The sequence below is a fragment of the Notamacropus eugenii genome, chromosome 2, assembly GCF_028372415.1.
Source record: "Notamacropus eugenii isolate mMacEug1 chromosome 2, mMacEug1.pri_v2, whole genome shotgun sequence".
Taxonomy (NCBI): domain Eukaryota; kingdom Metazoa; phylum Chordata; class Mammalia; order Diprotodontia; family Macropodidae; genus Notamacropus; species Notamacropus eugenii.
In genome coordinates this window covers 376,161,720-376,233,808 of record NC_092873.1, presented here as the reverse complement: position 1 = coordinate 376,233,808, position 72,089 = coordinate 376,161,720, and the positions used below count along the sequence as shown (strand labels likewise).

At 40.8% G+C, this 72,089-nt stretch overlaps 1 protein-coding gene across 5 annotated transcripts; it reads right to left on the bottom strand.

Annotated features, from left to right (window-relative positions):
• Positions 1-17,885: 17,885 nt before the first annotated feature.
• On the bottom strand, positions 17,886-71,487 carry TADA2A (transcriptional adaptor 2A). Of its 5 annotated transcripts, none has more exons than XR_011975305.1 (17): positions 70,169-70,375; positions 67,187-67,301; positions 62,571-62,677; positions 59,515-59,574; positions 53,040-53,131; positions 50,919-51,076; positions 49,207-49,295; positions 47,504-47,576; positions 35,368-35,431; positions 31,770-31,813; positions 28,843-28,953; positions 27,476-27,547; positions 26,076-26,208; positions 25,169-25,212; positions 21,768-21,822; positions 20,608-20,681; positions 17,886-18,751 (listed from the first exon to the last, which is right to left on the bottom strand). XR_011975305.1 is itself a non-coding variant. In XM_072646960.1 (17 exons), the coding sequence occupies exons 2-17, from the start codon at positions 67,209-67,211 to the stop codon at positions 18,566-18,568; spliced, it is 1,386 nt and encodes a 461-aa protein (XP_072503061.1). In that variant the 5' UTR covers positions 67,212-67,301; positions 70,608-71,487; the 3' UTR covers positions 17,886-18,565. The 5 variants fall into 5 exon arrangements, 4 of the variants coding, with proteins under 4 accessions (XP_072503061.1, XP_072503063.1, XP_072503062.1 ...); XM_072646960.1 differs by lacking the exons at positions 21,768-21,822; positions 70,169-70,375 and adding exons at positions 24,487-24,540; positions 70,608-71,487; XM_072646962.1 differs by lacking the exon at positions 21,768-21,822 and adding an exon at positions 24,487-24,540 and having other exon boundaries at positions 70,169-70,376.
• Positions 71,488-72,089: the final 602 nt, after the last annotated feature.

Here is a 72,089-nt window from a genome sequence, read left to right as displayed (position 1 = left end):
CTGTAAAAGGAAAAGACCAAGTCTCTGAAAGCAGCCCAGTCCCTGAACTTTCCCCCATTGGAGTTTTGCCTGGGGCATCTGGCCCATCCTCCCAGCTACTCAGATCCTTTTAACTGTCCTTTCACCGTGGCTCACCCCAGGTTACTTGCCTCTCCTTAATCCCAACTAGACCCCGTCTCTGTGGTCTCCAGTTCACCTCAGGTTATTTTCTACCCCTCAATCCCATTCAGACCTTCTCAGTCTTTGCTTGTATATGAGTATCAGTCTTATCTCCACCAAACTGATAGAGCAGGAACTCCACCCACTCCTATTGGCAATACAATTGCAGATTTACTAGGAATCTGCCCCCCAGGCAGGGGTTATAATAAAACCTCACTAAATTGACTGAAAGAAGGTTTAAGTGGTCAAATTCTTTTAAGACAGACTTACCCTGTACACTTACATTTCGGGGTTTCCAGCACCTCAAACTACCACAGCTTCAGAGGTGAAAGTGAGGATAGTGACTGCACAGCCCTCCCTCACTTAAATCTAATTCACTTGCAAGTCAAGGCGTGCTCTTCCAGATGTCATGGTCCTCTTCAAGAACAAAGGACAAACAAATGCTGGCTGACCCCAGAAGGGAAAATTCCCAAGAAGTAGTTGTCTAGAGCTTAATGGAAGAAAACTGAAGCTCCAATCCCCTGATATCATTTAAGAATAAGAGAATATAGATTGGCAGAGTTCTTGTTGAAGGAGGGGAGAGGAGAGGAGAGGAGGGATGCATTAGAAGTGTCAGGAATTGGAGTTTAGCTGTCAGTTCCCTCCCTGTAGAAGGGTGTTAAGATGATAGCATTTTTAGCAACTTTGTTTGGATGAGCCACGGCTTAGGAAAAGAAGACAACTCTGACTCTTTCTCTTTTCCTTTCTCCCCAGTGGGTGCCAGGTGTGTTTCCATATCCCAAAGGCAGCCTGGAAGCTTTCCGCTTAGTAAGACTTGTAATCCCCAAGGCCAAAACTGAGTTAGAAAAATTATTGGTTGGATAAAATGGGGAGATTAATCCAGCCCAATGAACAGTTTGGGACCACAGAAATCCATCCCTTGGGCTCTGGAGTAGAAAACAGCCATCACACACAAGCAACCAACCATGAAACAAAGGCAAGGTGAGTTCTTGCTGCGCAGGGCCCTCCCTAGGGTTTTCCTGAGTGGGCAGGTGAGGCATACACACACTAGGAGCCCCATCTTTGAAGCAGCACAGATTTCTATATTTTTATAGAGCCTTCAGCCTGTGATTCTTAAACTTCTCAATTGAATCTACTTACCTGGCACTGATGAGGTTCAGACTCTGGGAGACTCCTTGAATCTTCCCACTTAATCTGGCCTTTCTTACTCAAATCTAAGCTTTTCATTATCATTTCTGGTCTCTTGCACTCCCCACCCTTGATCCCATCAAAACCCCATGCCCCAGGCTGCCAACAATCTATTTCCATACTGTCCCTACCAAAATCTCTGGATTGCCCCACCTGCTTCCCACCTAGGTGCCCCCTAGTCTGCCTCCTAGTCTGTCTCCTGATAGCCTCCAGAAGTTTCCAGCCTTTGACCCTCCTTGGTCTTCTCCTCAAGACCCTTCCTAAACCCCTCCTCCTATCACCCTGGACCACCTCCTCCCCCCAGATCCCTCCTATACTCTTTTCTGTATTTAAGTTCCACCTTGCCTCTATGAAGGCGCTCAGATTCAATCCAGCTCAGACTCTGTCTAGCTGGAATTCTATCTGGCCCGCTTGTGCATACAAGCGTCACAAATGCTTAGGCTCCTTAAGAGGCAACCCAACTAGGCGAATCCTTAATAAACTTTGTTTTCTTTGGCTTTAAGAAGGCTTGAGTCGAATTCATTTGAGCACGACCCAAACCGTCGGTATTTTGGGGTCCCCATCATCCCTCAACCTCTTCAGCACTATCTGCATTCACCTCTCCCCTTTCTTGCTAAACCAGGATTGGAGCAGGAAAGGGTCTCTAACAGTGATAGGGTCATAGACTTAGAGATGGGAGGTGTGTCAGAGGACATGTCATCTGATCCTGTGAGGTGAAAGATGAGGAAACTGAGGACTGGAGAGATGAAAGGACAAGGTCACACTGGAAGAGCTGGAATTTGTGCCCAGATCCTGATGTTGAAGTCTGAGAACCATATTGAGGATTGGGGTGCTTGGGACCCCAAAATACTGACATGCCTGGTCCTGCTTGAATGAATTCGACACAAACTTAAAGTCAAAGAAAAAGTTTATTGAAGATTTGCCATGTAAATATTGGGGGTTGACTCTTCAGGAGCCTAAGCATTGGTAACACTTGTATTAACAAGCAGGCTTTACATATATTATCTCATTTGATCCTCACCACAACCCTGTGAGGTAGATTCTATTATTATCTCCATTTTATAGATACTAAGCAAGATAGATTGTGACTTGCCCAGGATCCAGGATCACAAATTTGAACTCAAGACTCTAATTGCTTGTTCAGACTTCTAGTCTTTATCCATGATGGTAATCGGCAAAGTAAACCAAGAACCCATCTCCCCACAAAAAGCACTGAGGATACAAAAAGAGGCAAAAGAAGTTTCTTGTCCTCCGGGAATTCATGGTCTAATAGGTGATAATGTTTAATATAAAATTTTGGAATAATCTTTGTTCTCTCTGAAGCAAACTCAGAGAGTGCCTCTTCCTATGTCAGCAAAAGCCAGCCAAGGCAGACTCTACACTCCTTAAGGAGACGTTTAACCTAAGACACTATATCTTGAATAATAAGACTTTCCTTTGATGAATAATGAGACTTTCCTTTGATGAATCTTATTATCTATAGACACATACTATGTTATGAATAATGGGACTTTCCTTTGATCTATAGACATATACTATGTTATAGCGTATTAATGATAAAGAAAATATAGACATCTTAGATCATAATTTCTATTGAACATTGTTTACTCTTTCCTGTGTCAGTTATCTGTTTAGGGCAGGAAGCCTGCCACTTACTAGTGGTGGGATTTCCTTCTTTATCACCGAGACATATGTTTACCCAGCTGGAATCCCAAGGCCTGACCAACACTACTTTGTTAATTGTCTTGTCTTACTAAATTTATGATTTGTTCAACTAGGAGAGTTCCTTTCTCATGGCAAAATGTATATAAGCCAGAAGATTTCTGCACTGGGTAGCCAGAACATTTCTGGCTACATAATGCATTATGTAGCCAGAACATTTCTGGCTACATAATGCATTATGTAACTGTTTTCTTAATAGGGAATTGATTAATTAATTAAATCATAAAATGTATGCATAAGCCTGTTGCCTTTTCTTGGTAAGTTTTCAGGTCAACATGGGGGAGGTTAAGTAATCTTTGCCTTCTTTCTCTCTCCAGTCCCTTGGTCTTTGCTCTCTTTGTAAAAGCTGAAAGTCATAGTTAAACACTCTGGCACAGTGCAGTCTAAGAGCTCAGGGGTCAGATAAACATGGATTTAAGTCCAAACTGTTGAGGTTTGAGGGGTGCTTGGGGACTCCAAAATACCAAAACCCAGTCCTGCTCAAATGAATTCAACTCAAGTCTTCTTAAAGTCAAAGAAAAACAAAGTTTATTAAAGATTCACTATATTGGGTTGACTCTTAAGGAGCCTAAGCATTTGTAATGCTTGTATTTACAAGCGGGACAGGTAGAATCTCAGAGTTTAAGCTGGATTGAATCTGAGCACCTTCACAGAGGCAAGGTGGAACAGAAAAGACTGTAGGAGGGATCTGGGGGTGGTCTGGTAGTCTAGGATGATGGGAGGTGGGGTTTAAGGAGGATCTTCACAAGTGTGTTCGTCCTTTGTTGCTGAAGAAGACCATGCCATCAGAGAAATGATGACATGACTTGCACTTGACTTTGTTTTGAATGAGGGAGGGTTGTGCAGGTCACCAGCCTCACTTTTCCTCCAGAGCCATCTGAATCCAGTGACCAGATATTCATCAGGATGACTGGAGAGGACCCAGGATGAGGCAATTGTGGTTAAGTGACTTGCCCAAGGTCACACAGCTAGTGTCAAGTGTCTGAAGTGAAATTTTGAACTCACATCCTCCTGACTCTTGCTTTATCCACTACACTACCTAGCTGCCCACTAAGGAGGATCTTGAAGAGAAGTCCAAGAAGGGGATGACTGGTCAAGGGTTGGAAACAGCTGGAGGCAATCAGGAAATACCAGACAATGGAGGGTTTGGGTGGGAAGCAGGTGGGGCAATCAAGAGGTAACAGATAATGGCCACAAATTTGAGTATGAAAGGCCAGGTTAAGTGGGGAGATTCAAGGAGAATTCAAGGAGGTTTCGAGAGTCTGAACTCCATCACAGACTCTGAAACATCCTGCCAGGTGGACCCTAGGTAAATTACCCTCAACCTTTCTTTCAGTGCTCTAAGCAAGTATCTTGGGCTATAAATTGTAGAGAGAGTAGCAACCTCCAGAGTGGAATGAGTTCCTCTAAAAATCTCTCTAACAACAACAAAGATAGGATTTACGTGGTGACTTTACAATTTACAACAAAGAATTTATCATATGTTATTTCATTTGAACCTCACTACAATCTTGGGAGACAGGTACAACTATGATCCTCATTTTGATGGGGTTCAGACTCTGGGAACCTCCTTGAATTCTCCCCACTTAATCTGGCCTTTCATACTCAAATCTGTTGCCCTTGACCTAGCCTGGCCATCCATTGTCTGTTACCTCTAGTTTGCCCCACCTACATCCCACTCAAGCCCTGCATTGTCTAATACCTCCTAATTGCTTCCAGCTGTTTCCCACCCTGGATTACATCACTAGTTACCCCAATCTCATCAAGATCCTCCTTAGACCTTCCTCCTAGACCACTAGACCATCTCTAGATCTTTCCCAGGGACTTTCTGTATATAAATTCCATCTCGCCTCTATGAAGGCGCTCAGATTCAACCTAGCTCAGACTCTTTCTAGCTGAGATTTTATGTGGCCCCCTTGTAAATACAAGCATTACAAATGCTTAGGCTCCTTAAGAGCCAACCCAATATGGTGAATCTTTAATAAACTTTGTTTTTCTTTGACTTTAAGAAGACTTGACTCAAATTCACTCAAGCAGGACACGCGGCATGTCAGTATTTTGGTTTCCCCAGCACCCCTGAACCTCAACAATTTTATTGATGGGGAAACTGAAGCAGAGGTGAAGAGACATAAGAGGTATCTGAGGTCTAATTTGAACTCAGGTCTTCCTGACTCCAAGCTTAGCATCCTATCTACTTCATTACCCAGTTGCCTGTAGACATGGATGAAATTATAGGTTGGCCTAAAAAAAAATAATGCTGATCCTTAGTTATTCACCTGTTCTCTCTTCAAAGACAGCATGGTGACAAAGCAAATCCCATATTATGTAGACAGCTTCAGTCAATTGCTTAGAAATAGATGTTGGAGAACACAAGTATTTCTATTTAACTTTTGTTCCCAAAGATTATCAATTTGGAGTGATCCTGACAAAAGAGGCTCCTTTCATAAGAGAGCCTTTTGTCATGACTGCTAGAATTATGAAACTGAAGGGAATGTTCTTCCTTAGCCAGAATTACCTGGGAGACCCTTTCACAAATTTCTCAAATTTTAGGGACAGAAAGGTCATGCTTAGAGGTGGTCTTATCCAGCCTATACCCATCTTCCTCTATGTTATTGTTGTTCAGTCTTTTTTTTTTTTGGTCATGTCTGATTCTTTATGTCCTCATTTGGGATCTTCTTTGCAAAGATACTGTAGTGGTTTGCAATTTCCTTCCCTAGTTCATTTTACAGATGAGGAAACTGAGGTCAACAGGTCAACATCTTGCCCATGATCACACAGCTATTAAGTGTCTGAGGCCAGATTTGAATTTGGGAAGATGAATCTTCCATACTCCAGGCCTGGCACTCTGTCCATTGTGCCTTCTAGCTGCCCCTCTCCCTCTATACTTGCAGCAAGTGCTGCTGCCAACAAGTCAATAAGCAATTATTAAGCACCTACTAAGTGTCAAGCACCACGTTAAACAAATGGGGGTCCAAAGAAAGGTGTCAACAGTCCCTGCCTCCATTGACAATTTCATTCCAGAGGGACAGGGACAGGCAACATGGAAATAGGTACATGTAAAACAGGAGATGATTTTAGAAAGTGGCTCCTAAAGAAAGTGGTTCTTGAACTGGGTCTTGAATAGAAGTCAAGAATTCTAAGAATTGAAGATGAAGAAAGAAGACATTTCAGGCCTGAGGGGACAGCAGACACTGAAAGAGGAGATGGAGTGCCCAGTGTGAGGAAGCCCTGTGTCTACACAGTTGGATCACAGTGTATAAAGGGGAATTAAATGTATGAAGCCTGGAAAGATAGGAAGGGGTCAGGTTGTGTAGGACAATGGCATTCTCTCTCTGTCCAAATAGGGAATCATCCTTACCTTTGGGTGCTCTGTCCAAAGGAAATGTAAATTTTAATCTCTGAAACCTTTTTTGTTTTTTCTTTCTTAAAGACCTGTGTTAACCCCAAACCATTCAGGCTGTCATTGATTGGCCAGTGATAGGTCTCAGGCCAAGCCCTACTTGGTCATTTTTTGGGTCCTGATTGGCTCAGAATGAATTTAAATAACCCTCAGAAAGCCTGAGGGTCTTTCCCCCCCAGATCTTTTTTTTTCTTTTGACTAGGTAAAGAAGCTATTCTTTGCCTCATTTCTTATTAAGCCTTAATCACTGTACGTGAGTTTGTCTCAGTCAACCTGAGACCTGTTAAAGACCTTAGCTTGAAGGTCAATGTCCTCCACAGCATCCCAGGCCATGTGTAGTCATCCTGATCTATATCTGGCCAGTGGACCTAGATAGTTTGGGAGAAGAAAGTGACTACACAGCTCTCCCTCACTTAAATCCAATTCATCTGAATGTCATGGCATCACTTCATGGTCCTCTGTGAGAATGAAGGATTAACAACAATAAAGGGGATTTCTTCTAGATGACAAAAAAGAGATAGCTGCCTGGATAGGAAATGAGATAGAAGTCAGGCTTTCAGAACAAGTTCCTTATAGATGGAAACACTCAATCTCAAAGGTAACCCTTTTTACTCCTATCCTATTAGATGCTTTTTTTCTTATAACTTTACTAATTCCTCCATCAGATCCACAAAACCCAATTTGGTTTCCAACCTTCCAGATTATTCTATTGCCCTTGGGTTCAAGTTGTGGTAAAGGTGGGTTATTGCTCTTGGGTTGCTTCACAGAGCAATTCATTACTGGGAAGACTGGCTTCTTTTAAGGAAAGAACATTTTAAGGTTTTCGACTTAGTTGGGGACAGACCTAAGAGATGCCACATAAAAATATACTTGAGATCTGGAAACTCTCCAGAAGGCTGTTTGGGAACAAAAAACAAATGGTATCAAACTGCCTCAAGTCTGGTAGGAAGATATTTTCAAGGTGAATATGAAATAAGGAGTTCCAGACTAACTTGGAGTCACTTGATGTTCTCACTGACCAGTTATAATTTCCTTGCTGCATTTTTCCCCTAAAGCTAGATTAATTTAACAACTGGTATTTTGTTTTTGGGAGGCAGGCTGATACAAAGCTGGATTCAGAAGCAGGGTTCTGAGTTTGAATTCTGCCTCAGCATCTCAATATCTGAGCACAATGTCTTTACCTGACTGGGTCTACTTCTTCCTCTCTAAAACGAGGGGGGTTGTACTATATGACTTCTAAGGTCCTTCCAGCTCTATGATCTTAGGATGTCTCTGAAATTTTCTGGGTTTATATAAGTCTGTCTCCCTTCATCTATTTCTAGCTATCAATGCATGATGGTAATTTACTAAATCAACATGGAAGCTCACTGTTCTTACTAATGAGGCATTAGGATTCAGAGGGTCCAGGGAAAAGAAAAAGTAGTGAACAAAAATGTTCAGTTGTTTTATTTTTAATAGAATTTTATTTTTTTCCCAATGACATATCAAGACAATTTTTAGCAGTCATTTTTACAAGATTTTGAGTTCAAAATTTTTCTCCCTCCCTTTCTCCCTCTCATCTTCCTAAAATGATAGGCAATATGATATAGGTTACACATGTGTTATCATGTAAAACACATTTCCATATTAGTCACAGTTGTGATAGAAGAAACAGATCAAAAGAAAAAAAAAACAGGAAAAAATAAAGTGAAAAAAGTATGCTTAAATCTTCATTCAGAGACCACCAGTTGTTTATCTGCATGTGGACAGCATTTCCTTTGTGAGTCCTTTTTACTTAGATCATTATGTTGCTGAGAAGGGTTGAGTCATTCATAGTTAATCATCACACAATGTTGCTCATATTGTGTATAATGTTTTCCTGCTTCTGCTTATTCCACTTTGAATCAGTTTGTATAAGTCTTTTCAGATTTTTCTGAAATCTGCCTGTTTATCATTTCTTATTACACAATAGTATTCCATTACATTCACATACCACAGCTTGTTCAAATCTACCCCAATTTATAGGTATCCCCTCAATTTCCAATACTGAGCCACCACAGAAAGGGCTGCTATAAATACTTTTGCATATGTAGGTCCTTTTCCTTTTTATATGCTCTCTTTGAGATACAGACCTAATAGTGGTATTACTGGATTAAAGGGTATTCAGTTTGGTTGCCCTTTGGGCATAGTTCCAAACTGCTCTCCAGAATGCTTAGATCAGTTCACACCACCACCAACAGTGTATTAGTGTCCTAATTTTCCCACATGCTCTCCAACATTTATCATTTTCCTTTTTTTGTCATTTTAGTCAGTGTGATAGGTATGAAATGGTAGGTCAAAGTTGTTTTAATTTGAGTATCTCTATTCAAAAATGAGTTAGAGTACTTCTTTATATGACTATAAATAGCTTTGATTTCTTCATCTGAAAACTACCTGTTCATATCATTTGACCATTTATCAATTAGGAAATGGCTTATATTTTTATAAATTTGACTCAGCTCTCTATGTTTGAGAAATGAGGCTTTTATCAGAGACACTTGCTGTAAAGATTGTTTCCCAGCTTTCTGCTTTCCTTCTAATCTTGGTTGCATTGGTTTTGTTTGTGCAAAAGCTTTTTAATATAATCAAAATGATCTATTTTACATTTCATAACACTCTCTATCTCTTGTTTGGTCATGAACCTATAACTTATTTAACTTTTCCTTTAAGAATTTGGATGCTGTAATACCAGATCTATTGAATAATAGATTGTTGGTAGGGGAACATCTGAGGTTAAGTCTAAAATTAAGGACTTTAGACCAATAAACAATAACTTAGGGTCCTTTAATTCTTAGTAATAGTATGGAGACAATCAGGTCAAGGGCTTGCGAGGTTAGCATGCATAGTTATTATTTTGTCTCAGTTGTTTAATGTTAAACAAAAATTGGTTTGTGGTTTATATTGTAAATGCTTTAAAGGAAGCATCACATCACCAGAATTTGGAATTGTTTTATGGTGTGATATGTACTGTGTTAAAAATGATTATTTATTGTATTTATGTAAGTACTGGAGCCCAGTATTGACTCCTTAGTGAAATCTCATCTTCCTGATGGGGGAAATGAATAGTGAATTAATGTAAAATGTAAAAGCTGTGTTTTAATGTGAATTTCTTAAACATGATAATTGGCCAAAGTCTCAATTTTGATTTTGTAAGAGTGATAGGAATGGTAATCTAAAATTGTATTAAGTTCAGTTTTGTAGGAGAGTGGACATCTGGATTTCTACAAGAAGATAAAGGGAAGAAGATGCTGAGATGCTGTGCTGAAGACTGCTTGAAGGAGCATTCAGACCAGAAAACTGCATCAGATGATATTCCTCCCCAGACTGCTATATGAGAACCTCTAAATGGATAGTTCATTAATTTACCTTTTCCTTTGAATCTCTGTATCTGTACTTATAACAAGGGGACTGCCCCCTGTAATTTGTCAACTTTGCTCCCTTCCCATATTCATATAAAAGGGAGATAGATAAGAGAAGAATTCATAAAGGAAAGATTGTGAGGAGGTATTTATTGATTGAATTTAGGTATGGAAACAGAAATTTTAATATAAAAGGACAGGAGGAATATGGGTGGGATGTGCTTGAATCTTGTACTACCTACTCGCCCACCCCAATTCAGAAAATATTTAGCATGATTGGGAAACCAGTAGACAAAGTTATGGAAGGTTATTGCATTTAAAAATTTTAAAGTTATTTATTATAATTTGTAATTATTACCATTAGTTATTAAGCTCCAAGCCTCATGCTTGGAAGTCACACTTTGTCAGTATTAAATTATTTAGGTCTTTTTGCTTGGGCAAGGAAGGAGAGTGGGTGCCAGTGGAAACAGATGACAGAGATGATCCCGATGGGGACAAGGAAATCAATAAGCAATGTGAGACTACGTTACAGAAATATGAACAAAACTTTGGTTGAAAGCTGGCATCTGAGAAAACTTCAAGGGAATAAAATAAGAGAAGGGATTGAACAGATTTAGTAAAGACTTCTCAGTGGTATGGAGACTCCTTAAGGTGGTAAGGAGAGACCTTAGGCCCAGGTTTGGATTCCTCCCAAGTCAGGTGATTTCCATATAAGGCTATACAATGCATTAGGATCAATGATTGGCTATGGCTCACTAATTCCTCAATACCTAATTTGCATATGCGCATACAGTCTGTGTTCCTCACTTTGGTCCACCTGATTTGCTTAAGTTCTCAATGCCCAATTTGCATAAGCTGTCAATGCTTCATTTGCATATGTTTTCAATGCATAATTTGCATATGATGACATGTATTTTCCTGGGCTTTGTAACCTTCAGGGGAGCAGGAAATTTGAACCAGGTTCCAAAAGGGATTGTTTAGATTTTGCCTAAAATGTAAGACCATGCTTCTCAGCCAATGAGAATAATAATCAGCAGTGGGATGGGGACTTCCATGTCAGGGTCTATATAAGTTGCCATTCTGCTTCTGTAAGGCGCCTCCCAACTCCAGCTTTTACTGGTGAAGGGACCCAATAAGAACCCAATAAAGGGGATTTTCTGTTTAAAAAAAAAAAAAAGAATTTGGATGCTATACACCACATGGTGCATATATATGTTTAGTATTGGTATTACTTCATTGTCTACATCTTTTATCAAGATGCAGTTTACTTCCTTATCTCTTTTAATTCATTAATTTTTGCTTTTGCTTTGTCTGAGATCAGGATTGCTATGCCCCTGCTTTCTTCACTTCAGCTGAAGCATAATAGATTCTGCTCTGCTTACCTTTACTCTGTCTGTGTCTTTCTGCTTCAGTTGTGTTTCTTGTAAATAACATATTATAGGATTCTAGTTTTTGATCCACTCTGCTATTTGCTTCCATTTTATGGGAGAGTTCATCCCATTCATGTTCATAGTTATGATTACCAATTGTGTTCCCTTCACCCTTTCCCTCCTTTACAACATTTTACTTCTAATATCTTCCAGTCTGCCCTCTCTTCTATAAGTGCCACTCCCAACCCCCACTTATTTAATCTCTTCCCTTCCTATTTTCCTGTCAGGTGAGATAGATTTCTATATTTATCTGATTGTGTATATTATTCCCTCTTTGAGACAATACTCATGAGAGTAAGGTTTAAGCAATATCCATTGCCTACCCTCCCATCTTTCCTTCCACTGTAGTAAGCTTTTTGTGTCTCATTATGTGAAATAATTTACCCCATTCTCTCTCTCTATTTTCTGTACCCTGTGTACTCCTCTTTCTCATCTTTTTTTGTCATTCCCTCAAATTCACTTTAAGCCTGTATGCTCTATGAATATTCCTTCTAGCTGTATTATTAGTAGTACAACTTTTAAGAATTACAAGTATTATCTTTCTATGTAGGGATGTAAACAGTTTAGCTTCATTGAATTCCTTATGTTTTCTTTTCCCTTTTTGCCTTTGTAGGCTTCTCTTGGGTCTTCATATTGGAGATCAACTTTTTTTGTTAAATTCTGGTCTTCTTATGAAAGCTTGAAATCCTTCTATTTCACTGAATGACCATTTTTTCCCCTTGAAGTATTAAGTTTAATTTCATGTACTAGATTATTCTTGGTTGGATCCTACCTCCTTTGCTTTTCAGAATATTATGTTCCATGACCTCTTTGGGAGGTAAGAAAGTTTTGTTTTCCACATTCCTAGGCAATAAGGGTTGTAAGGTAGCATGGGCAGGTTAGAGAGGTCAGAAGCTAATGCGCAGACCAAAGAAGCTGTGTGAAGAAGGGCCTATCAGAGAGAACATGGAGTCACATGGCCAGGGGATGGTGTCAAGGGAGATCCAAAGTTCAGAAAAGAGTATAAGAAGCCCCATCTTTCTGCACATGTTGTATCCTGAAAACCATCCTGAAACTTTGCTGGAGGCTACCCATCCATTCAGGGGGAATGGACGTAAAGATTAATAAAAGCTTTCTTAATTTCACAACAGGTATTGTCCTTTGTTTAAAGTGAGCATGTTTCTCACAGTTGGGGGCTTGTTAGATGGGCTCACTTCTAACAACCGCCAGTACTTTAATGTTGCAGCTGCTGAGTCTTGTGTAATCCTGTTTGTGGCTTCCTGATACTGGAATTGTTTCTTTCTGACCATTTGCAGTATTTTTTCCTGACAGTTCTATAACTTGGCTATAATGTTCCTTGGAGTTTTTATTTGGGGATCTCTTTCCTGAGGTGCTCAGGTGGATTCTTTCAATGCCTATTTCTTGAAAGATACTGTCCAGTATCCTTTTCATTATGACTTTCAGGTGGTCCAATGATTCTGACATGTCTCTCCTGGATCTATTTTCCAGGTCAGTTGTTTTTCCAAAGAGGTATTTTACGTTTTCTTTTATTTTTTAATTCTTTTGAATGTTTGATTGATTCTTGATGTCTCATAGAGTTATTAGCTTCCACTTGTCCAATTCTAACTTTTAAGGAATTGTTTTCCTCAGTTAGCTTTTGTGCTTCCTTTTTTATTTGATCAATTGTACTTTTTAAGCAATTGTTTTCTTTTACCAAGCTGTTGACTTGTTTTTCATAATTCTTTTGTATCATTCTCATTTCTTTCCCCAATTTTTCTCCTCCCTCTGTGATTTTTAAGCTCCTTTTTGAGTTATTCCATGAGTTTTTTCTGGGCTTGAGACCACTTCCCATTTTTCTTTGGGGTTTTGCCCACAGGTGTTTTGACATTGTTGTCCTCTTCTGAATTTGTGGCTTGATCTTCCCTATCACCATAACTTTCTATGGTCAGATTCTTTTGTTGTTGCTGCTGTTGTTTTGCTCATCTTTTTTGGCTTTTTTCCTTTCTTTTAAATTGAACTGTGCTCCCAGGATGGAAGGGGCACTGTCTCAGGCTTCTTGTGCCAGGGGCTTAAGGCCCTAGCTGTTTACCTGGTGCTGCACTAATGTTGCCCTGAGGCTCATGGGGAACCCTTGTGTCTGGTGCTATGTGCTAAGGGGGTGGGGTGGCTGGCTCTACTGGAGGCTATAGGGGTCTGGCAGCTTACCTGGTGCTAAGCCTGACATGTGCTGAGGCTGATGGGGTGTTTCTGTGTTTCCCTTGTGGTACACTGAAGCATGTGGAGGCTGCCTATCTTTCTAGGGGTATGCTGAAGCACAAAGAGGTACTGATGTTGGTGTTTGCCTGCTCCACAGCACTGTAGCTCAGGATTTCACACTGATTTGCTGAGGTGGGGCTTACTGCTGTTTTGCCAGGATGCTTCCTGTCCTAGACTACATTCCTCTTTTACCTGAGTGGGACGGACCTTTCTTGCTGATCTTCCAAGTCTCTAGAGCTAAAAAGATGCTTTACTCTATCTTTTTACTGGTTCTGCTCTTTCAGGATTTGTTTTTAGGTGCTATCCTATGGTTGTTTGGAGGTGAATGTGGGAGAATTATGGTGATTTACTGCTTACTCCACCAGCTTGCCTCATGGAAGTCTGTTCATTTGTTTTTTGGTCATTTCTGATGTCATGACCCCACTTGGGATTTTCTTGGCAAAGATACTGAAGGGATTTGCCATTTCCTTCTCCATGTCATTTTACAGGTGGGGAAACTGAGGCAAACAGGGTTGTGACTTGTTCATCGGGAAGAAGAATCTTCCTGATTTCTGGCATGGCACTCTATCCCCTGGGCCACCTAGCCACCCAATAAACAAAAATAGGGTTGGGCAATTGAGCCTAGAAAAAGGGGCACTGGAAAAGAATTGATTCAAGAGATGAGATGGCTAAAGTTTTTAATTAGCAGGGAGGGTTATGACATGGAAGTTCTATTGCTACTCAGAGTGGGCTTAAACCCAAAGCAAGAATGATTAAGGTTAGACATACGTTAATTTCATTTCATTAAGGATCTCAAAGCAGTTGACTGAGTTATAAAGGAAAGAAAGTTAAGGAATCTCCCTCTCCAAACTCTGAGATTAAAAGGGAACTACACTGGAACAGGTTGGGTTAGGAACAGGCTTACCAGATGGTAAGGGGAGGGGGGGAGAAGGAATTTTAGATGGTTTTTTTTGTGGATCCTGCTAGCCCTAGATTTATAGAGTAGATTCAATGACATAAAAAGATAGAATCTTCACTAGGTAACAACGTGGGAGGAAATGATATGAAAAAGATGGCCACAAAAGACACAGGCAATTGCTTTTTTCCTGCTAAATATGAAAAGTGGCAAAAACTCAGTGGCTCCTGTAAAGGTCCATTTTTCACCACAACTGGCAAAATATGCTCGTTCTCAATTTTACCCAAAACAGGGACCTTGCCACTTCCCACAACAGCCCCCAAAAGCAGCCTTTTTCACCCTAATTAGTTCTTTCAACCATTTCAGTTTTCTTCTTATAACTCCACTGATTCCTCATCAGACCTACAAAATCCAATCTGGTTTTAAAGGCTTGCAGATTATCCCACTTCCCTCCCACTCATAAATACCCCAGCTGCCCCTTCTGTTCCAGTCAAACAAATCACTAGGCACTTCTCTTTCTCCCACTACTGCCTCCACATCTTCCACCCACTATGTCTAAAATGTCTTCCCACTTCCATCTGCCAGGCCATCCCTCTTCTCTTATTCCCATCATATCAAAACCCACCTCCTCCAGGGAGCCTTCCACAGTAGACAGGATAATCAAAACCGATGGAATGGATTGTAAATTAAACTTGAAATCAGGGAGATCACTTCCCCCCCACACACATATAAGAGGTTCCTTGATATCTATCTTATTCAATAGAATGTCCTTTTTCCAACGACATGGAAGGGCCACTCAATAATCTCATGGAGAGGCAGTTGTGGCATGATGTTGTATCTGGATGAATAGGTGAATGAAAAAGCATTCATTAGGCACTTATTACCTGCCAGGCACTGTGACAAGTGATGGGGGAAACAAGTATAAATGAGTAAGGCTGACCTTGCTCGTAAGGAACTTATGATCTAGGATCCAAGCACAATGCCTAGCACATAGTAGGTGTTCAATAAGTGTTTATTGGTTATTAAAAAAAAAATTGCTGGGAGTTCCATGGGATGGTGTGGAAATTGCCAGGAAGGGATGTGAAAGTGAAAGTTAACCTGTCAGAATCTACAGCCCCATGGGCAAAGTCAAACATTTGTGGGAGGCATGATGTTTTCCAGAAGTTTAGGAACGGATGATGGATTTAAGTGTACAGAATGTAAATTGTGGCTTATGGGGGAGATATCTTCTCTCTAAAAAAAGTAACCTTAGTGGTCAAAGAAACTAAGCTACAAGGCCATGTAAAGAGAGAAAGACCCTCAGTCTGTATTTTATTAAATAGCAGAGCAGGCCCACTGATTCTATTTTGAAGGCCAGCATTATTATAGAAACTTCCTGCTGGCCAGAATATTTGATAAGAATAAACATTCCACTGCTACAAACCTGATCTTTGGAAACTCCAGAGATGCTCAAGATTAATTCTCCTAACCCCTACCTTAACACATTCTCCCTCCAAATCACATGCATCCTGTCCCTGTTACTCAACTTCCCAAATAAGGAAAGTAGCTCAACAGCCTCACCTGATCATCTCCTTTGGCCTCCTGAAATTTCACTCTAAGACTGTGTAAAACCCCATATATGAGTGCATCTTTCCTTGTTCTGTGGAGTTACTACATGCACCTGGAAACTGCCCATGGCTGATGCTAATTAAACTTTTTCTCTTCCAAGAATATTTATTGCCCTGCAGTACAACTGACAAAGGTGGGAGGAATGAAGCAAGATCTTAACTCTGGATTTGAGGAATTTTTCAACATGAGTCCTTCCTGGAGTCTGGGGACACTGGTCTCAATCCCTTCCCAAATGAGTCTTACCTCCAAATTATCTTCACTTTATCCCAATCCACGTAAATCCCCCTTCTCTTTACTTCATCATACACCCTATTAACACGAGTCTTGCCTCCATATTTTTTGCTGACCTTGTTCCTGGGAGGTTGTATTTACATTGGACATTAATTTTCTTGACTCATTTTAGGACAATGGAAAGGGCATCAGCTCTAGAATCTGATGTCCTGGGTACAAATCTCACCTTTGCACTTGCCCACTTGTGTCAGCTCTGGGCAAATCTCTAAAACTTTCTGGGCTTCAGTTTTTTTATCCATATAAAAGGAGGAGTTTGGGAATCTGAAACCCTCTTCCAGCTCTAAGTCTCTGATCCTGTGAAATAATATTCAGAGCAAGAATTATTTCCTTTTTTCCCCTTTCCTTCTTTTATTTATATATATTTAAAAATTTCTGTGCCTTGCTCCAAGCCTGGCACACAGTAGGCATAATAAATGTTTGCTTATAAAGTAACAAATTCAACTAGGCTCCTTTCCGCCCACATTAGGATTCTCCGGAAGCTTCCTCCAGCTGTACTTTCATCTTTAAGGAGTTATCTGTTTTAATTCCTTCACATCCTAGGAGGTTTTCCTTTCATCCTTTTTAATTCCTTGGGGAAATGTGATCCATCTGCTCAGTTTACAAACCCCTTGGACGTTATGTACATACAACAGAAGTTAAAAGGTCTGAGCCTTGCTCCTGGGGAGCCCAAGATTGCATTCAGGATGAGCTTGGATGGCAAAGAGGGGCTTGAATTTCAGTAACAAAGAGTTTGGCCTAGAGAAAGTTGTTGCCTAGTGCAATGTTTCCAGGGAGAGTGGAGTTTAGAGGAGGCAGCCTGGTTCTGTAAATTGATTGGTCCTTCTTATGCCCTAGGAAGGCAGACTGATATCTCAGTTTTAGGTTTGGTTATACTTCTCGTCCTTAGACCTGCGAAGGGACATATTTGAACTTAACACTGTTCAGAATTACTCACATATGTTCTGGTTTTCTTCCTTCTTCACCCACTATATTTGTATACTCATAAAGTTTGGAAAAGCAGATAGTGTTAGGATTGGAGTCAGGAAGACTTGGGTTCCTGGTAGTCTTCATCTTAGCTATGTGACTTGGGCCAAGTCACTTAACCTCTCCCTGCCCCAGTTAACTTTCGAACACAATAAATTATAGATCAGCTGCTGATCTGCATTTGTGGAGGAAATTTCTACAATGGGAATTCCCCACAGGAATAAAAATCATAAGTCCAGACCTCTCACCCCACCCCCACCCCCAAAATTAAGCAGCATACTTCTTGCCTTTTATTACTGAGAGCTAGGGTCCAAATTTCACAAGTAAGGAACATCATTTCCATCTATCAAGGTCTCTAGGTCCCAAACTGAGACAGGCAGAGAAGGCTAGGTAGGCCATACTGGCAGAGCATTTATTCCCTTGAGAGCCTGGACCAAGTTTCTGCTTTAATTCTTATCCCTAAGGGATTAGCACAGTGCCTGTACATAGTAAATATTTAATAAACACTTGTTGACTGATAGTTAAGAGTTTGGGGGGGCAGGGTAGGGGGAAAGAGCCAGTGTTTAGCTCAAAGCTCTTTGGCTGCACCAGCATTCAGCATTCGACACACCCACAAATTAAATAGCAAAACATTTAATCCATTAGTTCTAAAAATAACAGAGACAGCTTCCATCTGGTGCGTACCACACTCTACCACAGACTGATCAGAGAGTTAGCTGGACTGCAGTAAGTACCGAGCTAAACTGGGTCTACTAGAAGATATTGTTGGAGACAAGATGACAGAGGGAGACTGGCAGCCCCTCTTTCTCCAGGATCAAAGGAGCTTCTAGTTGTTATCTTAAAAAAAAGAAACTCAGATGGGCCAAGCTTCTTCCTGATCTCTAAAAACATTTCCTTGGCTTTGAGACATCACCCTCTCTGACTGTAAGGTATTTAAAAAGCCCATATCTCAGCTACCAGACAAATGATCTGGGCCATTGGGCCCATGGTTTGGTGCTATTTCAACCAACACTGAGATTCGAGGTCCTACGATTCTCATTTTAGTCACCAAGGGGCATGAGGGATGGATGCCCACTCACGTTAAGTAACAGCTTGGCTGGCACACAACTCTGTAACACAACACTGATGATGACGATGGGAGCCTTCTAAAGCAGGGTGGGGGAGAGAAAGTAGACACTTTGATAGAAAACTGACAAAATGCCTGTGTCCCCAAACAAAACTTGCTGGAATTCCCTCGGTTGTCCTTCCATCAACCACATTCCAAGCATCTGAGCTCTGGTCCCAGGTCCTCCAGGCCTCACGCTTTGGTGATGTACCCTTCTCGAATGAGGAAGTCATAGATTTTCCGAGTCTTGTTCACGTCTATCTTGATGAGAGCTCTAGCCTGTGCCAGTCTTAAGCTCCCCTGTTTGTTGCACTCGTTCACTAGAGCTGATTTGTATTCTAAATAGGCTCCAGGGACCAACCTCACCATCTGACAGAGCTGGAAGACATGGCAAATTTAATAAACATTAACATCTGTCACTCTCATACCCAACAGGTATCACCAAAAAGACAAAGAGTGACTGCATTGAATAGGTATTTACACAGGAGCCACTGGCTAGCTGAGCCACATTCCACCAGGTAGCTTTTCCTTTAGAACAAGCCCTAAGGGAAGAGAGCAGCCTAGGGAGAGAAAGCCAGGGGAGGACTGTCAGACAGCACAGTAAGGAGGCTGGTTCTGGACCCTGGGCTTGTCAGCATAGACCCAAGTGGTACCTCCTCCCTCAGGAGGCAGATATTGAGTACCTCAGAAGACACCCACCCCTACTCATCCTTATCTCTTGGTGAATGTGGCATTGAGGAGGGAAAAGATACTCTGATTTCTGAAGCCAAGATGCTTTTTAAAGTCTCAACCACAAGAAAACAGTCTTGACAGTCTCTTGCTTTGTGGCAAAAATTCCTTGTCAACGGGGTCGGGGGAGGGTGTGTGAACAGATCTAAGAGAAAGCAGCAGGGGCTCCAATAAATATAGCAGCATTTCACTGGCCTGTCTCACTTGAACTCCCTAGCCACTCTGAACTCAAGTTAATCTGGTCTGGGCTCCTCAAACCAGGGTCAGCCAAAACCTTCCCTTTTCTTAAGAACTAAAAACTAGGTTTCTACTATCCCTAGCACGGACAAAAAAACAAAACAAAACAAAAACCAAACCCTCAAACATCAATCAAACAACACTTCTTAATTGCCTACTATGAGCTAAGTATGTGCTAGGTGCCCGGGAATATAAAGACACTCACTCCTCATGTCCCCTGTCTCTCAGCTCCTTCTAATCCAACCCGCAATAAGGTAGGAAGGTTCTCTCACTTGCCTGGGAAGCTTGATTTTGATTGATAACCTACAGACAGGCTAGATACTCTGAATGTAAGCATGTAAAAACTAGTACAAGTAGAGAATGTTTCACCTTTTATATTGTATTCCCAATGTCTAGCATAGTACTAAGTACATAAATATGGGCTAACTGATTGATTGATTAAACATTCCTCACCCCCACCCCCACCACTACTGCAGTAGAATTTAAGCTCTTGAAGGGCAAAGAATGTTTCATTTTTATACCTAGCACAATGCATGTAACAGGTACTTAATCGATATAGTATTGAATTAGCAACTCAGATATTAATGTCTATCACTAAATATCTGTTGAGCTGAACCAAACTGAAATCATTTGAGGGAGGGGCTTACCCTCAGGGAAATCCTCTGGGGATTTTAAGAGGAATATTGAAAAACACAAAAGGAACTGTAGCTTTGTTGGAGCCTTTGGAAACAGTCAAAAGGGAAATCAAATAAAATGTTAATTAAATGGGTGACCAAGGTGAGCGGTACCATTTTGAATCAAAACAAAAAGACTTGGACTGATTTTCCTAAGTGGCTTCAAGTCCAAGTATCTAAGCAACTTCAAGAAAATCATTACAACCAAGTTCACCCTAGAATAAGCCCACATCCTCCTCAGATGGCTTCTTTTAAAGGCCAATACTCCTTTAGATGTGAAAGGTCTGTTCTATTTTTTGTTTGTTTGTTTTATAAATCAGACACAGTACTTTCTAGTTCTGTGTTAACAAAGAAATGGACGCAGGATTGTTCTTCTACCCTGACAAATATTAAGGGTCAGAAGGGAGATGTCATGGGAGGCATGGAAACGTAGACTTGTGTTCTCTGAGAAGGCCCTGATACAGCTCTCTGCCTCCGACTTCTCCCGGGCTGGGTCAGGGCTCTGCTCTGCCCAGAAGCTATAATCAGCTTTTGGGAGAGGTTAATTCAGTGAGAAACTAGCCCCAATCCTGTGGTCCCTCCTCCTTTTGTTACCTCTTTTTCCTTCTCATTAAGCTTCTCAGTACCAGGGAGGCCAGTGAGATTCAAGGGAGGTGCACTCCGTCTACCTACAGTCAAAGAAAGAAAGAGACACTTAGCATGCCTGGCAACTTGCTTAGGGATACATGCAACACTTTTGGGGGGGCCACAGAGCACAATGAAAAGAAAGCTAAATTTGGAGGCAGAGGACGTGGGTTCGAATCCCAAGTGGCTCTGTTCTTTACTAGCTGTGTGACTTCAGGTAAGTCTAAGAGTGAAAAATGAGAGGGTTGAAATAGATGGCATCTGAGGCCCTTTCTGACTCTAAATCAACCAACCAATCAACAAACAATATTAAGGGCCCTCTAAATGCCAGCTAGCCACCCGTGCTAGGGGCTGGGGAGACAAAGACAGAAATGAAACATTCCCTGTTCTCAGGAAGCCTATACACATACAAGTCCATACAAAATACAGACAGGATGGTTTAGAAGGATGGCACTAAGAGCTAGAGAGAGAATAAGAAGGTTTTATGTAGGAGGTGGCGAGTGAATGGAGCTCTGAAGCATATGAGGGAGTCTAAAAGGTGGAGATGACACAGCCAGACTGACAAAAGAAAATACTGGCATCTGTCTAGAAAATGTTGGGCCTGGACCCTGGGGCCTCTGTCAGCAAAGATGCTCTACACAATACTTTGGGTATGGTAACCAGAAAACCAAAGATGGAACTGAGACATTTTCCATCCTTCCTGGGTACCCCATCCCCCGTCCCAGTCCCAAACACACATACAGACACTTCATGAAATTCACATGATAATAAGGAAAGGGAGCAGCCAGGTGAGGCCCCCACAGCCTCCTACTTAAAAAGTACCCACTTGAGGAAAAGATGCTTTCCCATACCCCAGTTAAACATTGCCAGTTCCTATCCTAAATGCAAAATAATCAGCTCTAGGATTTAGCTGTTGGACATCTGGATAAGTCACCTGTTTACTTCAGCAACTTCTACCAGTGAAGCAGGAAATTCCATATATCATTTTAAGAACAAACTTTATTGAAATCTTTTGTTTTTTATGCCACTTTCATTTCCAAATAGCGCCATCCCCTCTCCTCCTGCCTAGCAGGCCCCCATCCCTTATAAATGTAGAATAAGAAAAAAAAAGTTAAGCAAAACTGACCAACCTATCAACGGAGTCTGCCAGTCTATGCAGTGTTCCACATCCATAGTCCCCCACCTCTGCAAAGGGAGGGAAATGTGGTTTTGGTTTGGTTTGATTTTTTCCTGGACCAGACCTGTGATTTTACTGGTGTAGAAAACTGCCAGTGAGAAACTTTCCTTTACCAAGGCAGAACTGTTTCTTCTCAGTGACTTGTTTAGGCCTGGGAAAACTGGAAGGCTAAGTGATTCTTGTCCAGGGTCACCCAGCCAAAATGTGTCAGAGATAGACCTTGAACCTAGGTCTTCCTGAATCCAAAGTCAGGTCTTGATCGACTACTCCCCAGCGTTTTCCTCCTCTCTTTGCCAGGACCGAGCAAGCCTAGTTAGTATAATTCTTATTCAGATCTGGGTTTCTGTTCTTTGCCTTTACACAGTTGTTGTAGTCACTGGGTATCCTGTTTTCTTGGTTCTTCTTACTTTACTCTGAATTTTTCCCAATCATCATTGCTCAAGACACAGTAAGGTCTGTTATGATTTGTTCAGCCATTTCCTAACACATGGGTACCCTGCTTCCAATTTTTTGCCGCCACCAAAAGTGTTGAAGCCCAATCTCCTTAAGCTGGCTGGGAAACCAAGAACCAGTCCATCCCAGTTACCAGCCTGAAGAAGACCCTGGTTTCCTCAACATAACACTTGCCAACTACCTGGCCAGCAGCACAGGACTAAAAGGGTAATTATCCAGGCACTATCTGACTTTAGATCAAAGCTAGACAGTTAGGCTTTCTTATTCCCTATGTGAGGGAATAGCTGCTCTTTCTAGACCTGCCTTGTTTACCTGAGAGATCCACCCAGGAGACAATGAGGCACTTATAATACAGAGTACAGGCTGGGGTTACCTTAAATATTGGAGCAGGGAATCAGAGCAGCAAGTCCCTGGGAAAAATGCTATTGTAAGTAAGGCTTTTCATCTGGATCTGGGGTTTTGATTCAGGAACAGAGATGGGGAGTAGAGAGTAGGGGAAACAAGGTGTAAGAAATTGTTTAACCTCTGAGGCAAAGAGACTGTCATCAAAGGCCAGTCTGTTAGAAAACAGGCCCTTCTGTAATGTAATCAGAGGAGGTGAGGGCCTCTTTCTAGCCAAAGGGCCTAACCAAACATGATCTGGAGTGGAGATGACAATTAGAGAGAGACCACCAACAGAACACTGAAATTTAGGATCCACATTTGAGGTAACGGAGGGCAATCCAGAGACAGCAGATGATAAAAGGTTCATGAGTGCATAGCACAGAGTGCTGGGTCCAGGCCAGGAAGCCTCAGGAACAGCAGATAAAGAGTTAAAAACTAAGGTCAAAGTGAGGGCATCAGTGCTTCAAAATTCAGGCCCAAATTAGCCAGTGTAGGACATATGTCGTTCTGAACTTTTCTGCTTAAGATTTCTTTTTTCAGTTGTTAGCAAATAAGCAGCCTTGATCTGACTGGTTTTGCAACTCCATAAAATATTCACCTTTCCCCTTTTAGTATTAAAAAAATAATAAAGCAAAATTAAACTGTAGAAAGTTTGATGTGAGACATGACAAAGCTAAGATCATAAGATCATTTCTAGTGGAAAACTAGAACATATACAACAAATAGATGGGGGGAAATGCAAGAAATACCAGGGGAAAAAAAAGAATTTTTTTCTCCCAGCAATGGAAATGTACTCTGAGCAATTCATTTGAATCAGAGAAACTTTCAAAGATCCCTTTGTGACTTAGGTCATGTCATTTAACCTACCTGGGCCTCAGTTTATTCATCTGTATAGTGAAGGTGGAGATCTGATGACCTCCAAGATCCTTTCCAGCTCTAGAACTATAACCCTATGACTGTGAGTGAGATGGCACTAGCTTCTCATTCAAGTCTTTAAAATACTGGAAAAGCTTAGAGTGAAATATATATATGAATGTTATACATATCAACATTATAGATATATATGAATATTACATGTATATATAATATTCACATCAGTACCTTTTAAAGTAGCAAAGAACTAGAAACAGTGGGTAGCCACCCCATTGCCTGGGGAATAGCTCAACAAAGCAAGGTCTGTGAATGTCAATGCCAGGAATAAGAAACTAAAGAATTCAGAGAATCATTGGAAGATCTGCAAGAACTGTTGAAGAATGAAGTAAACAGAACCAAGAGAACAATACTGCAGTGATACAAATAAAAACAACACTGAAAAGTAGCCAGACTCTGGTTAATATTAATGACCCAATTTAGTCTAGGAGAATGGATGATGAAACATATTGCCCTCCTTTAAGAAGAGAGATGGAAGGGCTATATAATGTTGCATATGCTATCAGATATGGTGACTGAGTTGATTGGTTTTTCTTAATTTCTTTTATTTGTCACTAGGGAGGGTTTAATAGGAAGTAGGCATATTTGGAAATGTTCATTGTAACAGAAACAAAAGTCATCACTAAATCCTAGGGTAGAATTTCTCAGTGCCTAATTCCCCACATAGTACATGGAGCGGACTGCCCTAAGAAAATTATTCCACTCCATTCAACCAAGGGGAATAGAGATAGAATTTCATTTAAAAAAAGCACTGTCACATTTTACATCTTCTCCTAACTAATATCTGATGTAATCACCAGACATCACGGATTAAATATGCTGGGTTCACTCTCCAGGCTGTCCCCTACTGAAGAGGGAAACGACAAGAAATGCACACACACTACATTTACGAAGTATTACATCACCCTTGGGTTTCTGGCAAGGGACATTCTTCTTGGTTGGCAAATAGGCTGTATCACCTACAATTAAGAGGCAGTGTGGTGTAATGGCTAGAGCACTGGACTTGGGAGTCAGAAGACCTGGCTTCTAGTCCTGGCTCTGTTATTTACTAGCTGAATGACCTTGAGCAAGTCACAACCTCTTTGAACCTGTTTCTTCATCTGCAGAATGAGAATGATAATACTTTCACTCTCTATGTCCCCAGAGTTGTCATGAGGATCTATGAAGATAATGTATGTCAAGTTTTTTGTCCCCCATAAAATAGTCTACAAGTTTTTATTACTATTTATCTCAGTGGGCTAATTCTCACAATAAGAACTATGAGTAAACAAATTACAAGTAAAGAAAGAGCTAACTGGAGTATAAATAAAATCTACCCCACCTTGAGGTCTTCCTTCCCTAGTCTTCGGCATAGCTGGGGGAGGGGAGGAGAGAGGAGCCCTATGCATCTGGTGACAAGAACCAAGAAGATACGGTAGTGTTTGGACACATGGGTGGCATTGGAACACACAGACTCTGGCCACAGCCCAGATGATAGACTGAGCTGATGCTACTCCTGTAACTTTGGCCCTGAAGGATGTCAAGGTAACCCTAAGGACAGACAGGCAGTCTCATTTCCATGGTCACTCCAGATTGGGGTGTAATTACCTGAATTTGAAGCCACTGGAACTGAAGGACTCAAGCCTGAATCACTATAATGAAGAAGAAAAATTGGAGCTCATGTTACATCACATAAAGAAGTCAATGGTCACAAAATGATCCTTGGGAGTCTTCTGCCATTCCAATGATGATAGCAAACACTTGTTATCTAATGATTACTTTGAATGAACATAATGAAACTGAGCCCACTATCTCTCAGAGGGCACATGACTACATTTATCCATAAAGCAGGAAAACTGCTAGAAGAAATACTGACCTGGACTTCGTGGGAATGTGCACACCCTGAGCTCATCCTTAGGGAAGTGAGGGCAGAGCATACCATCCTCCCAAATGAAGTCTTAAGACTTCACTGGGATGGGAAGGACAGATATATTTTAATGGAATCAAAATGACTAAGCAGGATAAGATAGGACAGTCATATTTTCCCAAAGTGGAAATAAATCACTGTTTCTGTGAGACTGTTTAGAGTTTGAGCAATGGCAACTGCCTTAAAGGTAGAGGGTTAGAGTTAGCATAGCGTAGGGGAAGACCTCTGGATTTGAAGTTGGGGGATCTGACTCGACTATTTACTATTTGTGTGACCTCAGGTAAGTTACTGCAGCTTGCTAGGCTTCAGTTTCCTGAGGGTGTTAGGATGATCTGTAAGGGAGACCAGGGTACAGTGGAAAAAGAGGTAGATTTGAAGTCAAAAGTCCTGGGTTCAAATCTTATGCCAGATACTAATTATCTGCGTGACCCCTTAATTTCCTTATCGTAAAATGTGATGTTGGATGAAATGGCCCCTAGGAACCCTTCCAGTTCTAAGTCTTTCATCATGTGATGCCTCCTGGCTCAGATCCTATGACACCAAGCTCAACAGGCACCAAATTCCCATAGCTGTGGGCTGTGGCCATACATGTCAGCTTGCCGACGGAGCCACTGCTGGCAGGCGCTGCTGTCCTGAATGTACTGAAGGACCTCTGACAACATGGTGCGCTTCAGGCGCTCCTCCTCCCGGGTCTTCTTGAGGTGATCATAGGCTCTGGCACCTGAAGAAAAGGCCAAGATCAAGAAACCCATACCTGCCCAGCAGTGCTGCCTGGATTCTCTACCTAGCTTCAGTCACTGGCTGAGCTGCTGCCATTTCTTTAACAAAATTACTTCCATTAACTGGAGGAAAATCTAAAATTTTTCTTGACACTGGATGAAAAATGTACAACTTCCCTAAAGCACTGGTTATTTGAAACTGTCCAGAGGGCTTTCCTTTTCACCTTGTTTATTAGAACCTCGGATATGGAAAGATTTCCAAAATCTGACCCTATTCCACCAAGACTACAGAAGAGTAGATAACCTGGGGAGCAGAGAGGCGAGGAGGGACAGCTTTTAACAAGATAACAAGGGAGGAAAAGGGTAGAGGAAGCACTGATGTGATCAAAGATCTTGCCTTTCTTTTTTTGATTTGTTTGTTTTTTCCTAATGCTCCCCAATTTTCCCTATTCCAAATAAACTTAATTGAAAGCACCTCAAAATTCTTGAAAACTTGGTCAATAGGAAAGGGTCAGATTCTCCCTCCCTGAAACAAAGAAGATACAAAGTGGAACCTGGCACCTGATAATCAGCTTAAGAACAGCCTCTGGTCTTAAAGGAGAACCATTAAAGGCTCTAGATCTGGTAATTCTCTTGACTTTGGGTTCTGGATCCTTTGAAAGAAGTCTGGTGAACCTATAGACAGACCCCTTCTCAGAATCAGATTTTTAAATGCATAAAATAAAATGCATGGGATTGCAAAGGAAACCAATAATACTGAAAGTTATTAAAGTATTTTAAAAAGCAAGTTAAGACTCCAGGTTAACAACCCATGTTTCTATTCTACTCTCTCTCTCTGGCTCTGTCTCTCTCTCTCTTCCTCCTTTTCTCTGACGGCATTTCTTCCACCCTGAAGGACAACCATGACTATTCAAGTATGGGCCTATATCAGGAAATTTTAACCTGGGGTTCATGAATTTATTTTTTAAAAAAATATTCTGGTAACTACATCTGGATAGAATTGGTTCACTCTGTAATCTTATGTATCTTATTTTCTGCATGTAAAGACAGTATTGTGAGGAGGTGTCCTTAGGTTTTATCAGATTGTCCTAAGGTTCAAAGATCCAAATGAAGGTTAAGAACTTCTGGATGCAAGAGGTTGCATAGGAAGTTAATAGAAAAACTCAATCTGCACTAGTAAAGCTTGAAACAAAGCAGACCAGTCCCGGATCCTGGAAAATACCAAACCTTCTGATAAAGGGGCACAGAGGTCAACCTGAGTGTACTTACTACAAAAATTGGTGATCCCAGCTGTCCTGTACTCCTGAAGCCGCTTGATTTCCCTTCGAAGCTCAAATTCTACTGTCTCCCCCCCAAAAAAGAATGAAGGACAAACAACAGAAAGATAAAAAGTTATAAATTGGTAAACACTTCAATTAGCATTTCCACAATTTGAACCATTCTACATCATACCACAAGAGCAGGTTGGAGAGATTCTATTTGGGGAGGCTTATTTAAAAACGTTTTCCCACTGGCAGCTTCAACTAGAAGCTGATAAAAACCATTACATATGTTCTCCAGCTGTTGCATCCAAACTTTTAGAGGACTGTTGTCTCTAAGGGAGCTGAGAGCTAATTGGCTTCAACTAACTCTTCTGGAAAACAAAACAAACAAATTCCATGAAAAATTCAGGCTCTGGAGACCAAATCCTTTCACCTGTGAGGTCTGTCTCTGAGATTAGCTGATACGTCCCTTCTTCAGGGAAAGCAAAAAGGCCACAGATAGGATTTCTTTGCAGTTTTTCTTATAAAAGGACAAAAGAGCAGTTTGTTTTCCAGAAACTCAAGGTTTCTGATCTGAACAGACAGATTGGGTTGCATAAGCTGGAACATTAAGCAATAGAGCACTCTGAGTCTGGAAGGGTTTTAGAAATTGAGTTCTGACAGAGGAATGGCTCAGTCAGTTGGGAGAACCCAGTTCCTTAGGGGTGATACATGAATAGGGTTCAGCACAAGCTGGGGCAGGAAGTGAAGGATCACTCATCAGGACAAATCGCACGTGAACAGACTGCCAAACAAGGCCACAGAATTGGCTTAGATGGATGCATACAATTCTCGTGCAAACAAATATTTGAGTGATGAGACATTGGATAAATACACTGGTAAGGTGCTTTCCCAGAATCCTCTCCTTGGAAATCCTAGGCAGCATAGTCACCACGTACACAAAGCCCACAGCTGAGGCTACACAGTGAGTAATCCAGTCTGCGCTGGTTTAAAACCTGCACCTTACTGCCTAGGTTACCTGGGGCTTTATGTGATGGTGGAAACCAGGTGAGGGAAGCTGTTCTCTCAGAAACTTCACATAAAGGGAAGTGAATACTGGTCATATCATCTGAATGACTCATTAAGCCCCAGTGCCACTAAAACACCTTGTGCTTCCCCAGAGAAGTCACTTAGAAAGAAGTTTCTTGTTACTCACTCTTCTTCCACCCCCAGAGCCATACAATTATCTCCAGGGTCATAATAGAAGAGCCAAGACAGAAATACCCATCTATTAAACAAAAGTATGTGTTAACAACAACACAACCTAGAGTGCTTCTCCTCTTTGTTCAAACACACACACATCCCCAGAAATACTTAAGCTCACTGGTTCCCTACATGCATAGCTTTCAATGAATTTGTCATGTTCAACTGGTCCCACGATCCTTGCAAACCGCCTCATTGTCTCATAAAGATCCTGGACCTCTTTAGGATAACGCCGCTCCATCACTACAAGAAATAACAAGACATGACCATTGATAATATAGTGAAAGGAGAGGAGTCCCTAGGTCATCTGTTTCCTAAGAGGGAAGGTCAGGGGGAAATGAGAAAAATAATTTATTAAGCATTTCCTATGTGCCAGGCATTATGGAAAGCACTTTACCAATATTCTCTCATTTGAGGGAAGAGAACAGTTTTAAACTGCATGTGACATATTCACCTGTGACCAGGAAGCAAACAGGAAAAGCTAAGAATGCAAAACATTAATTATAATAGGAACAGCTAACTTGTAACTACCACACAGTGAGGTTATCACCCAAGAGCATCTTCATAGGGCACCAAGGTGACTACATATACCTTGCTTTACCTGGTCAGGGGCACCTGCAAAGGCTAATGGGAGATGCAGTTGAGGGATGACACCTGGAAGTCTGAGTCACACTTTCTGATGGTATAAGTTGCATTGGACCCACCCAAATTCATAGCTTTGTTTATCTCTCCAGAAAACTCAACAGCCAAGCTAAAGTTGTTGTCTTATCTCTGACACATACACCCCAGATATTAAATTATCCCTCTCCATGTGCCCCTAGGTAAGGTGCACACTTCTTTATTGTGAACCCTGATAAAGGTGTGGAACATGGCAGCTACAACTATTAAGAGCGACATTTTGCTGCCTCTTCCTCCAGGTAGGCCCCCATCCAAAGCAGTCAAAGCCAACAGCTTCCAGAGTCACTTCCTTTCCTCCAAATATCTGCAGCGATAGGGAAGGGAGTGGGGGGGGGGGGGGTCCAGAGGGAAAGAAAGGGCACAGGTAAGCAGGTAAGCTTGACACTGTTCTCAAGGCACTTCTGAAGTCACTTGTTTTCTCAACTGCTGAAATAAATATCATACATTTAGGGAGAAACCGTTGTTTTTGCCTGAGATTAAGAGAAAATCCCCCTTGGAGGTAAAAGACTTTCTTGGTAAAAGACATTCTGTTCCTGTTAAAAGTCTATAGTACAATGAAATGTCCAGCAGCTAACAAGGAAGGACCTCTAAAACTAGATGGGAGAACTAATTGATTTGTTGGAATCCCACTATGTGAGAAGGTAGAATTTGGCTTAAGGCCAGCATGTTTGGGACTTTGTCCAAGCAGGCTGATTGTATACGGCAACTTAAAAGTTGACTTTTTCTAAAAAAAGTGTCAACTTATGTACCTGGTATCCTGGCAGCTAAGCCCTTCACACCCTCCCTAGCTTTCAGCAGCAACAAAACTCCCATGTATTTGTAGCATAAAGCTGTTGCTAATGAAGAATTAGGGTTAGAGAGAAATTTTCCCATTCAATGATAATCAAAACAGGGATGACCAGGCAATCTCTATGGTTAGTAAAAGTCAAAACACTGGATGACTTATGTGCTTGATTGTTATACGCTGCAATATGCAGGGAAATCCTAATTTTAACTTCCCCAGCTTCTTTCAAGTCTCAATTAAAATCCCACCTTCAGCAAAAGCCTTCGGCGGTCTCCCTTAATGTCTTCCCTCTGATGATTATCTCCAATTTATTGTGTGTGTATCTTGTTTATACAGAGGGGGTTAAAAGTTCTCTTCTCCATTAGACTGTGAGCTCCCTAAGGGCAGGGATCATGTTTTCACTTTTCTTTGTATCCCAGTGCTTAGCACTGTGACTGGCACATAGTAGGCACTTGATAAATTCTTGTTTGACTTGACTACTGTGGGACCAAAAGGACATCATGAAATCAGTTTTACCTAGGAGTAGTCTGTTCAAGGGGAATGCTAGGCTACCTTCTGGGTGACAATATTAACCTAAGGGGTGACCAGGTTAACCTAAGACATGCCAAGAGTGGATTTGTTATTTACAGTATAAATACTGAACCAACCACTATTATTAGCATTATTAGATTCTCATCTTATTTTGTTAAACAAATTATACTTTGCTGAAAGACAAAACTGAGTTTTAATTTGGCCTGCTTATCAGACACATCCCCTACTGACCCCCAACGTCAACACTGTGACCTTGAATCCATGCCATGAGAGGACCAGTTAAAGGGAATGGGGGTGTTAAGCCTCGAGATGAGAAGACTAAGGAGAGACATCATCACAGCCATCTTCAAGGACTTGGAAGGCTGTCCGATGGATGAGTGAGCAGACTTGTTCTGCTTGGCCCCAGAGGGTAGAACAAGAAACAACATATGGGACTCACAAGAAATAAAATGCAGACTTAATGTCAAGAAAAACTTCCTAACAATTAGAGCAATCTAAAAGTGGAATGGGCTGCCTTAGGAGACAATGGGCTCCTTTTCAGTGCAGGTTTTCATGAAAAAGCTGAAGACTCAAGCGGGGTGTTGTGGTGGAGATTTGGAGGGGGGGCAGGAAGGGAACGGATTAGACTAGATAGCTGCTGAGGCCCCTCCCAACTCATCTGAAAATCCAGATACTCCAAATTAGGGGCCATGATGGTTATATATTATGGCTTTAGCATCACTAGCCAATAGTGTTTAGCATTCCCTTGTGTTAAGTCCCTTCTGTTTCACAATATACAATTAAGAGAGAGCATCAGTTCCTGATGATTTTTGATGAAACACACATACACTCAAAGGTCAACAAGTCTGTGCTACTATTATTGTTGTTATTGATAGGTGATCCCAAACCATTTCATTATGCACTTTTAGAAAGTGATCTAGTGCTCTTACATTAGTATTCAGATTTGTGCTCTTTTAATTTTAGAAATTAGTTACTTTGTCCCAAGCCAGAGAGAGTGCATGATTAGTTTTAACCTAGTCATTTTTCCTGGAAAATATTTTAAAATAAATATATTAAGAGTACTTACACTGAAATTTTTTAAGGTTGATTAAGCCATGGTCTCGTATGATCCTAGAATGAAAAAAAAATACCACAATATTTGCACATGATAATGAATGTAGTCTGTTCTCCCCTATGAGAAGCAGGGAAAGGTAATGGATAGAGAGCTGATCTCTGTCAAGAATGGGTCTATTCACTTGGGTTCCTCTCAGTGACTCAGACAACTCTCTAAGACAGGGGACATTAACCTCTTGGGTTCTGAGGACAGATTTAATATTCCATGACCTTAAATAGAAAAAAAGATTGTATCTTTATTTTTACTAATCTCTAACTGAAATTTAGCATTTTCTGGAATTATTCAAAAACATGATTCTGAGAAGGGCTTCACCAGATTGCCCAAGGGGTCAATCATGTAAAAACAGTTAAGAATCTTTGTTCTAAGAACAAAGAATGTAAGTTCTAAGAATGTAAGTTGTCAGGCAGATGCTAATCTGCCTTGGTAAAGGGAATTTCCTCACTGGGAGGGAAAATAAAGTTCTCTACCTAAGTCCTAGTCTGATGTCTCCTCACAGTATGGAGAACCCAGGAAACCTCCTTGAGTTCTTACAGGTTATACCAATAGAATGTGAGTTCTGACAGGTCCTACCAGACCTGGAACATAGTAGGCACTTAATAAATATTAACTGATACTGTTTGATTGATTAAAAGCTTCAACAATAGACCTTGTAATATGCCACTGTATGTCTACTGTCTGAGGATCAGCCTAGATAAGATCAGAAAGGATCAACAATATCCTTGAAAACCAATGACTAACAGGGCTTTTTTCATTGGTACCAAGAGTGCCTACCCAGATAAAATGAGATCCAGTAAATATGGAAGTAATTTAATATACAGCAGTACTTTCTATACACAGTGTTTATTAGGTTAAAGACCCTACACAGGGAGGTAAAGAATAGAGACACTGAGGCCCAAAAAATTGAAGCTACGTTCTCAAAGGCTCTCTGAGACAGTGAATTGAGAACCATATTCAGAATCTTTAGTCTTTGAAAAACTCAACTGTTCCATAAACACTTTTTGCATTGCCCTGCCTCTATATTCCTGGAATACCTCTCCCTATCTTCACCAATTGAAATTTTACCCACCTTTCAAGGCCCAACAGAAATGCTACTTCCTCCATGAAGTCTTCCTTAATTCCTGCCCCACCTCCCAAATCTGGATGTGATCTCTCCTCCATGCAAAATCTCAAAAGACTTTATACTTTCCTGCTGAATTTAATCATTCTATATTATAGTCCTTTATAGACATGCATTATCTTCTCCACTAGACTGTGAGCTCCTTGAGGGCAACAATAGGCTTTTCTTTCTGAGTCTTCCCTAACCCCAACACAAATCATATGAATGTTGGTTGTATCATATATTTTTTTCCTGTCCACGCATGGAGTAGTTGCTTAATAACTATTTGTCAAATGAATGAATCAATCTAGGACTGTACTTCATGGAATAAAGGAAATGTGCCTGCTACTTACAAGGATACATTCCAGGCCAGAAGCACCTTGCTAAGTGAGAGCTGGGAAAAACACCTAAGTAACTGAGGTTATACCACATTAATTACAAGAGGATATGATGCTTCACCACTTTTTACAATTCAATCCAACAAACATTACTGACTCCCTGCTACATGAGAGGTCCTGTGGATGCAAAAATGACTACAATCCATTTCTTGCCCTCAAGGAGCTTACTTTCTAGTAAAGAAGTACAGCACACACATAAACAAGTACGATACAAGATAGAGCGTGATGGAGCAAAGAAGACACCAAGACAAATTAACCTAAGAAAAGCTGAACTTCAGGGAGGAGGCAAGTAGTACATGAATAGGCCTTGAAGGATTTCGACAGGTGGGGATGAATAAAAAGTGAATTTAAAAGGCAGCTCGGTATAGTGAAATGGGTACTGGATTTCGGCCTAGAGGACCTGGGTTCAAATCTGAACTCTAATACTTAGCAATTTTGTGTGACCTTGGAGTAAGACAGTAAAGTAAGAGGATGGGACTAGATAATCTCCAAGACGCCTTCCAGCTTGAAATTGATGTTCTTGGGACCTGGGTATATGAGACAACATATTCAGTTGTCCTGATTTAGATCTCGCCACTGGACTCAGATGGCTCCAGAGGAGAAACTGAGGCTGGTGACTTTGCATAGCCCTGCCTCACTTAAATCCAATTCACCTGCATGTTATGGCCTCACCTCCCTAGTGTCATGGTCCTCTCCAAGAACAAAGGACCAAGAACAAGAGAATGTAGAGAGGAGAAAGCCAACAAGTCTCTTACTGTATAATCATTGTTTAATGGAGGGAACAAGCCTGTGTACAGTACACAGTCTGGGAGTGAACCATCAGAGGTTAATTAATATCAGTGCTAAATGAGGCTAACACCAACATCTGAGCCTCTGCTCTATTACTCTTTGTCCTTAATTGTGTTCCAGGAAGAACAAAAGCTTGTATTCTCAGGAACAATGAGTAGCTGTTTGCTATTTTAGAGCTTTCTAACACAGAGAGGCTTCCATTCCCACCAGGGATACTGGGCGGATGAGACCTACATGAGGAGACTAGAGGGAAGGGCAACTCTGAGAGCCTCAGAGTCCCCTGCATGAGTACCTTGTTCCATCTTTACTGCTTCCTGACCTTCAATCCTAGTATATACCTTGTTAATACCATGGGACCACTGTCTCTCTCTCTCTCTCTCTCTCTCTCTGGTCACTTAATAAAGTTCTTCCTTAGACAAACAGTCACACATGTTATAATTTGGATCATCTAATCTAAATCCATCATTGTACAGAGGTGTGGGAGCTGGGGCTCAGAGAGGAGAAAGAGGTCTAAGGTCTCAATTGGTACAAAAACATCAATCAACAGTCATTATGAAACATCTTCTGTGCGCTAGATACTGTGCTAGGCACTAGGGAAACAAAGCCAAAAACCAAACAGTCCCAGCCCTCTATCCAGGATGAGTATTTCCCCATTTTATAGATGAGGGGGCTGAGGCTTGCAGATACTAAATAATTTGCCAGTAGTGACACAGCTAGTAAGGGAACAGAAATAGGACTTGAACCCAGGTCTCCTAACTCCAAGCGCCCTAGGTCTCTTCCCACTACACTGCTCTGTCTCTGATCAAACTGGGTTGTAGCAACCTTAATGTCTGAGTCTTATATTTTGAGTCTATTGGAGCACAACCAGGGATATACTCAGGAGTCTGCCTGAAAATTATCCAGTTTCTCTGGAATTTTTTTGAATGAAAAGTTCCTTATAAAAGCAAATGGTCATAAATGAGAGCATTTAGAAAACAAACAAAAAACCCAACAACCCTAGCAACATAAAAATCCCTTGAATTTAGTTCATGCTTCTCTTCCAGGGAAATAAAAACTGCACACCTGCACCATCTGTCATCATAATATTTCTATGAGATTAGGAGGGAGTAAAAATGGAACAAGAATTATTATCTCTCTTTGACAGACAGAAAAACTGAGGCACAGGGACTTGCCCAAGGTCACAGAGTGAGTCATCAGTCACATGGCTCTGATGTGCCCCATGCAACATTTCAATGTTGGAAGATGAGAGTCAGTTGAGTAAACTTACTTTTTCCGCCTCTGCCTCTCCTTTAACCTGGAGTGATAGATATCTACCACAGCGATCTTCAGGGCTGAAAACACAAAAGCCACAATAAAAATAAATCTGTTATTCAGGCTCCCCTGATCCTTGAAGTCCACGTGGCCAAACGATGCATACTTAATTGCTAGACAGTCTGCCTCTGGAAAGATGAAAATGTTCCCTAAGTCCCTTAAAGTTCTCTAGCAGCAAATTCTAACCCAAGATCCCAAGATCTCTATAAACAAAGAGAAAATAATAATGGCATCATTTTTCTGTAGAACTTCACCTTAATCTCTCTGGTCATCTCTCTAAAGCAAGAGTAAAAACAGTTCAGCTGTCTGCATACAAGATAGACATGAGGCCTGGATATCTTTAATGGAATAAAATAATTATATAAGTTGTATTATTGTTTGTATTCTTATAAACTGACAAGTCTTCATTAAATACCTTCTATATGTCAGGCACTGTGCTGGGTGCTGGGGATACAAATACAATGCATGAAACAATCCTTACTTGCAAAAGGATCATGGTTCTGGAGTTGGAAGGGCTTTTAGAGGTTACTTAGCACAGCTTCCTCATTTTACAAGGTGGGAAACTGAGGTTAAATGACTTGATGTATGATCAAGTGTCAAAGTAGGATTTGAAACCAGGTCCTTTAACTCTTTAGTTGATGCTCTTACAAATGTAGTCAAGAAAATTAATATTAATTGTAAACCCAAATGACCAGGAAGAAATGTGGAAAAGCCACATGGTGGGGAAAGCGTGGGGGGGAGGGGGGGGGGCAAGGAAATCAAGAGGTAATGTGAAAACGGGACTGATGCAGGCTGTGGTCAAGTGAAGTCAGGAGACAATGTGGAGATAGGACTTATGGAAAGGGGTACAGTATTTACATCTGGACTGGGATGTAGGATGTAGCTGATTTGATGTGGATCTTTTTTTTTTTGCAGGGGGGAAGGAATGTGAAGAAACAAGGAAATCTTTTAGGAGTAAAGCTTTGCCTCTTTTTGTGAAAAGTTCCACCCCTCCTAGACTAAAAGCTGCTTCTAGTCACTTGAACCTGTCCGCTGATATGGCTTACCTCAACCCTTTTCTAGCTAAGATCTTCTGCAAAGCTTTGGGGAAAAGGAAGACAAAGGGAAGCAAGAAAGGGAAAAGCTGCAGCTGGAATTTGTCCAGGGATCAGCACAGACTGTACACGTATTGGGTGACAGTGCAACATGGGTACTAGTCATCTATGGATTATTTTGAGGCAGATTTTCCATGTCCTTTTCTTCTCCCTATTTTAGGGCCACTGCATTCATCAGCTAGAGCTCTCATAATTTTTCCTCAAATCTAGTTATATTTCTCCATCTACTTACTGGATATCCCCGCCTTGGATTCCTGGTTATCAACCTTCAAGTTACCATCTAAAGTTGAACTCATTCATCCCAAATTCGTTGCTTCTCTTGATATCCCTTGTTTCTGTCAAAAGGATCCTTTTTGTGTTAGTAACCTAAAATCAAAACTTATCATCTTTGACTGTTCCCTTTCCCTTTACAAGTACTTACTGTGGCCTATTGTTTCTTCCTTTATAACGAATCTCACTCTTGCTTCCTCTTTTTCTATTCCTAAACTAGGTGTTCATCAACACATACCTTAATTACTGAAGTAGTCTCATACTTGGTCTCCTTTCTTCCAGTCTCTCATTTTCTTAAAAGAACTTCCATCATGTCATTCTCTTATTCAAAACCTTCAGGAGCTCCCCATTACTTGGAGGATAAAGTCAAAACTCTTTGGTGTGTCATTCAAAACCTCACTCTATGAACCTAACCTACTGCTTCAATTTATCTCCTATCATTCTCTCCAATAAACCTTTTGCTTCAGGCAGAATTTCCTTCTCCTTCCAAAGTCCCTTTATCTTTGCCTCTGAAGATTCCTTTGCTTTGACTGTTGTTCCGCATTGGATTCTGCCCATCTACATTAAGGCCCAACTGAAGTTCCACTTCATTTATACTTCAGGAAAACATGAAAATTGTCTTCAGTTATCTTAAGTGCTACAGGGAGGAAGAGGAATTAATTTTAATTGGTTGGTCTCAGAGGGCCAGTAAATGGAAATTATACAGAGACAGCATTAGAGGTAAGAAAAACTTCTTAACAATCATAGCTACCAATAAATAAATAAAAATAAACAATTAAAGCTGCCCATAAGTGAAATGAATTATCTCCAGATGACATAAGCTCTCCATCACTGCAGGTCTTCAAGCAGAAGTTGGACCATCATTTATCAGGAAGGATGTTGAAAGGATTCCATTTCAAATTGGATCGAAGACCTCTAAGGTCCCTTTCAGCTCTGAGTTCTCCAATTCCTCTGTGTTAGCTTCCCTGATCATTCAACTCCACTGGAACCTTCCTATTCTCAGAACCCCTAACATTTACTTAAAGACATTTAGGTAGCATAGTGGATAGAACGTTAGGCTTAGTGTCAGGAAGAACTGAGTTCAAATCCTGCCTCAGGTTCTTTTTTAGCTGTGTGAACCTGAATCACTTAATCGTTGCTGCCTCAGTTTCATCATCTGTAAAATGGAAATACTAATAGCATCCATCTTACAGGGCGGTTGTAAGGATCAAAAGAGGCAATGTTTGTAAAGCACTTTGTTAACTTTAAAGAGCTATATAAAATCTAGCTGTTGTTATTATTGCTACTGGAAACTTAGCCATACTGTCCTGGGATGCCTCTTATATTGTTGCCTTGAATACTGGCAATGTTAGTTAACACTTTACATTTCTACATCTTATCTCCCTGATTAGATCATAATCTCCTTGAGGACAGGACAAATGTACGACAGGTTTTTGTACCTGCCTAATGTCTAACCCAGTACTATTTGTACATTGTGGATCCTCAATAAACACTTGTTGAATGAATGAAAAAAGACAAAAGCTGATTCTGTTACTTATTAACAGCTCTGAAGAAAAAAAAGCTTGGGTAGGAAAGATGTCAACACTATTGTCCAATAGGCCCTTCATTATCTATGCCCTTGATTTCTCTTTTTTCTCTGTTTCCTATTGCCATAGTTGAGAATGGAATGCTTATTCTGAAAGAAGATTCATATGTGAAATGCCCTCAAAGTCTCAGATTTTTAAATCAGCAAGACAAACTCTTGCCAACTCTAGAAAAAATATGGGGAGGTGGAGCTGGGCGTGGGGTGGTGATCATGTAACCAATCCATGCTACTCTGAATCATTCTTCTCATTTAGATTTTCATGGATTCTGAAGGCATCCTAAGGTTACATTTTCTGGGTAGGTACTAGAAATATCTTGATGAATTGGTATCTCCTTAAATAAGTTTTGTGTGGGCTGGTGGGACTTCCCCCCCCCCCCTTTTTTTTGGCCTTGAAGGAAGCCAGCAGAGATTTTCTTGCCATTATTAAGTGCCAAAGTATTCCCAAAAGAAACAGGGCTAGGCAGATGGCCTATCTTGAGCGCTCTGAAAAACTATAATGCAATATGCACTTAGAAAATGTTATCAGAATTAATAAACAATAGACCAGTTTCTGATGTGAGGCAAAGCCTTCCATTGTGCTACAATTTTTTCCCTTTCTTTCCAACACTGGAATCATTTCTTCCAAGGGAATTGTCCTAGTTCAATAACACAGCTTGGCATAGTCCTCTCCCTAGAGCCTCAAGAACTCTGGTAAATTCAAATCACAATCCCCTTGACTTCTCTTCTAAGGAAGTTGAGAGGTAAGTTCAAGTTAAGGTTGTATAAGCTTAGTTCATGACAGGAATAAGTCAGCATTCAATATGCACTTTACTTTAGCACTGGATTTTATGGTAGGAAAAAAAAATTGAGTGATCCAAAGAAAAAAACTAAGATCAGACCATCTCATTAGATTCACCAATTTGGAGTCAATGTGCAATCTCAAAACTAAGCTGCCAGGAAATAGTCATAATAGCTGGCATTTACATAGCTCTTTGAGATTTACAAAGCATTTTACATACATTATCTCCTATGAGCCTCACAACAATCCTATGAAGTAGTAGAAATATTATATTCTCCTTTTCTATATGAGGAAAACTAGACTCAATAGAGGTTAAGTGACTCACTCAAGATTCCACATCAGGTAAGCGGAGGCAGAGTTGGAAGCTAAGGCTCTCCTAATGCCAAGTCCAGCAACACTTTTTTATTATACCACACTGCCTAAGGACATTAGAGAGACTGTCCTGGAGATAGTAAATAAGGAAGGAAAGCCCATTACTTCATCCTTAGGAGATTTTTGGAATTATAACAGAACTGTCTCAAAGACTACATGGGCAACAAGGCCTGAGGCTCAGATACTCAGTCACAAAAAAGGGCTGCTCTATCTATCTCTGTTCTGGTCCAAAAAGAAAAACATCTTCAGTTACCACAAAAGGGATCTCAAGTTGTAATTTTAAACTACTATCAGAGTTAAATAGTCATTGCAATATGCATTTTGCACAGAAAACACTAAACCTGGTCAGGCCCAGCTTTTCCATTTTTTAGCTTTGTGACTTTGGATGTCAGTTACTGGTTTCCTCTGAACCTTAGTTTCCTCATTTATAAAAACAGGGAAAAATCCTTTAATAGTAAAACGACTTGAAGGAAGAACCAGACCTGGGTTTTCAAGCCGTTATGACCCTTCCCAGTTGTGTGACTCTGTGAACCTGAGTGAAAAGGACACTGGACTGGGAGTTAGAAGCAGATCTGAGTTCCAATCTCAGTTCAAACCTTTCCTAGCTATGTGATTCTAAGTAATAGCATTTCATTTCTTGAAGCCTCAATTTCCTTATCTGTATAGCACTTGCACTAACAACTTCAAAGGAATCTACTGAGGAAAACACTTCATAAATCTCAAGGTGTTAGGGAATTATAATGACTATTTTCCATAAGTTAGAAAAGAATTCAAAGATTTCATTGCCTTCTCATTTTTTAATGACAGAACATTTTTCTCCAGGCTTTGGTCCTGGGATGACCCAAAGGTCTGAGCTCTCCTCTCCTTTGGCAGGCACACAATTTCTCATGCTCTGACAAATGGTGACCCTCATCTCCCAAAGTGGAACTAAAGCTTGGCTTTCTCTCGGAAATCATGAAAACTTGATAAGGTATTCTTATTTTTCTTCCTACATATTATGGCTTAAGATACTTTAGGAGAGATACTAAGTGTGGCCATTCTATCTAAAAATTCAGATAAATCAGAACCCCCTCAAAATAATGGTGTTTGGTGAACAAGAATAATGCCCCCATTGTTACATGTTATATTGACAGGAAATTATGAATGATAATAACAATAAAAGCTCACATTTATCTAGCAGTTTAAAGTTTGCAAAGTGTTCTATAGAAAATAATCTTATTTGTGCCTCCCAACAGATGCATCCTTTAAAGATCACATGACTTTTCCATCTGATTGAGGCTGAAACCTTAATTATGTGCTGTCTCCCTCATTAGAAAGTGAGCTCCTTGAGAGTAGGGGCTCACACTGTATTTTACATTTGGCTCTATTTGTATCTCTAGCACTTAGCATAGTGTTTTGCGCAAATTTAAGTGCTTTAAATGTTTTATTTATTCAGATAATACAATCCTTGTATCACAGATGAGGACACTGAGGCTCAGAGATATTAAGTGACTTGGCCATGTTCCCAGAATTAAGATCGGAGGTAGTATTCAAACTCAAGTGTTCATGACCCTAAATCAGGTGCTCATTACATTCTACCAGATACATGGTCTCTCCACTGCGCGCGCGCACACACACACACACACACACACACACACACACTCATAATACACATGGAGACATGTGGTAACCTGAAGTAAATCCAGATTTATATAATATCAAGGTATTTTTAATGGCATTTTACTGTGTCTTCCATAAGGTTAGGCACATTTAGGAAACTCACAGGTTAGGACAAAAAGAAGAAAGAGGGTAGTGAGTTCAGTCATCTGACAAATTCTTTTCTTTACTCTTTTAACTTCCAAGATACTAACTTACCATGTTATTTTCTGGGATCTGTGTGGGAAGGGCTTAATGAAAAAACACAAAGAGATTGTGTTGGAAAATTCTATAAATAATGCTGATAATCGGCCCTTGAAACTTGTACAAATGGCTTTGGGGGAAAAGAAAACAAGGGAAAGGAACACATAGCGCCAGAAACAGAGTAAAATTCATATTCAAAACCATCTCCTTTCTTTATAAAGTACATTCAGAGAAAGGCGACTGATTACAAGATCTTGAATGCGTAAATAACTCAGGGCCTACCACAGTGATGCAGAATAGGAATGAGGAGAGACATAGCAAGAATAAGAATGGTTTACTTAAAACAGCTTGGAGAGAGGGAGAATGAGCAAAAGACCAGACAGACTACTGAAAAAAACAAACATCATCACCAACAAGTCACACACACACACCGATGCAAGACAGCTGAAATCCCGACTTTGGGGAAGGAACAGGCTCTCTCTCTCACTCTCTGATCACATGGGGGACCAATGGTGAAGCTTTCTAAATTGCTGGCCCTAAAATATTTTAAGAGGTGGGCAGAAGTCAGAGGCACTCCTGCCCACCACAATATATTTCCGAGACTGTTCAAAATAGCAGACAACATGTTTCTATTTTTCTAACAGAAGGCACTTGCTGCTTCCCTGGGGGAAAAAAAAACTGACTTGATGGCCACAGAGCAGCCAGGCCAATTACAATCCCTGTTGGAATCACAGCAATAGAAACCTGTGAGTCAGGTATTTCCTGGAAGGGGGTAAAGTTTCTTTAGTCTTTTTCTCTGTGCCCTCCCTTCTCGAGAAGTACACCATTAATCTGATGTCTGTGCCCTCCTTTCTCGAGAAGTACATCATTAATCTGATGGGAGTCGATGGTATGACTAAGTGGATAAAAGCTCTGGTCTTGGCTCATTCCCTGACAATAGGACCTTAGGCAAATCACTCACTTCTGAGTGGGTGGGTGTGGGTGAGTGTGTGTATCTCTCTCCCCTTCTATGAAATAGTTTTTTAAATACCTAATCCTACATCCCAAGAATGTTGTAAGGTTATATGAGGCTACTAATGTGAGAGAGCCCTTTGGAAGAGTCACAAAAATCCAAGGAATGTATGATATGCCTATGATGCTTCAGACACAAAACCGACAAATTATTAACAAGAGTGAGGTAAATGGATGAATGGACTAAAGAGGCCCAGGATGGATCTCTTTGTGCTACACAAAGGGAGAAGGCAAGGATTAGATGGGGCAGCTGGGTGGTGCAATGGATGGAGCATTGGGCTTGGAATCAGGAAGACTCATCTTCCTAAGTTAAAATTTGGTCTCAAACACTGACTAGCTGTGTGATCCTAGGCAAGGCACTTACCCCTGTTTGCCTCAGTTCCTCATCTGTAAAATAAGCTGGAGAAAGAAATGGCAAACCACTCCAGTATCTTTGCCAACAAAACCCCAATATGAGGTCATGAAGAGTAGGACATGACTGAAATGTGTGAACACAACAAGAATTAGAGACAGGCCACAAGAGATGGAACAAAGGTCAATGCCTTGGCCAAACAACCTTCTTCAATGTCTGTTTTTCAAATAGGAGAATGGTAACCTAGTGTTGGAGGAGTCCCTTGGAACTCTGGTGAAGAAACTCCCATGATTTCATTCTTGCCTACATTGTGAGGAACCAATGGTGGAAAGTACTTGGGGACTCAAGAATGCCTAAGGCAACAGAAATCCACAGATTCATAAAAGAAAAAAGTTTCACGAAAGGGCACTGACATGGGGAAAGGGTATTTATGGATAAGAGGGGAACTTTCCTATCAGTTGTATTAGTTAAAGATCCCCTGCATTATATTTTCTTGAAGCAATAATGGCTTCCCTCTTGGTAAAAGATGCATAGACACCATAATAGGACCTGTAATCTTCCTCCTCTCATTCTCCAAACTGTTTGCAAATGGGGCTCATTGCCCCATTTACAGGATTTTCTAAGATCATAGATCTAATAGAGCTAGAAGGAACCATAGAGGCCATCTGGTCCAACCTCCTCATTTTTTTTTCAACCTGCCCATTTTACAGATGAAGAAAGTGACTGAGCCCCAGGGAGATTAAGCTCAAGGTCATAAAAGGCAGGAAGCATCAGAAATGGGGTCTGAACCTAGCCCTCTGCTCCACTCCAAAGCCAGTACCCCTTCCATTCAATCACACATTCCCTCCTTAGTCCTTTCTGAAAGTCTTTCCCAAGGGGCTGGGATGCAAGTAATTGTCCCTCCATTGTGAACTAGACTTCCACAGTGGAATAGACAGTTCATTTTTATTAAATAATAGTATTTGGCATTTAGATGGAGCTTCTTAATGTCTATAAAGCACTCTGTACCTGTTGTCTCATCAGATGCTCACCACAATCCTGTGAGGTAGGTATTACTAGCATTACTCTCTTTTTACAAATAAGGAAACTGAGGACTGGAGAGGTAAAGAGACTTGTCCAGGGTTGAATACCTATTAAAGGGCAGGAGATGAACTCAGATCTTCCTAAGTCCATCATTCTTTTCACTATAGACTGCATAAATAAACTCCACGAGTAAAAAAGTTCATGAATCAAAGTCTTTGTTGGGATAGGCAAGGGGTAACTTGGTTTGGAGGCATCAGTCATTTTGCCACATGCCACCAAGTTGTTCCTTTTAAGTACTGATGAATAGGGAAATTTAAAAGGGATGCATTTAACAATAACTAAAATTGCATAATGGGGTAAAGCTAAGGTAATAACGCCACTTTAAGTTATGAACCATCTTTTTATCCAAAACACACACACTGACTAATCAATGTCACCCCCTCTTTATTAGCAGCAAAGGGACAAAAGAGAGGTTCCAATGGCTTGTCTAAGATTATCCAATGAGTCAGAGGCAAGCCTAGGGCAAGCCCACAGTGTCTCTATTTCCACTGCAGCCACAGGGCCATGGTGGCTCTTGCTTCCCATTTTTCTCCAACTGTCCTTGGAAACTTCCCTGAACTTCTCCTTCCTCTCCTCTGTCTTGTTTCCTCTTCATCTCACATCTGGGAGGGGAACTGCACAGAGGGAGTTAACCTCAAGCTATGCCATGGGAGGAGCTACTTCTAAGCCCACTAAGCCCTAAAGCAGGGACTATATGCTACTGCCTCTCATCCTCTTTAGTCTAAGTATCCTTCAAAAGTGCCACAGCTGAATGGCCTGCAGTCTCCCAAGGCACTTGGAGGCCACCATGGAGGGTGTGGAAGAGACACTGGACTGACTTAGGAGTCTATAAGTCACAGACTCAGGTCTTGCCTGAGACACTTACTGGCTCTGTGACTCTGGACAAGATACTTAACCTTGATTGCCCCTCTCCCAAACCACCCCCCCCCAAAACATTCCTGCCTGGAATATGGATTGGGAATTAATTAGGGTTTTTTTTTTAACCTTGCTCTTTTTAACCTGTTACCTGAAGTTCTGTCAACACTAAGTCCAAAACAGGCCTAACAGCACATCCTATGGACATCCTATGGCTACTCAGAATGGCAAATCAAATTAAAAAACAAATTAAAAAACCCACTGTCACTGTGGCTGCCTTATTACTATTGAGAAATGAAAATGAGGTTGCCACTGGTCACAGAGTCAGAAAGACATGGATTCAAGTCTTACTTCAGATGCTTACTAATTGTGGGATCCTGGGCAAATCACTTAACCTCTACATGCCTCATTCTGCTCATCTGTCAAATGAGGAGGCTAAACTTGACAGCCTCTCAGGTCCTTTCCAGCTCTAAATCTATGATCCAAACATGGTAGCAAGCCCCATTCTCACTAAACTCCCATTTATGTCATGTTTTGAAGTCTGCAATTTCCCTCATAACAATTCCGTAAAAGGGAAGGTTCAGGGATCCTAAGCCCCACTATACAGAAGCTCAGAGTGATTATCTGAAGTGATACAGCTAGTAAGGAAGAATTTGAACCCAGGTCTCCTAGGTCCAGTGCACCATCCACCCTCTACCTCTACCCCACCCTACCCTACATCATAAGATGAGACTTATGCTTCCCTGGGGTTCAAATTCCTGAAGAACATCTCCCAGGAGGTTGCTTTCTACAAGGCTGCACTACTTGTAATGTAGCCCAAGGTTCCAGGAAAAGGGGCTAAGAGTCAGGAAGTACATGAGGCTTTAACTAAAGTTGATTGGGAAGAGGGGGAGAAATATGAAGGAACCCTACAGGAGGTGATAAAGAGCAACATCATGAATCATTGGTACTGAAAAGGAAAAGATACTGATGCATAAGACAGAACAAATATAAGGAAGCTGACGAGCCCCACAATGACTGGCTATTAAGCTTTCCTCTTTTAGTAGAAACTGACTCACTTCGTCTTTCTGCAACGTCACGTAGGAGGGAAGAGGAGGGAAAGAAATTTGCAAAGAAAACTTCTAAGGAGATATGTAGAGAATTTTTTTTAAGTTAAAATTTTCATGGAGGCTCTCTTGGTCACAGATAGAATCTATCAAATTCCTAGGTGGCCCCCCCCCCTGACATGTCCCAGTGACAGAGTAGGCCTTAATTCAAAATGAAAAAGTGATTTAGGACTCAAAAAGGATCCTCAGGGTAGAGCTGGTCATCTAGCTCAACTGTCTATTTATTTACCTTTTATGTATATATGTATTTTCTCACCTGTGTTTATTTTGCAAACTTCCCCCTCCTTCCTAATAGAATGGAAACTCCTCAAGGATTGTCTTATTCCTGATTGTCTACCAATTTAACAAAGTGCAGGGAAAACAGTGCGCCTCTAAAAAGGGCCTGCTGATCAACAGATTGGGTGATGTTGTCTCCTCCAAGAGGATCTAAGTATCTTGAGAGCGGGGACCCCTTGTGTCCCCAACATCTAGCAGAGTGTCTTGGGTATAACCTAAAGGCCTATTGAAATAAACTCCTAGAGATGAGAAAAAGCCTGGAATGCTTAAGTGATCTGCCCAAGGTCACACTGATCGTCACTGATCGGAATGATAATTCCGAATCCAGCCGCCCACCCTGCTGCTCCTTCCCACTTAAGGAGTGACTTTGAAGGAAATGGGTAAAAGAACATTCACAAAAAGTGAAGAAACTGAGGATTGGGGACTGGGGAATTCAGATCCTTGTTATTTAACAGTTGTATCTTGCTGGACTCTGGACTGCTGGGGAAGAGCAAACTGACTTTTGCAGGTTTTTTGACTATGCAATTAATCATAGATGGGCAGGAGAAGAAAAGGGATAATGACTCCCACTCTTATGAGCCCTTTGGCATTCATAGTTTAAGTTACCAAAAAATGGTAGAAATGAGTCATAGATAAGTAAGGCAAGAAATACAGAAATGCAAGCATAGGAATGCAGAAAATTCAACAGTATTAAGCAAAGAAAAAGCCAAAATCTTCCTCCCTGCACACTCAACTCTGTAGAATGCTAACTTTCCTGCTCTTCTGGCAAATTTTAGGTTTATCAAACTCATATTTGCCAGGGGAATACTCATGAGTGCCAGGGGCTGTCATCATTAAAATCTTAAAGTTGTGACACTGTTCTTCTTCGTCCTCAGGAAGGCTGTGAAGGTCATGCCATATAAATAGATCTGTTCCTCTTGGCCAAGAGGAAGACCACACAATTGGAGATATAGGGGGTTTCAAACCCTCTGCATAGGCTGACTAGCCCTACTTTCCTCAAGGCCTTACTGTCTCATACTTCAGCCAATTCAGAAAGAATTGCTGGATTTGATGTTGGAGCACCTGGGTTTTAATCCCAACTCTTTGACTTCCTACCTGAAAGACTTTAGGCAAAATCATTTTAGACAGTGAGCAGTTCACAGTGCCAAGTTCACAGTGGCTGGCCCCATTACCATACAGGTAGTCATTTGGTCATCACTGGATGATGAATCTTTTTGATCACAGATACTCATAAGGATTTTCTACTAAGGAGGAAAGAATTGCAATTGGTGTTGATGGAGGGAGTGCTCAAACTGATGAAATTATGAGTTCCTAAAGTAATACAAAGTTATAATTTTGGTGGACTAGCAAGAGAAGCCTGTTCTGGGTCTCAGTTTCCTCCTCTGTAAGAGGTGAAGGTCAAATCAGATAATCTCTAAGGTCCATTTCATCTACAATCACAGGATTTTGACCAGAGGTTTCCCAAACTCACCATGTAAAATGTCTGAGTCATCCTCAACAAAATCAATGTCTCTCAAGTCCCATTCTGCATAATTGTCAAACTCCTGTGAAAAGACACACAAATCCCCCAGCCCAGCCCCATCCCCTTGAGTTAATTACTTAAGTTTGGACATGATCCCAAAGGAGATAGTATCCAGTATCCACCTATTACAAGACACTATACATGGCAAGAGGCCAGGATATCTTTCTTTTAAGTAATTAATAATAAAGTGGAGAGAATCTGGGGGTGGGACTTACCCAGTAGAAAAACACTTAACAATGGTAGCATAAATGTGAGTACTTCTGAGAATTCCAAAGGAAATAATCAAGAGAAGTCAAATATAGGACAGTTTAGTTTCAAAAACAAAAATGAAGCCCACACCCTCCAGTAAACCCTCAGGATGCTAAATGCCAAGGCAAAAATGTCAGCTTTAATTCATTCTCTGAAAGCTGAGTTCCTCTGTAATACTATGTGTTGACAACGGACATAAAAGGAAGCACTGGCTATGTTGACGGGTTGGTTCACAAGCTGAATGCACATGAGTGGTAAGTCTGGTTAGTACAATCATAAGCCACAGATGTAATGGGATCTCCTGAGGCCAGGGCCATTTTGTGGCAGGTCAATAAATTTTAAGAGGGAATCTGCCAGGTTGTTTCACATGAGAGTCTTACTTGGAGATCTCAGCACAGATTGGAGGGTACCCCAAGGTCACAAAGGCTATTCCGGGGGAACTTTCATTCTGACAGGTCTCATCATGTTGGAAAAACTTCAAATATAGGTCTAGCAGCAGATTTTGTGTGTGTGCATGTGCGTGTGCGTGTGCGTGTGCGTGTGTTCCAAGAATCAGAGAGGCCAAGAACACAGTGGCTGGCCCTATCACCATCCAAATGACTGCATTTGGTTGTCTGGCCATTGAGTGGTGAATCTTTTTAATCTCAGATACTCATAAACATTTTCCTCTAAGGAGAAGAGGATTTTAATCTGCTCTGATGGAAGGAGTACTCACACTGATGATACCACGAATCCCTAAACGTTATAATCTAGGTGAATTAGCAAAATGGCAACATTATGAGCAGCTGCTGGATCCCTATCACCTCCATGATTCCTGAGTTATGTTAAAATTCATTCTCAGAAGTAAATATGGTTTTCATAGACATTATTTTTTTCTTCTTTTTGCACCAGGCCTGTGATTTAATTGGTATGGAGAACTCTCAACGAAGAAACTCCTTCACACATTTCAGATCAGCACGTCCTTTTGCCATTTAGTCTCAGAAAGTCACCAAGGCCACTGAGAAGTTAAGTGTAAGAATAACACAGCCAGCAGTAGTAGAAATGACCCTGAACCTAAGTCTTCTTATCCAGCTCTTCATCTGTCATTCTGCCCCTGCTTAGCATGGAGCAGTCCTTTAGGAAATGTTTAGTGAACTGAATAAGTGTGAAGACAATAACAAGTACTCCTACTACCACATAAATGAGGCTGTCACATGTAATGGAAAGAGTGATGGTGAACCTACACTTCCCAATGGGCCTTTTAGCCCACTGAACTTCCAATACATATGTGTAAAAATGCATCCCCCTGGACTACTTAATGACAGCCCACTCTCAGTCCTGCCCAATTCCCAGATTTGATGTCAAAATCCTCAACAGAAGCAATTCTTGCCTTTGTGCCCAAAGAAAGAGTCAAGTTTCCCTACCTCAATGAAGTCTGCTCGGGCTGGCATGTACCCTGCCATGTCCCGGGAAAGCAATGAATCAAAGGCAGGCCTTGGAGGATCATCCGTAGCTGGAAGAGTTTGGAGTTTCATATCAGAAAAACATACACATACACACAAAAAAGAAAACGATAAGAAATTCAGAAGGGGACACAAAAAGTGCAATTTTGTTACTACTTTGTTAAATTTAATACACAATTTTTAAAAACTACATAATAAAAATTTACCATTTCTTCTATAATGCTCTTCAAAAATTTTATTTTTAGTGCCAAATTCTCCTTCCATCTCCTCCTTTACCCATTGAAAAGGTAAGATAAAATTCTCCTTTTGAGTTTTTCTACGTATATCGAAATAATGATTGTTAATTGATTGACTATTGATTGTATAATTAATAGGGATTGGAACTAGATCTTGATTTCATTAACAAAAGGAACTTCTGGATATGGAAATTTCCCTCCACCAATGCAAGTTGCACCTTCTCCAAAATGTATAGTTTTAGAGTTACATAAAGCACTGAGAGGTTACTATCTTGCCCAGGGTCACACAATCATTATATGTAAGAGGGAGACTTGAAGCCAGTCAGAATTTAGTGTTTTACTTGATCACTTAACAAAATAGTGACATGAGAAAGCAACACAAAGAGTAACATAATACCAAGAAGGGATGTACAACAAATAGGATCACAATAAAAGCTCAAGGATAAATGAGAGAATAAAGAATCTGAATGTTCCTCTTCACCCCAACTACTTCAACACAGTAATGTTTCAATTCAATACATTTTAAACATTTTTTTTAGCAAATCCCCTTAGGAAACTTGGAGAGAGTCCCTGTGAATTTTTCATTTACTCACTGAATGTGAGGAAGAAGGTTTTCATAATATTCCACAGACCCAAATATTCATTCTTCTTCATCATGTCCCTCACTCTCTGGAACAATCTCAATTTACTGATCTCAGATGAATATTATTGGATTTCTTTTTGTTCCCAATTGATTATAAAACTCTGAATCAGACAGCTGTAAAGCTACGGCTGGGGCAATTTGAGGCTAGGAGTGGGGGTGTGGCGGGGGAGAGAAATGCACTGGTGTCTTGTTACTCCTTTGCTTTGGGTCATTCAGAAGCAATGCCCATTCATAATTCATCATGTTTTTAGTTATGCTTATAAAGGGGCCTAGCCACAACAAACTAAAAATACATTTTAAAGAAGGGCCACCATTACTGGTACTGACAATAAACATGCATTGCCACATGTCCTTAATATTGGACAATTAACAATCAAACACAGTGCACGTCTATAATGTGTCTCTCAACATAAACTCTGCAGGGAACAGGCCAACATGTCCTCACAACAGCCCAGTGAGGTGGGTCACTTTTTTTTTTCAGGTCTCATCTTACGGATGCAGGCACTGAAGTTAGTTGATACACCTGAAGGGGTTCAATGAGTAGGCGTGGAAGGGCAAACAAGACCGAGGTGCCCTGACTCCCAACCCAGCATTCTGTCCACAGGAATGGGTTCCCTCCCTGCCACCTCATGGTATCCCTTTTCAGCAACTGCCCTGGCAAACTCCACCTATCTCTTTCACCAGGCTCTCCTAAGTCCTGGAGTACTCATTCATCCGGCCATTATTGCTTGCAATTGTCAAAAAGCAGGCTCTGGGACAAGCCCAGTCTTTTACAATAGCAAGTAGGCACTTACACTGGAATGGAATGGCTGTGTCAGCAGTTTTCGCCTCCTCTGCTTGCTTGAGGTTGAGCAGGGTAGAAGCAAAAAGAGGGTTGTTGATGAAATGTTTCATGTAGTGTTTCTCACACTCTTCCTTGGTCTTGGTGCACATCTGATTGGCCACATCCTGCCTAGAGGGAAGAGGGGAAAAGTATATGTGGGGGGATGGGGGAAGGTTTCATTTACGGGTAACTTTAAGAAACACAGTCTGCTCTTGCCTTATTTAAGGTTGTACCCATCAGAGGTCTGACATCTGACACCAGCAGCCCCAAACAAAGAGGCAGCAGCAGACAAATAAGACAAGTACACACTTGGTCTGAATCCATTTTGACTTTGGAAATTCAGCCAGCCTGAGAAATACAAGTGTAGGACTAGAAGTCCTCACTTTACTACCAGTTATAGGAAGTGGTTATCCCTAGTCATAAAAATCTATGACCAATGATTTGCCACTAAGGAAAGGCTCACTACCAAAGAGGGACAACTCTACTATCTTGGCTTTGCTTTTTGAGTGCATTGGGAGGAAAGGGATATCACCAACCTTACTGCATTTTGTTTACTACACTGGGGTGGGGCATATGGAAGGAGATATGAAGGACCAGGGCAAAGTCAGCCAGTACGATTCTCAAGAACAGACAAAAGTTTGTTTCTCCCACCATTCCTAGTACAATACTAAGCCCACAAGGGCAGCCCAGTTGTCTTTGAGGACAACGACATTTTCATTTTTGTCTTTATATCACCAGCACCTCCTAGAACAGTGTCTGGTTCATACTCAGAATTTAATAAATGCTTACTGAATTGAATGGGCACTTGATAAAAAAGCTGTGGCATATATGAATTTTAGAAAAAAGAAGAAACTGGAACCACTGTGACACCTTCAGCTTCCTACTTCTGTCCTTAAGACATTATAAAGGGAGACAGTGTAGAAGAAATAGAAACCAGGAGACTAGGATTTACTGACAACCAGATATATATGACCTTGGCTGATTTATTTCTCTCTTACTGACCTCCATTCCCTCACTGGTATAATGGGACTATAATACACTTCTCTACCTACTTCTCAGGGGTATCATGAGCACAGAATGAAACTATGTATAGAAAAGTATTTTGAAAAAGCATGAAGCTCTAGGCCAGCTACAAGTCTGCACTTAATGTCTCAAAACAAAGACCTTGCATGCTGGACAGTTCTGCCCAGCACAACCCAGGACCACAGTTTGAGAGTGGGGGAAAATTTTTAAATTTACGCAGGGAACTTGTGGAAACTGAATCACCAAAAAATGGGAAAGATCTGCCTCAAGGGCCTGACTCCCTGAAATGAGATTCAGTCTTGTACAGTACAGGAGGAACTGTAAAAGCAGACAGGAAAAATGACCTGCCTGAGAAAATGAAACTTCCTTTGTGTTCAGAAAGGAAAAATCAGTGCTTTTGGTGAGGATGTAACCCAGCAGATTTTGTGTAGATCCCCTAAGCATCCTAATGTACTCTGTGAGTTCATCCATCATCAAGGCACAGAAGGAAACTAGAATAGTAGTAGTGGTGATAATAATAACAATAACAGCTATTATTTATATAGAATTTTAAGGTTTGCAAAGTACATATGTTAGCTCATTTCATCCTTACAAAAACCCTGTGAGCTTGCTGTTGTTATTGTTTAGTTGTATCTGACTCTTTATGACCCTGTGGACCATACTGTCCATGAGGTTTTCTTGGCAGACATTGGAGTGATTTGCCAGTGGATTAAGGCAAACAGAAGCTTGCCCAGGGTCATATAGCTAGGTAGGTGCTATTATTACCCCTATGTTAGAGAGGAAAAAACTGAGGGTGAGAGAGGTTAAATGAATGATCAGGGTCACACAGTTTGTAAGCATCTGAGGCAGTATTTGAATTTGGGTCTTCCCCACTCCCAATCTAGCACTCTCTCTCCTGTACCACTTAGCTGCCTGAGGCATGGAGCCCAAAGCAGAGTTCCAAGGAGCCAGAAGTTTGCTTCCAGGACTCCTCCAGAAGGCCCTGTCTATCAAGGTGCAGTTCCTCTCCTGGGACAAGGTGAGGAAAATATCAAGCAGGGCAGGGCAAGGCAGTGGTTAAAACTCTCACCAGTTTCCAAAGCCACAGTCCATCACAGCCTCCAGAAGAGCCATTTCCTCTTGAGCAGTCCAACTGGGATCAAGGACAGGAAAGTCTGAGGTCTGAGGGAAAAATGATTGTATAAAAATCAATTAACTACAAACAGTGGTAGAAATGGGTCCTGGTAACTCTGACCACTTTTTCTGGTCCTGTTGAATGATTTGCATCATAATGGTCCCATTATGAATTTCTATAAGTTCTTATGTCAGCCTCCCACCTCCATTTCCCCCCAGTATAAAACCCTCTCTAGGAAACATCATCACCTGACAAAAGAGGGGAATAATCAGTACTGTAGGGAATGTGGAGAGGAGACGTGAATTGGTCTGGCCATTCTAGAATTCAATCTGGCCTTATGCAAAGAAAGGGAAATAAACTATCCATTCCATTTGACCCAGAGATTCTACTGCTAGGAAATATGCCCCAAGGAGGTCATCAATCTGAAGAAATTTCCATACACACCAAAATATTTATAGTAGCATTTTTTTGTAGTAGTGAAGAACTGGAAACAAAGTAGATGCTCATTAATCAGAGAACCATTCTCGAATATAATGAATATAACTTAGCTGTAAAAAATGATGAATATAAGGACCACAGGGAAGCCTGAAAAGATGAACTGATGCAAGGTGAAGTAAAGGGGATCAGGAAAACAATATGCACAATGACTACAACAGTGTAAAATGTAAAGAATAACAATAAAGCAATTGAAACTGAGCTCTTTAAATGATAATGGACAAGCTTGGTCCCAAAGAAGAGAGAGAAAAAGCATCTCAGTTCTTTCTTTGAAGAGGTGAGCAATTATGGGTGTGGAACACTTCTATACAATATCCTAATTCGTAATTGGTCTATGTGTTGGTTAGTTTTGTTGAATTGGGCTTTTTTCTTATTTTTCTTCCTTTTTAGAAGGGATAGCTCTCTGGGACAGGCAGGGAAGAAGAGATAGGTTGGCAAATGTAGATTAAAAAAAATAGTATCAAAATTATTTTAAAATGTAAAATAATCGTCAGCCACCATTGCTAGGTAAAGAACAGAAAGAAACATTAAAATACCTGTTTACAAGAAACCCTCTGAGTGTCTAGGCATATGTGTATGTGCTTTTCATAATAAATATTCCTTTTGAGAGTTTCCTGCTATTACACTATGTTTAATGAGGACTTACTTAGGGGCCTAGTTCTATTAGGAGCCAGTCAGTACGAAAAAAAAACCCATGACAGTCCTAGCACATGAGGAGCCCAAAAGTAACTACTACCAATCTAGAGGACTAGGACACTTAAATACAACACGTCATACACCTACCAATGAAAAGTGTTTCTATCACTGTCAACCTTTGAGGACAACAGAAAATCAAATAAAGTTAGAGGGCATTAAAAGTTCACAAAGTGGTTTCCTTACAACCACCTTTAGAAATAGGTGGTACAAATATTATTACTGTCATTTCACAGAAGAAGAAACTAAGGTTCAGAGATTCATCACATCACATGACTAGGAAGTATCTGAACTGGTATTCAGACCCAGGTCCTTGACTTGATTCCACATACAGCCTACTCTTTTCACCACATCATGTTCTATCCCAAAGGACTTAAAGATTAATCCACCAGTCCTCACCAACTGCAAAATGAAGCAAATGGGCAATAATGAATACCTGCTTAGTTGTGGAAGGACCTACTCAAGTATGTAATAATCAAATGACAAAAAGGTATATAGCCCTGTGGGATTTCTGATTCATGCTCCATCTGCCACAGCACAAATAACTTGTTAATGCGAAGCTAAGATATGATTTTGATGCCCTCCCCCTCCAAAATTTTTTTTACATGATCTGAAATCTCCCATACGAAAAATAAATAATATTTATTATCATAGAAAATAAAATTTGGAAAAAAGTGAGAAAATCAATAGGAAAATTCTCTATCTGAATGAAAAATCTAGGAAACTATACATTCTTAAAAAGCAACTGAGTCTATCTATTAAGGGTGTCTCTTTTGATTCCGTGATCCCTACTTATCCTTTCCCTATCCCAAAAAGAACAGGAAGAATTTTTTAAAAACACAAACACAATCACACACACACACACACACACACACACACAATAGCAATTTGTCAATGTAAAGGTGGTGTGTGTGTGTGTGTGTGTGTGTGTGTGTGTGTGTGTGTGCAGGCGCACATGAGAAAGAGAGAAAGGGATGTCATAACTGGAAAAACTAAATAAGGAAAAAGTTGAACCTGCAGAGAAATTTGGTTTCCAAGGGAGACAGAACCCAAAACACCTGACAAGAGAATCTGTCCAGTTAAGCAGATACATCCTTATAGTGGAGAAATATGACTCATCAGGCCAAGCAAGCTTGAGTGAATCATCCCTTTCAGACCTTCACCCTCCTCTGTTCTCATTCTGTATACCCACCAAATGACTTTTTAAATCTTAATTCAGTTCCTTATGTAGATTTTCCTACTGGGAAGAGAAAGCAGCTTGTAAATTTTAAGAATGAATATTTGGGCTGCTTCATATTTCATATTCCTAATTATAAATTATACTTCTAATTATAAATTAATAAATTTTAGTACCAGTCAATCTTTCGTAAGTTTGAAAATCATAAGCTAGTTTTCCCTGAACTCATGCAACTCTAACTAAGATGGACAGTAAAAGGCTAGACATTGGAGAACAGAAGAAGTAATGAACACGGGAGCCTGGCCAAAAATAGTTCTATGGGAGGGGTTCTTAACCTTATTTTTCTCATGGACCCCTTGAACAGTCTGGTGAAGCCCATTAGCCCTTTCTCAGTATAAAGTTTTTGAATGCATAAAATAAAAAATTAGAGTTATAGAGAAAACAAATTATGCAGAAACAATTATCAAAATATTTAAAAAACAAGTTCAAAGACCTTAGGTTAAAACTCTTGCACTTCATAAAAGGCCTCTTTTAATATCTTAAAATTACCAAAAAAGACAATAAAAATCATGATTTCAAACTATATTATAAACAAGAGCATCCTACTGTTTTTTTCTATTGAGGATAGTGGAACCACCACACTTGGACCTTACCATCACAAGCCCTGAAGTGCTTACAGAGAAAACAGAAATGACACTCAAGAGAATAAAGATCAGAAAGGCAGCAAAATTAGATCAAGTATATTTAGAGGAGATTGATGCTGGAGGTGATATAGCTGTGAGATCTCTGAGGGACTGTATAAGGTATCTAAAGAAAGGGAAGATAGCAAAAGAGTGGGAAAAAAGTTTCACATCTTACTGATAAAAAAGTTGATCAAGAGAATATCAATAATATCAATAATCAACCTCATCTATAATTGAATGAATAAGGTTACATGTAGGGGAACAAACAGGCTTTAAAAAGGATTAAATAATGAGCCATATCTTTACAGTCTTACAGGCAAATGAAAGAGGTACAGAATATAAGATACCTCATGCTTATTAGCTGTTGTTACCAAAAACATAGGATAAAATAAAAAACTTTTAACTTGGTAGAAGGAAATGCTACCAGGTAAGCTATTTTACAAACAAAGTATTTCCCATCCATACACCATGATCCTTTGAAATTCTTTAGCCATATAGAAAATAGAAATAATCTGGCTCAATGATCTGATAATACGTATAAGGGGAAACCTTATAATACATATAAGGGAGTATGCTGGAAGAATGCTAAAAGTCTTCTCCATTGTGATGAGGGAGATCTAGCACAAAGATCAGGTGATCCTCCTGCTACTCCTACTTGCAGATGACATCGGGCTAAATATATCAAGCCCTAAGACACTACAGAGCTTCCTTGAAGAGCCTTGTAATCATTCAAAGAAGCTGATGAAGATGTCTATTACCCAAATCTCAACATGTATACTTGAATGGACTTCCAACAGAGCATGTCCAACACCATGGATATCTGGGACAGACGGTACAAATGGACAATGACCTGTGGCCAGAGTTGAAAAGGGCTTGAGAAGAGTGCAGGCTGAATAGCTTTGATGAAATTACAAAGCACTTTTACCAATACCAAGCTTCTCATAACAGAAAAGTCTCATCTTTTCAATACAATTTTTTCCTGGTATTGCTGAATGGCAGTAAGACCTTGATCACCATTTCTTCTGAAGAACTAAAGATAAGGATCACACAGAATGCCATTAGAAAGGTGTACAATGGGTGTGAACAGGCTGCAACATGTTACTGACAAGAAATTCCAAAGAATAGGAGTGAAAGAGTAAAGTATGATAGAAAGAGAAGATGGATTGGTTATGTGGCAAGAGTGAGGTAATTACCACGGGGCTCCACTGGTGCCCTCAAGATGTTGAAGAAAAAATGAGGAAAGCCTCTAGCATGCTCAGTGGACCATCCATGGGAGACTTTTGGGAAGCCATGAATAAGAGCTGCACTGGATGGGCTGACATGGATGGGTGGTGGGAATACCTGAATTGAGATTACAAGAAAGGTGTGATTTCTGTGATTTCTGTATACCTGTGCGCCTTAAAAAAAAAACAAAACAACAACCCAGAATGCATGTGCATATCAGTAACTTCAAAAAATGACCTTTTAGAAAATGACAAATGTTAGAGAGGCTTCAGGTAAAAACATAAATACACTAATGGTAGAATTCATCATCAGTACAGCCATTCTGTAAAGCAATTTGGAATTATGCCCCTAAAGTCATTAAACTGTATATATCCTTGACCCAGTGATACCACTCCTGGGCATATATCCCAAAGAGATCAAAAAAATTATAACAGCTTTTCTCACAGTAGCCCCAAACTGGAAACTAAAGAAGGACCCACTGCTAAACAAATTATGGTATCTGAACGTTACTGTGTCATAAGAAATTATAAAATGGAGTTTTAGAGACAACTGGGAAGGCTACGTGAACTGACGCAAAGCAAAGTGAGCAGAATCAGGGAATATAATGTATATAATGATATAATGATAATGACACTATAAAGACAAACAACTCTGAATGACTTAAGAACTCTGATCAATGACAAACAACTATTCCAGAGGTCTAGTGAGGAAGTATACCTTCTGAGCTCAAAATGCAAAAAAAGACCTATATTATTGGACATGGCCAACGAAGAAATCTGCTTCGCTTGACTACGCATATTTGTTGTGATAGCTTTGTTTTTTCTTTTCCTTTGTTTAGGTGAAGAGAAGGGGCAGAGGGATAGGAGAGAATAAATGCTTGTTAATTAATAAATAAATGTTAAAATGACCTCTTTTAGATTTATAGAGTTCTTTAAGATCTGAAGATCTTTGAAGTTCTTCCAGGTCCTGGCAGCTTTGAAGGGCTCCATCACTGACACGTGGTGAAGTTAAAGTTTTGAGCCGAGATACCTCAGTATACTAAGAAGTTTCTAAAAAACTTACTGGACAACTACTATTGCAGTCAGAAAAGGAAAAATACAGGGGAAAAGATGCCAGAAAAACTGTTGGGACTGGAAGCTCAATTCCGTGTGGACAGTCTCGGGCAGGTAAAAGTGGGACTTCTAAATCTTAGAGTCTTACGAGGCCCTCCATGAACAGCGGGGGTTCGAGAAGGTCAGACCGAGCTAGCTCGGCTAGCTCGGGTATTTCCGCCTCTCCCCCGGAGATACCTGATGGGTGGAGTCTCCCTGCCCTCGAGGTCGTCCCGGATTGGAGCACACCTAGTTACCTAACAGCACGGTATTGAGATGCAAACTGTGTGGCTGAAGATTAAGTAGGATTGAGGAAGCCTAAAAGCTCTCTTAGCATGTGTGGAGCCAAAGAGAAAAGTAGGGCTCCGCTTCTTTTCTTTCCTCTCTCCCCTCCCCCTCTCTCCCCGCTTGTACTTTTACTTCCAATCCCTTAAGCTTAGCCTCCTTAGGAAATCTCCCCCTCTTCGTCCTAAGAAAGAAGATCCCCTGCACTTGTAACCGAAACCCTGTAATAAAGCTCAACCCCTGTTTGACTCTGGAACGTCCTTTCTCTCATATGTGCATCCGGCGTGGCCAGCCGAAGACCTGGACAGGTAAGAAAGACTCGGGTAGCCCAATACAGGCCTCTAGGCTTGGCAAAAAACAAATATGGAAGGAATAATAAAGAGGCAAAATGGATAGTGATGAAACAGAGGATGAGAACAGTTGATGTCTCTTTGGTCCTTTGTGACTGCGAAAATGGTTTGCAGGCACTATCTTCTTTGATCCTCCCAACAACTCTGTGAGGCGGTTAGAACAAGTATTATTAATTCCATTTTATAAACAAGTAAACTGAGTATCAAGAAACAAAAGTAATTTGCCTAAAGAACAATGGACTAGGAGTCTCCTGACCTAGGTTTGTGTGTCAGTGGCTCCACTACCGATAAATGGGTGACTCTGGGCCAATTACTTCTTTGGGCCTCAGCTTCTTGATTTTCTAAATGAGGGGGTGGTCGAGCAAATCCCTAAAGCCTCCTCTTCTAACATTCCTGAGGATTTGTAAGACAAATGGAATTCTATGTTCTTACCATTATTTCATAAGTGTGATCACTTTGATGCTTCTTGTACTCAAATCCTCTAGTGAAGCACTGTAAAGCAGAGAAAACAACAAGTGACTCACAAGCTTTTCCAAGTGCTTCTTTACAGGTTAGAGAAAGTTAATTTGTTTTCATATGTGAGTTCCTAAAATAGGATGGGAGTGGGGACCCGAACCTGTGAATTCACTGGATATAGGGAACTTCCATGAGAGGAAATGCTCTCTATCTTTGCAGGTGGCATCTTCTCTGCAACGCAGGATCTTCAAGAGTTGCCCAGAGCACAGAAGGTTAAGTGACTAGCCCTGAGTGACCCATACCCAGGTATGCGTTAAAGGAAAGACTTGAGTTCAGGTCTTTCTAGCTTCAAGCTCAGCTCTCTATCCACTATGCCACACTGCTTCCCAGTTCATGTGATTATAAAAAATTTTTTCAAAGCCTTTTGTTTGAAACTTCAAACAAGGTACTAGATACTACAGTCATTGACTGAGTGACCTACAATAGAAAGACAAAACCAACAGCCTAAACATGGGACTTTTGTCTGCTTCTCTACATACTGGTCTGACTCCTGGCTGTCTGGGCTAACCCAGTCATGTACTATCGTGAAGCTATCCAGGCTTCATTGCCATCCGATTAAGACAGAAAGCAGTATATTGGGCTATATCAAGGGCAGCAATTCTTCCCTCTGGGGTGTACTTGCTGTCTCGATGCTTTAATGTGCCCAACCAAAGCAATGTGAAGAGTGCCAAGGCACAAAAGAAAGGGTCTGTATAGATCAAAATATTCATGTCAGAGCTTTTAGGTGCAGCCAAAATAGAGATAGGAACTTCACCCATGGTATCATCAGCACAGGGAATTCCCTTCTACCAACACAGGTCAGAACTTTCTCTGCAACTTAAAGCCTTAGAAATTGGCCAGGAGCAGAGAAGTTATCTGGGTTCACACAACCAGTAGGTGTCATAGGTGAAACCTGAACCTGGATCTTTCTGGCTTCAAGGCCAGCTCTCTATTCATTACACCATAAAGCATTTGACATAGAGAATAAAAAAACCAAACCAAAAACCAGAAACAATGTCAGGGGAGTGGCTGAACTAACTGTACTACATGAATGCGGTGGAATACTATTGAATCATCAGAACCTACTAATGGAAGGAATTTAGAGAACCTGAAAAAATTTCTCTAATTGAACGCAGAGCAAAACAAGCAAGGAACAAAATACACTATAATGAAGATTTAAATGAAAAGAACACTTTAAAAAAGGCAAATCCTGTATGCACTGTAATGACCAATAGTGACCCTGGAAAAAAAAATGAGAAAATGTACCATTCCTCTTTCTCTGGAGGAATGGAAGTCTACAGCATAGAATGTCAAATACCCCATTGGACATGGTCACTCCATAGGTTAGTTTTTTCTTTACTTAAAGAAGGGCTCCTTGGATGGAGAATATATCTAGAAAAGATCATGTTGTGAAAATAAATAGCATCAATACAAGTTAGTATTTAAAAGGAATAAATAAACAAGCATGGAAAGGGACAAGTACTAAGGTAAAAGGGAGAACAAAACCTACTGTATCTGTTCCCAAAATGAGCCAAAAGATCAGAACCCAGAAGATCTGAGTTCAAATCTGGCCTCTGTCACTTTCCAGCTGTGTGACTCTGGGCACATGACTTAACCTCTGCTTGCCTCTGTTTCTTCATCTGTAAAATGGGAAACCTACCTCCCACAGTTGTTGTGAAGATCAAATGAAATAATAATTATAAATTATATAATTTATATATTTATATTTATTATACACATATTTATATAATTATATAAGTTATAAATACTTATAAAGCATTGAGCACAGCGCTTGGCACATACCAAGCACTACATAAAGGTTAGTTATCATCATCTTCATCATCATCATCACCTCAATTAGGGATGATGACAAACTGGCTAAAGTCCATAGGAAGAGATGACAGGATGTTGAAGTGAAAGGATAGTAACCATGTAATCAGTACATTGACTGAAGACAACTAAGGATGTTTAGCTGGAGACGAGAGTATTTGTGGGAGTCATGTCTTGAAGACAGATATCTGTCTTCAAATAGCTTTCAAATAGCTTTCATGTAGCAGGGAAATTAAACTTGCTTTTTGACCCCAGAGGGGTCAAGAAATAGCTGTTGCAAAGGATAGAGTGCCAGAACCAGAGTCAGGAAGATTCATCTTTGTGAGTTCAAATCTGGCCTTAGACACTTCCTAGCTGTGTGACCCTGGGTAAGTCATTTAATCCTGTCTGCATCACTTTCCTCTTCTGTAAAATGAACTGGAGAAGGAAATGGCAAACCACTCCAGTACGTTTGACATGAAAACTCCAAATGCGATTACGGAGAATTGAAACTGAAATGCCTGAACAACAACATCAGGGAAAACAGGTTTCTGTTCAAAACAAGGAAGGACTGCCTAATAGCTAGAGCTGTCCAACAATGAGATGTGTTACCTCAACAAACAGGACTATCCCCTCAGGAGAGGTGTTCTAGCAAGGGCTGTGTCGCCCCTGTCAGGGATGTTTTAGAGGGCATTCCTGGATTGCTTGGGTTACTGGACTAGTTGACCTCTACAGTCATCTTCATCAACACAAAATTTTAGTGTGCTGGGCAGTGTGGGTGGGAGAGATAAAGTTAAAGAAGTGTGTTTTGTCTGAACAACTAGCATTAATCTCCTTCTAAACTATGCCAATAATGCCAATAGATCTAGGCTAGGAGAAACAAGTGCTCAGAACTTTGATCAATGTGGCTCCTAGTCATGACTTCAGAGGACTGATGCTGAAGCACATCTCCTGCCTCTAAGTAGAGAGGTTGTAAATTACAGGTATGAAGTAAGACGTACGTTTTTAGACTCAGATGTTTATTTTGCTCAACTGTCCTTGTTACAAAGGAGGGCTATTTTGGAGTGGGGGAGGGTGTGGTCATTAGGAAGTGACAATGATTTAAAAAAAAGAAAAGAACATCAATAGCATGTTTTAAAAGAAAAAAAGAGAGATGCAAATGTCTGAGCTACTCTGTTTGTTACCTGCAAGCAGAGGAGGAATGGAGGAGGTCCACATTCAGCACATTTGATATAGGGCTCCATGAGATAGGAAGAGCAGCCCCGGCAGGGAGGCTTATCAAAAGGATCACCTAGAAAAGAGAAAAAAAAGAAAATTTTTTAAGCTATTTTTGCCTTAATTTATTCATTTTTTAAAAAATTTTTACACCATCTTCTTTTCCAAATTCACCCCACTGACTCCCTTCCAAAGAGAGCCATCTTTTATAACCAAAAAAGAGGAAAAAAGCAGTTTAGCAAAGCTAACCAACACATCAAGTGAATCTGACAATACATGCAACATTCCCCATCCACTTCCCCATCCCCATCCCCCACTTCTGCAAAGAAGGGGAAAGGTGTATTTTTTCCTATCTTCTTCATGACCAAGTTTCATCATTAACTACGTAGCATTCAGGGTTTTTTGCTTTTCTCATTTTTACCAATTTGCTGGACATGTGGAAATCTCAAGAGTTGTTTGGATTTCCTTTCCTCTTACTGTTAAGTGACTTGGAGTAATCTTTCACATGGTTGTTTACAGTTCTCTGTGGTGAATGGTTCTCAGTATTATACGTTTGTGTAGTTCTAAATATATCTTGAATATCAAACTCTTATTGTAAAGACTGGATATTCAAAATAAATTTTTTACCCTGAATCAAGACCTTCCTTTCTTATTCTAATAGCATTGATTTTGTTCCTGGAAAACGCTTTGCAATTTCATGTAACTAAGTTATCTATCTTATCTTGGGTAACAGCCTCTTTCCCTTTGTTGACTTAATAATCTCTACCCTCGCACAAATTACCTATCTTCTAGTTTTTCTTTTACAGTATGACCTTTAATATTCAGGTCACATAGTCACTTTTCATTTTATTGTGGTATTTTCTATAAGATGTGAATCTAAAACTAAAACTAAACTGCTTTATAGTTTACCCAGAAGTCCTTATCCAATAGGGAGCTCTTTCTCAATTAATTTACGTTGGCAGTGAGTTATTGAGCTTGATTGTTCCTAATTCTTCCTTATCTAGCCTGCTCCACTGATTTTTGTATTTTTTTAATAATAATCAGTGGCAAACAGTTCTAAAGATTACTGTTCAACAGTGCAATTGGAGATTTGGGCATGCCAGCCCTACTCCATTCCACTCCTGAGATCCAAGGCTTTTTGTTCCTGCAAATGGATGTTGTTGCTGGTTTGTTGGGCTCTGTAACACAAACCCCACTGTCATCTTAAGCTGAATAGAGCACTTTAGTATCACTGAAAACCTGAGGATTTTATAGTGACAACCCAGTGACCCTTGTGTACACATGTTCACCAAGGACAGCATGAGCTCAGGCATACAAAGATGGTACTCTCCAAGGTCCTGTCCAGCTTGACAGTTCTATGACTCAAATACATCACAGAATTGTCAGTAATTTTTTAAAATAACTGCTTCACTTTCTATTGCTGATGCAGGTTCCTTCCTGTGTCAAGTGCTGTAACTTACTGAGAAACAGACAGAGCTGCTACCGTCAAGAAGCTTCTAGACACAAATCTGATGAAAGCGGACTTAAGAAACTGACAGAGGCAGTTAGTGTACAGAGTATTTTTCTGTGATTATTTTTCTTCATTAGAAGAATTTAAGGGGAAAAGACATTTCCACAAATGACTATGATGCAAAAACAAAAGATGTCAATAAAATTTGTTTTTTTCTTAAGTGTGTACCTTTAAATGTACCTTTTGGGAATATGTGCACACGTGTACACACATGTATGTCTCGAGATTGACAGGCACACATATGTACATGCACTCACAGGTATATACCCACATGTACATGTACAGCTATGTGTGTGCATGTAGGTATGTACTGTAATGTGCACACATGCATGTGTGTGTGTGCACATGTGCTCAGGAGATGGTCTGTATTGTTCAGACATGGCCAATGTGCTGATTTGTCACTTAATGATAAGACAATATTCAGTTCAGGGGGGAGGGTATCAGAGGAGGAGGAAGGCACTGGAAAATGAAAGCAATGTAAAGAAAATTATGAATTAAAAAAAAGGAATGAAACCTGTTCTTCTTTCAATGACATTCTAAAACACTAGTGACGTGACTGAAATCCAAGACATCTGGGGCTCTAAAAATTCAGAAGAACAGAGCTGTGGTCCCCTAAACTAAAATTTTACAGATGAGAAAACTGAGGCTCTGGGAGGTAATGCAACTTGATCAAAATTACACAGGTGGTGAATGGCAGTCAGGAACTGAACCCAAGACCTGGGGCTTTTTCCATGAATTTTCAATGTCGAAGTCATTTAAGAAAGTAGAATAACCCTCAGAAGGAGACAGACAGAATTGGAAAGAGGCTGAAAGGGGATATCCTTGAAAAAACATTGTCAGGGGAATAAAAATGATCATCCATAAAGCCTCTTCCCAACCCCTTACCCAATGAATCCCCCAAACCCAATAACAGAATTTTATGCTTCAAATGCCATAAATACTTTGTTATGAAACTGAGGGAGCATAGGGAATAGGGAAATAGAAATCTTCTGAATGTAAGGGGCTGCCTGAATTCATCCCCAAAAAAGATAATTTCTTACAGATTTCTTTCCTTTACCCAACAAGTATTTGTTGCTAATAATGCTTGATTTCTTAACTAAACCCACTCCAATGACCCACTGTGGAACAAATATAACCCTAGGTTCTTAAAGGCTAAACTAGCAGAGTTGCATCTCTGAAAAGGTCTTCCAAGACAGAAGTACTAGACCGTATAGCTGTGATGTGAGGACCAATCTAGTGAAATTCAAAGAGTCTACTTGCTAAAGGGCTGACCAGTAGCTGATAAGTTGTTTTTAACCACAGAAACTCATCAAACTATATTTCAAGACATGGAAGAATTGGGATCTACACCAGTGGAAGATGAACCCATACTGATAAAAGCAAATCCTTAAAATAATGATTTATATTGTTGTCTGTTGTTATTAGGATTATATTCTATAAAAAATAAATTCCACCTAAAAAGGGCATTTTCTTATGCCTTCAGTTGGCATGTTACAATCACTAGTGATGAGCACATCTCTCAAGCTGTGTCTTGAGAGAATCTGTTATTAAAATTTTATTGCTCTCTTTTTTAAATATTGCCTTAATTTCAAAACATATTCCTCTTCCCTCCTCCTCACAACAAGCCACTCCTTCAAAAGACAAAGAGACAACAAAAAAGAAAAAAATCAGTTCAGTAAAAATAACCAATACACAAACCAAGTACTAAATGACAGCATATAAAATGCTCCATACTCTAACTCAGCAACAAAGGAAAGGAGGCATATTTTCACACCTCTTCTTTGAGGAAAAAAGTATGAGCCTCATAATTATACAGAGCTCATTTTCTTTGCTGTTGATGTTTCCATTTATATTGCTGCAGTCCCCGAGTATATACTGTTTTTCTGATTTTGCAAACTTCACTCTGTATCAAGTCCTACAAATCTTCCCATCCTTCTCTACATTCTTCATAATCATCAAAGAAATCCCATTGCTTTTTAAAAATCAAGACTTACAGGAAATAATGCAAAGTGCAATGAGCAGAACCAGGAGAACACTGCACACAGTAAAAGGAATACTGTATGATGATCGACTGAATGCCTTAGCTCTTCTCAGAAATGCAACGATCTAAGACAATTTCAAAGAACTCATGATGAAAAATCCCATCCACATCTAGAGAAAAGACTGATGGAGTCTGAATACAGATCAAAGCATTTTATTTTTCATTTTCTTCATTTTTTTGTGGGGTTTTTTTGGTCTTCTTTTATAACATGATTAATATGGAAATATGTTTTGCATGATTGCACATATATAACCTATATCAAATTGCTTACTATCTCAGGAAGGGGGAGGAAAGGAAAGTAGGGAGAGAATTTCGAAGTCAAAATATTTAAAAGATGAATGTTAAAAACTGTCTTTACATTTAATTAGGGGAAAATAAAAATATAGATATATTTTTAAATCAAGGTTTAGAAAGATTTTTTTTAAAAAAACACACCTAAGAACTAGAAACAGGAACAAAAAGAAATGAATACTGCATAATTCTAATGACCAAGGTTGGCTATAGAGAAGACTTGAGAAAGTGCACCTTTGTCCCTTCATTTCCAAGGTGGGGTACTATGGATATGGAATGGTGCATGTACTGTCTGTATTGAAACATTAGTTGGTTTTACTGATTCATGGTTTTTTCCATTCTTTTAAAATATTTGTTACAAGGATTGATTAATTGGATGGAGGTGGGGGAAGAATAGTTTCAGAAATAAATGTGATGTAAAAACAAAAGACACCAATAAAAATAAGAAAATTGCTATAAGAAAGAAAAAAGGGGAAAAAAAAAATCAAGCTCTTGGATGACCATCCTAGCTTCATACTCTGGCACTTTTCTGTATCATTTTCTACTAATTCCAGAATAAGGGTGTCTTATCACTGCCTTACTGGGCAATAAACAGAAACCTGTATGATTTTAATCTAGTTTGATGCATTTCAAGCAGTTTCAGAATCACAAAAGGCCTTTACAAGTAGAGTCACAAGGTTTCCACCCCTGCCATCATCTGTGTGACCTACATGCCACCGAGAGTCCCCTGAGGTCATACTTACTACTGAAGGAGCCCAATCTGTCCATTCCCACACTGAGAGAGGTTACAGCTTTGATTGTCTTCCTCAAAGCCTGATCCCAGCACTGTCCAGCAAATCCCCAGGAATGTGTGGATCCCTAGAAATAGACAAAGTCAATGAAGGATACACAGGTGAGGGAAAGAATGGCAAGGATGACAAAGTGCTGGAGGGAAATGGAATGAGCACAGGACTTAAAGAACCAGAAGACCTAGGCTCCAGTTCCAGTTCTGCCAATGAATATTAGCAAGTCACTGTATTTATTTTACGTGTACTTATATCTGGTCACATTGTCTCCCTGATAGAATACAAATCCTTTAGTATAAGAACTATATGATTTTTGGTTTTGTATTCTGAGCACCTAGTACCTGACATAGAGCAGGTGCTTAATAAATGTTGTTTAGTCATTTCTGACTCTTTGTGACCCCTTTTGAGGTTTTCTTGGCACAGATACTGGAAATGGTTTGCCATTTCCTTTTCTAGCTCATTTTATAGATGAGGAACCTGAAGCAAACAGGATTAAGTAACTTGCCTAGGGTCACACAGGTATCTGAGGCCAGATTTAAACCCATGAGGATAGTCTTCCTGATTCCAAGGCCAATGTTTTATCTACTGCATTGCCTAACTGCCCTAATAAATGTTAGTTGATTTGATTGACATCTCTCTCAGCCTCAGTTTCAGCACCTATCAATGGGAGTAATAATTGTTTTCACTAGACTCACTGGGTTGTTCTGAGAAAAACTCATTCTGTAAAATGCTAGGTAAGTGTGAGCTGTTATCACCTTGGTTCTTTGAAGGTGAAAATGGAAGCAAAAGCCAGACATTACCTTCCACTGACAGTGGACTGGCTTTTAGACTCCAAGAATCATTTGGTTGACCCTGATGTTTTCTCAGTGGAAGGGAATTATTCACCAGTAAATACAGACAACACCCATATAATTCCACCGAAAAAGAACTAATTGGGGAGCAATCCATCAGAGAAAAGGAGAAGAGAGATGCAAACTTCTCTCCAGAATCGAACAACATGGGTCCCAGTCTGCTCTTTCATATTTTGATCACATTGTACTCCTTCATACACCCTCTATTCCAGCCAGACTAGCTTATATCCTCTTTATAGGACTAGCCATGTACTAATCATCTCCCACCTCTGAGTCTTTACCTAGGCTGTAACCCTTTCTCTTGGAATGTATTTATTTCCTACCTCCCACACTTAGATCTTGTGCTTCCTTCAAGATTCAGCTCAGGGTACCCGTCTACATGAAACCTTTCCTCATTCTCCTTATTTCATTGGTCACTGCTCCTTGTCCCACCCCCAATTAAGAGTATTTACTTATCTGTGTAAATGTCTACAATAGAATGTAATATCCTTGAGGGCAAAAATTTTTGTTTGTTTGTTTTTTAGCCTTATATCTTCACCTCCTAACATAGGAAGCATGTAATACATGCATCTGTGGCACAGGCATGTAATTACGTATATTGATTGAACTGATTTAATCGATTTCCAGGAGGGGTGGGTCTTCAAAAGTAAATATGTGCACAAACTGATTGACTGATTATCAACCAACCCAACAACTAAATGGAGAACTATCTGGTTTGGATTCTGCTCCTTCTATATCCAGAGTTCTTAACCTGGAGTCTGGAGCTTTATTTTTTAATTGATAAATTGTATTCCAATATCATTGGTTTCCTTTGTAATCCTATGTAACTTATTTTGTGCATTTAAAAACATGATTCTGAGAAGACTTCACCAAATTCTGCAAAAGGATTCCAGAACACAAGAAAGGTAAAGGACCTCAGATCAAGGGATGAGCAGAGTAAGATGTGTTAACTACTGCAGCAGAGAAATCAGAGAGGCAGCAGCTCTCCATCACCCCAGGTGGCCAGATATCAGAGGGACTCTTACTCATGAAGGACCAGAGACATGACGTAACAACTCCACAGGAGAGCACAGGATTCAGCTGGAAGGGACTTTAGAGGGCATCCTCTAACTCCAACTCCTCAAGCCACAAATCACAAGATCAAGCCCCTCCAAAAGTGGGAAAGGTCATAGACAGTGAGCAGAACTGAGATTCAAACCCTAGTCCTCTAATATCAAATTCAGTGCTCTTTCCACCATTGTCAGTGGGAGTCAAATTAAAAGTGAGAGGTCCACTAAACAGTACATGATAACATCTATATTTTACTGTACTTTTGTTAACTATCTGGTTCGGGCAATTCAGGAGTCTAGCAGGCAGCATGTTTGACACCTCTGCCCTACTTGAGGCCATGAAAAGGCAGGAAAATGGTCAGGTTCAAGGAAACATTTAATCAAATTCAACCGGATTCCTGAGAAGTGTGACTAGAGCACCAGACTTGGAATTCCAGAAATGAGTTCATATCCTACCCAAGACACATGCTAGCTGGGTGACCATGGACAATTCACTTACCATTCCCAAGCCTCAGTTTCCTCATGTGCACCACATACCCAGAAGGGCTATATTGTTGTACAATATACGTAAAACTGAAAAGTACTTCACAAACCTTAAAATCCACATTTCTTTTGGTTGCATCACACTTTCCATGACCTTGCTTGGGGTTTTCTTGGCAAAGATAGTGAAGTGGTTTACCATTTCCTTCTCCTGCTCATTTTACAGATGAGGAAACTGAGGCAGACAGTGGTTAAGTGACTCGCCTAGGGTCACACAACTCCTAAGTGTCTGAGGCTGGATTTGAACTCGGGAAGATCTGGTTCCTGGTGCCTGAAATCTACCCCCTCTAATAAAGGGTTAGTAATTGCTACTGTAGCAGCCAGGTAGCACAGCAGCCAGAGCGCCAACCTGCCTCCAACATGTCCTAGCTATGAGACCCTGGACAAGTCACTTAACCTGTTTGCCTCAGTTTCCTCATCACCTCCCGGCGTTGCTGTATCCAATGAGAAATCACTGGTAAAACATTTTTACAAACCATAACGCATCGTACAGTTATTACCATAAACTTAAAAGACCACAGAATTGGAGCAGTACAGGTGTTTTTCCCTCGCTCTGCTACGGGGTCCAGGCAGAATGGCCGCCCCCACTCCGCAGATGGAAAAGCTGAGGCCGCGGGGGGGAGCCGCAGGGGCAAGGCTGCAGAGGGGAGGGGCTGCCGGCGGAGGTCAGCGGGGTCACGTGCGCCGTTCCCCCAGGCCTCACGCGCTAGCTCGCGCCCATCTGCCCCGCCCCCCTCCGCTTCACTCCCGCCGGCGCGGCGGCAGCGTGACCACGCGTGCCTCCCCGATCACTCCTCTACGTCGGCCTTGACGCCAGCCTCGGCCCGGGCCCCCGCGCGCCGGCTCGCCTGGGAACGCCAGCTCCCTCCCCTCCTGCCCCCGCCTCCGGGCCCCCGCGCCCCACCCCCTGCCCCTCGGCCCCGCGGCCGGCCACCTCACCTCGCCGCTTCCCCCTCCTCCAGGGCCAGGAAGTCCAGAGCCGTTCGCGCGCACGCAGGCGTGTGCAGGCGAGGAATGCGCGCGCGCCTATGGCCCCTCCCCGCGCTGCTCCGCCGAGCATGCGCACTTCCGCGGCCTTGGGCGCGCTGCTGGAGTGACTACCCGGTGTGCAGGTGCTTTTAATGAGGCTCACCCTACAGATCGGGCAGAAATCGCTTGCCACGTGCAGCCCCTACGCATTTACTAAGCACCTCCTGTGAGTCGGGCAAGCGCTGTGCCAGGCTCTAAGGCTATGATGACAGGATATTCCACCTCCACACTCCGGGCTATTATTCACGTCTTGTCTCTCGTGCCAGGTGTGCTCTTTCTTGTCTCCGTCTTGTGGCTTCCCTGACTTTCTTAAAGTCTCAGCCAAAGTCCTGCCATCCGCCAGGGCCCTTCCCCGCCCTCTCTAATCTTACGTTAAGACTTTCTGTGGAATCTTCTAAATCCATCTTCATCGCCCTTCCCTTGGCTATTTCCGGTTCGTCTGGTCCTCCTCGCTTGCGGGTGGTCTCTCCCCTTGGGGTGAAGCCGCCCCTTGAGCGGCGGGACTGTCTCTTTGTGTTGCCGGTGCTTGGGGCAGCGCCCTGCGCTCAGGAGGCCCTTAACGCGTGGGTTACTTTGGTTTGGAGCAGCCCCGTTCCGAAAGGAGGTTACGTTATCCTGGGCTCAGGGCAGTACAAAATGTATTCACGCAATTTCCAGAGGAAGAGAGACGCTGGGGAGACCAAGGAAAGTCCAATCCAGAGGTCTAAACTAGAAGTCCTTGAGGGGAGCTCCAGGTGTGCTTGGATTCCGTTGGTTAAGCGCCTCGTGGGTGCTAGGAGCTGTGCTAAGCGCTTCCGTCCTGCTGGCTGACAGCTTTGTGACCTTGGGCGCACCTGGGCGGGCTCCTAGGTCCCTTCCAAAGCGCACTTTCTGTAGTCCTGGGTCATTTATTTACCCTCTCCGGACCTCGGTGGTTTCGTCTCTAAACCAAGGATAATAAATATATCATCTTTCCCATTGGAAATAGTTGGTCCTTAAAATGATCAACAATTGGGGGTTACCAGTGTTCTGATTACTAATAGAAGCCTTAAAAGGGTTGGGATGTGGGAGAAAGTAATTGCCCTCCTTGGAATCCCTAAAGATAGGGCTCTCCCAATTTTAATTAGTTATTTATAGTTCAGAGAATTTAGAGCTGGAAAGGCATCACCTGACTCAAGGAAATCATTTTATAAATAAGGGAATTGAAGCTGAAAGAGGAGAACGTCCCAGGTCACAGATGTCAGATACAGGATTAGAACCCAAGTCTTCTTGACTAAAATTTAGGATTCTTGACGCTATGGCATTCAGACTAGCTCTTTATGTCACTAATTTATTCACTCCCTTAAAAAATTTTTTTTTTCTATTGTACATACATACTGAGTCAAGTTTATGGCTCTCCGTGTATAGTAGTTC

Coding starts and splice junctions, on each gene's coding strand:
- TADA2A (XM_072646962.1), bottom strand. Junction 51,077..53,039: donor GACTGTGGCTTTGGAAACTG/GTGAGAGTTTTA, acceptor TCTTCCCTCTAG/GCAGGATGTGGCCAATCAGA. Junction 26,209..27,475: donor TGGGATCACCAATTTTTGTA/GTAAGTACACTC, acceptor CCTTTTCTTCAG/GTGCCAGAGCCTATGATCAC.